Source organism: Lactuca sativa, chromosome 8 (genome assembly GCF_002870075.4).
Source record: "Lactuca sativa cultivar Salinas chromosome 8, Lsat_Salinas_v11, whole genome shotgun sequence".
NCBI lineage: Eukaryota > Viridiplantae > Streptophyta > Magnoliopsida > Asterales > Asteraceae > Lactuca > Lactuca sativa.
The window spans coordinates 210,724,074-210,796,162 of record NC_056630.2 but is presented as its reverse complement, the minus strand read 5'-3'; the positions used below and the strand labels follow the sequence as shown (position 1 = coordinate 210,796,162).

Genomic DNA, 72,089 nt, shown 5'->3' with positions numbered 1-72,089 from the left:
TAACTCTCTAGGTAGTCTCTACCAAATCAGATCTCATGGATGAATATATATATATAAACTATGGCAGATTTAGTTTATGTTATATGTTTTCTCAGAAGTATAAAGTACATTTATTCAAGGATAATTAGTGTTTTATACTTTTTTCCCGCTAATAAACTAGATTATACAAAATTGTAAGGTGTTGCTTCGCTACTGTACCCTTAGGTGTACAGGGATAAATACTATCATAGTATAACCAGAGTCTCCTGGAGGGAGAGCGTGAGATTTGTGAATAGATCTATTCGGGACTAATAATCCCACACCTAAACTGCTAGCTACAGTGAGGCAGGCATGCCTGAGGTGAACAAATCTCATTTAACTTAACGCCTGAAGAACGTTAGAAAGGTCTCTAGTCATATCAAGTATGGTTATACGACTCGCAAATAAGTATAAACTAACTTTGTTTATGGACTCTATTCTTCATTTGTTTCATTTTAAGTAATAAAACTACTTTTATATATGCAGATAGCAATCAAGGATTTCTAAACTGGCATCTCTACCTCTAGGACGAATAACACGTTTTTAGGGAAAATGTAGGATTTTCCCAGGATAACACTAGCATTTCTAAAAATGATGGTTTGCACTTGTCACACCCCCAAACCTGAACGGCGGAAACGTTCGGGGGCGGAGGACGTCATATTCAGTATCATAACAGTTCATAGAAAGGAAAGTACACACCACCATATATATATTAAAGTTTCCAAAATGTTTACATAATCGTAGGTGTTACATGTTTGCAAAAGAAATCAAATATAAAATGGTGATCCAAAATATGTTACTAACGCCAATGCGTTAGTCTTCAGAATGTGTTTGCTACCTGGCTAGCGGTTTCCTGTGAATACAAGTTATTTCAAAGAAAAAGTGTCAACATTTAAGTTGGTGAGTTCATAAGTAGTGTTTTGAGAAGATGTATGCCATTCGAAAGTGTTTGCATGTTTTCCAGAAAAACCCTTATTTTCCTATTAGTTGTTTGGTTTGTATACAGGAAAAACCCTTATTTTCCTGACATAACTGGCAGTCTCTAAGACCGAAAATCGCAAGCAACCGACGTGCTCGAAAGGTGTGGCATAGTTTTATATAATAAAGCTATACGAAGTTTGCATTTGTTAGATGAAGAATAGTTTTAATAGCTACTCTTTCATAAAAGCATAATACCATAATAATTGTATATCCGATGAGTTTTATAACCATACTGAACATAATATGCCTGTAGCGACGTTCTTCAGGCGTCGTAGCGTTATGACAACTGTCACCCCAAAAGACGGACTGTAGCTAACAGTCAGGGCGCGGGATCATGACTTCCCGTATAGATCTATACACATTTGACACGTTCTCCGAACGGGAGACTCTGGTTATAGACAGGACTTGCAGCATTACTTTCTAATAAAGAAAGTAACGTTTGAAGATATACACGACTCATGGATTCTCAACTAAGTCTGTATTAAAGTAGTAGTTTGTATGCAAAGTTGAACCTCTATCACAATGTTTGACAAAGCATAAATCATAAGTTCTTTGAATGCATGAAATGACTTAGTAAAGAATGTTACCCTTGATATGATGTGTTTGTATGTAAACGTATAAATAAAACATATTTCTATTTATAAACATATTATATCCCAAAGAGGGTAAAGCTGTGTTGTGAGGGGTTTTGTATCATAATAACTTCACAAGATAGTTACAACAACAGTATGAAAAGTATATGAAAAGGTTAATGTTTCACACGATTTTAGTCATGTGTATACTTGTATTCCTCCCCAAAAAGAGTATAAAACATTTAAAATGTATTTAAAGAGTGTTCGAAGGGGATATGAACTCACTTGATAGTTTGAGGATTGTGAGGTGGAAAACCGAGCAGAGTTTCGTCTCGGGAAACTGATTTTTCTTGGGATTCTCGGGAATCTCGGGAGTAGAATCGGCCTTCGGGACTTGAGCCAAAAAGACCAGAGCTTCGGGTTAGAACGGACACGGAAAACGAGGAAATGCTGAGAGAGAGAGAAGAGAAATGAACCCTTTCTTTGGAAACCCTCGCATTCTATTTATAGGAAGGCAAGTCTGCCTCGGTACGCGGGGCGTACGCTCGTACGCGCTGCGTACGCGTACGTCATGCATGACCGAGGCCTCGACTGCCTCGGTTCGGATGGGACGGGTTCTTGGGTTATCGGGTCGGATGGGACGGGTTGCTGGGGAGGTGGGTCGGATGGGACGCCGGGTCGGACGGGTCGGACGGGTCGGACGGGTCGGACGGGTCGGACGGGTCGGCTTCCTCGGATATGGCGACGTGGACGATCCGAGGCCAATCCTCTCGGTTACGCGGGGCGTACAGGAGTACGCAGCGCGTACTTCGGAGAAGGACGCTGACTCCTCTTCGGATAATATCCGAATTTTGAATTAAATAAATAATTAATTTATTTAATAAACTTCAAAAATCCATATCTTCTTCATACGAACTCCGTTTTCGATGGTCTTTATATCCACGCGTAGGTGAGACTACGATCTACAACTTTCGTTTAGACTCCGTTGGCAAATTCCAAAATTATTATTTTTTTATTATTTATTTTATAACTAATCGCTTTTAAGGAATTTCTTTGAAAAGTCATAACTTCCTCATGCGAAGTCAGATTTGGACGTTCTTTTTGTGTACGCTCACGGTTTAATGTTATCTACGACTTTCATTTATCGATGATATTCCCATTACATTAAAAAGGGGGGGTTACAAGACTCGGTTTATAATGCCCGGGATAACGGGTTGTTACATCATCCCCCCGTTAAACGGAATTTCGTCCCGAAATTTAATTACAAGGTAAGAGTTTTAGGGGCTGAGGAAGAGATGCGGATACTTCTGTAGCATTTGGTCTTCCCGTTCCCATGTGAATTCGGGTCCTCTCTTAGCATTCCATCGAACTTTTACTATTGGAATGCGACTCTGTTTGGTCCTTTTAACTTCCCTATCCATGATCTCGACGGGTTCTTCCACAAAGTTGAGATTTTCGTTTAACGCGATTTCATCGAGTGGAATTACAAGTGTTTCGTCGGACAAACACTTTTTCAGGTTCGACACGTGGAATACTGGATGCACTTTGTTAAGCTCGATTGGAAGTTGGAGTTTGTAGGCCACTGGACCAACTCTCGAAATGATTTCGAAGGGTCCAATGTACCTGGGGTTTAGCTTTCCACGCTTCCCAAAGCGTATCATGCCTTTCCATGGTGAGACCTTCAGTAGCACACGGTCGCCAATCTGGAATTCCAAGGGTTTACGTCTCCTGTCGGCATAGCTCTTTTGCCTATCTCTTGAGGACTTCAGTCGTTCTCGTATTTGCACGATCTTTTCGGTAGTCTCTCTGATGATCTCTGGGCCAGTAAGGGTGTTCTTAGTGACTAGACCTTTTGCCAATTGGGTGTCGCCCACTTCCGTCCAGCACAGGGGTGATCTGCACTTACGGCCGTAAAGGGCTTCGAACGGAGCGGTCTTGATACTAGTATGATAACTATTGTTATAAGAGAACTCGACCAAAGGCAAGTGAATATCCCATGCCTTGCCAAAGTCGATTACACATGCTCGCAACATGTCTTCCAAGGTTTGGATCGTCCTCTCACTCTGTCCGTCAGTTTGAGGGTGGTATGCTGTACTCATGTCCAACCTCGTTCCCATGGATTTTTGCAGTGATTGCCAAAATCTGGAAGTGAACCTGCTGTCTCTATCTGAGATGATGGACATTGGTACCCCATGAAGTCGTACGATCTCCCGGATGTAGGTTCTTGATAGTTTTTCCATCCTATCGGTTTCCTTGATAGGTAAGAAATGGGCTGATTTGGTTAATCTGTCGACGATTACCCAAATAGTATCTTGGCCACTCTGAGTTTTGGGCAGTTTGGTTATGAAGTCCATGGAAATCTGCTCCCATTTCCACTCAGGTATATTAGGTTGTTGGAGTAGGCCTGAGGGTTTTTGATGTTCTATTTTTATTTTGGCGCAAGTTAGACACTTGCTCACATACGTAGCGATCTCCGCTTTCATGTTTGGCCACCAGTAGAGTTGCTTGAGATCTAGATACATTTTGTCTGACCCTGGGTGTACGGAGTATGGGGTCCTGTGTGCCTCGCTCATAACTACCTCTCTGAATCCCCCAAACTTTGGTGTCCAGATCCGGTTCATGAGGTAGCGTGCTCCGTCACTCTTGATTTCTAAGTTCTTGTCCATTCCCCTAAGGGCCTCACCTGCCACGTTTTCGGGTTTCAAGGCCTCTAATTGAGCTTCCTTGACTTGCGTTGATAGGTGCGAATGGATCGACATAGCTAATGACTTCACTCTCCGGCCTGAGTACTCCTTTCGACTAAGGGCATCGGCTACGACGTTTGCCTTTCCCGGATGATAGCGAATATCGCATTCGTAATCACTGAGTAGCTCGACCCATCGCCGTTGTCTCATGTTGAGCTCCTTCTGATCGAAAATGTGTTGTAAGCTCTTGTGGTCGGTAAAGATAGTGCTCTTCGTTCCATACAAGTAATGTCTCCAGATCTTCAGGGCAAACACTACTGCTCCTAGCTCAAGATCGTGGGTCGTGTAGTTAACCTCATGTGTTTTCAACTGTCTCGAGGCGTAGGCGATGACCTTACCTCGCTGCATCAGAACACATCCGAGTCCTTGGTTTGATGCATCGCAATAAACTACGAAGTCTTCTATTCCTTCAGGAAGGGATAGTATTGGTGCGGTGCACAAGGCTCGTTTGAGCGTTTGGAACGCTCTTTCTTGTTTCTCTTCCCAGTCAAAGGCCACACCTTTCTGGGTTAGGGTTGTAAGAGGCTTCGCTATTCGTGAGAAGTTCTGAATGAACCTGCAGTAGTAACCAGCGAGACCTAGAAATTGGCGAATTTCTGTAGGAGTCCTCGGTGCTGACCAGTTCTCAATGGCCTTAATTTTGGATGGGTCCACGTGGATTCCCTCTTCGCTTACCACGTGTCCTAAGAATTCGACTCTTCGGATCCAAAATTCACATTTCGAGAACTTCGCATAAAGTTTCTCTTTTCGTAATATCCCTAGAACTTGTCGCAGATGATCGCCATGCTCTTCCTTACTTCGGGAGTAGATCAGGATGTCGTCAATGAAAACGATGACGAACTGATCCAAGTAAGGTCGGCATACCCTATTCATCAGATCCATGAAGACTGCGGGCGCATTGGTCAATCCGAATGGCATCACCACGAACTCGTAATGTCCGTAACGAGTTCGGAAGGCGGTCTTCGGCACATCCTCCTCTAGCACTCGTAACTGGTGATACCCGGACCTCAGATCAATCTTAGAAAAATAGTTCGCCCCTTGCAGTTGGTCGAATAGATCATCTATGCGCGGTAGAGGATAACGATTCTTGACCGTCAGTTTGTTGAGTTCTCTGTAGTCGATGCACATTCTGAATGATCCATCCTTCTTTTTCACAAACAACACGGGTGCTCCCCATGGTGAGAAGCTCGGTCTGATGAATCCTTTTTCCAGTAGTTCATTCAGTTGACTGGATAGTTCCTGCATCTCTGCCGGGGCTAATCGATAGGGTGCTTTGGCTACTGGGGTAGCTCCGGGGATCAGATCGATTCTGAATTCGACTTGTCTTACGGGTGGTATCCCTGGAAGGTCCTCGGGAAACACATCGGGAAAATCGCATACGTCGGGCACATCCTTGATGTCCCGGACTTCGCGTTTCACGTCTACAACATGTGCAAGAAATGCGTGACATTCCTTTCGTAAGTGCTTCTGGGCTTGGATACTTGAGATGATTCTAAGAGTGGTACTAGGTTTGTCGCCCAAGACGAGGAAAGTTTCGCCGGTTGGCAGATTAAGGCGAACGGCCTTATCGTAACATAGAATGTCCGCACGATGTGAACTCAGCCAATCCATACCAATGATGACATCGAAACTCTTAATCGAGACTGGCATGAGGCTGATTTGAAAGGGATTATCGTTTAGAGTTAGGATGCAGTTTAAGTATATCTCTTTAGTACTTTCAGTTTTCCCGTTGGCCATTTCTACTATGAACGGTTCACTTAATGATTGTGGTAATGGTTTTAGCATGCTTTTAAAGTCGTGACTCACAAAACTCCTTTCCGCTCCACTATCAAACAAAATGCATGCATACGAGTTATCGAGGAGAAACGTACCCGTAACAACAGTAGGGTCCGCAATGGCTTCATCTTGTCCCATTGCGAAAACTCGGCCTCTCCCGCCGGTATTCCTGTTGTTTGCCTTCGGGCAGTCCTTGCGGTAGTGCCCTGAGCTCCCGCACTCAAAGCAAGCGCGGCTTACTCCGGTATTAACAGTGGGGGCGGATTGTTGGGTTGGCTCCTTGCAATAGCGGGCTGTATGACCCTTCTTATTGCACCTGGTGCATTGAAGGCCATGACAGAGACCGTAATGGTGGAAGTTGCACTGGTTACATTTCGGTAGCTTTCCATTGTATGAACTTGTGGGGGCAGAGTTGGTAGGTACAGTGATGGCGTGGGTCGCTATCACTTGTTGTTTCTTAGGGTTCTCCTGGAGGATTTGTCCCCTCCTCTTGTTCCAAGGCCTACTCTGTCCCTGAGCCTCCCTAGGTGGATTTGCGGCTGTTGTGATGGTACTCTGTTTCGCCCCGTGATCGATGAGTCGCTGTGCCAGGCGTTTAGCGCTGTTGTAGGTGATAGGGTTGGAGGCTAGGACATGTCCTTGAATCTGGGGTGACAACCCCCAAATGTACCTTTCGACCTTCTTTGATTCTGGGTTGACCATGGTAGGGCACAAAGCAGCGAGATCGTTGAACCTAGCTGTGTAAGCGACTAGGTCAGACCCGACCATTTTCAAATTCCAGAGTTCCTGCTCAAGCTTTTGCACTTCACCCCTTGGGCAGTATTCTTCCAGTAGTAGTACCTTCAGTTCTTCCCAACTCATGGCGTTAGCGACAGTGAGCGTCACTGAGTTCACATGGCTTTTCCACCAAGTGAGGGCTCGGTCTATGAAGGTGCAAGCAGCGAACTTAACCTTGCTTGTTTCTTGGCACGAGCAGATCTCGAAGACCGTTTCGGCCTTTTCGAACCATTGCATTAGTGCAATGACTCCTCCTGTTCCATTAAAAGTTTTTGGTTTAGCGTTAGAGAACTCCTTGTAGGTACATTCTCTTCCTTGGCCATGACCAGTGCCATGATTTGGATGATTCGTGCTGCTTCCCGCCCCTCCATTCCCTTGGGAGTTTATTTGCGAGAGGGCTGCGGTTACCGCTGCTGTGATAGCCGCCTGAACCATGGCCGGATCATAAGCTGGTGGTGGAGGTGGTGGTGCCGTGCCCGGCCTGGGCCTTAAGTTTGGACGAGGAGGCATCTTGCTGCCAAAAGAAAAATATGGAAGGAAATTATAAGTTTTGGCAGTTCAAAGTTGAATGATATTGAGTTAACTGCCTTAAATAGATTAAGAATTTGGTTTGATCAACAATGGGTTTTGAGCTTGATTTATTAATAACGTTTGAATGGATGCACTTATGAGTTGAACGGAATACACATATTTAAAATCAGAGAAGGGGGGGTATGCCCCATATATATAAAACATATAGTCGTGTTACATCCGAGTTTAGACAAAACTTTTTGACCTTTCTAAAGGTCTCCGATTACAGAAAGTTTTAACGAAAAGGAAATTCTTATCCGAAGTCCTAATTTATAACAAAATTTGAAATCCTGGCAGGCACTACTTGCGACGTAGGTTGCGCTTGGAGCTTGACTCCGCATCTGATTGCTTCGATTCCATTAGGCGTCGATCAAAAGCGGCTTGTTGCTCCCTTAACTCGGCTAGGGCTGCAATTATCTGTGCCTGAAATGCCTCAGACTGGAGTTGGACATTATCTTGTATCTTGTCCAGCCTACGGATATCGGAAGTGTGAACCTGCACTTCCACGTTGATATCCCGGAGTCGGCTTGCTTGTACTCCGGACTGATAGGACTGATTGGCTAACTTACCAACCATTACCGGGAGTGCTCGATCAGCCGAACTGCCACCGCGGACATCGTAGAAGTCCCGACACATGCCGTAGGGAGGGCGTATGCCTTGTTGTTGGCTCCAATGATGTAGGTGACTTCCCCAGACGGGAGTGGGTCCTTGGAAGTTCCTCACATGGACAGGAGGTTGAATGGGTGGTGGATCGATCACTTCAGGTTCTGAGTTAGTACTGGAGTCATCACCCAATTCTATGGGTTCCTCATCCTCTTCTGGATCATCTTCGATCCATCCTCCGTTGCCTTGGTTGGGAAAGTAGGGGTCATTGGGGTGGTGAAATCCAGCCATTTGACTGTACGAGAAATAGGGTCATCAGAATTGAATAAAGTCGGAACATGCAAAACATGTAAGTTAGTTTAAATAGCAACTACTCCTATAGCATTTTAAATTATTGTGTTTGATTCTAATAACGGTTTGGTAAGTTTTTAAAATTTGTTGTCCACTGCAGACACCCCTCGGCACACGTTAGTCGGTTCTCGGACAAATATAGTTGATCAGGCTATATCCTTCCCAGTTCCGATTACATGTCCCAAGGCGTACCTGTACTGCACAACTTATTAACAATACTTCTAATATGGTACGATGTGGAACTGTTATTTATCACTAAATGAATGCATGCTTACTTACAAAAACTAAATAGATTTAATTTCAAAAGCATGACTCTTCTCAGAGTGTTTTTGCCCAGTTGAGTTTATAGTTGTATATAAAAAAAATGGTTTTGATATACTTAATTCACTATAAACGAAGCTCTGATACCAATCTGTCACACCCCCAAACCTGAACGGCGGAAACGTTCGGGGGCGGAGGACGTCATATTCAGTATCATAACAGTTCATAGAAAGGAAAGTACACACCACCATATATATATTAAAGTTTCCAAAATGTTTACATAATCGTAGGTGTTACATGTTTGCAAAAGAAATCAAATATAAAATGGTGATCCAAAATATGTTACTAACGCCAATGCGTTAGTCTTCAGAATGTGTTTGCTACCTGGCTAGCGGTTTCCTGTGAATACAAGTTATTTCAAAGAAAAAGTGTCAACATTTAAGTTGGTGAGTTCATAAGTAGTGTTTTGAGAAGATGTATGCCATTCGAAAGTGTTTGCATGTTTTCCAGAAAAACCCTTATTTTCCTATTAGTTGTTTGGTTTGTATACAGGAAAAACCCTTATTTTCCTGACATAACTGGCAGTCTCTAAGACCGAAAATCGCAAGCAACCGACGTGCTCGAAAGGTGTGGCATAGTTTTATATAATAAAGCTATACGAAGTTTGCATTTGTTAGATGAAGAATAGTTTTAATAGCTACTCTTTCATAAAAGCATAATACCATAATAATTGTATATCCGATGAGTTTTATAACCATACTGAACATAATATGCCTGTAGCGACGTTCTTCAGGCGTCGTAGCGTTATGACAACTGTCACCCCAAAAGACGGACTGTAGCTAACAGTCAGGGCGCGGGATCATGACTTCCCGTATAGATCTATACACATTTGACACGTTCTCCGAACGGGAGACTCTGGTTATAGACAGGACTTGCAGCATTACTTTCTAATAAAGAAAGTAACGTTTGAAGATATACACGACTCATGGATTCTCAACTAAGTCTGTATTAAAGTAGTAGTTTGTATGCAAAGTTGAACCTCTATCACAATGTTTGACAAAGCATAAATCATAAGTTCTTTGAATGCATGAAATGACTTAGTAAAGAATGTTACCCTTGATATGATGTGTTTGTATGTAAACGTATAAATAAAACATATTTCTATTTATAAACATATTATATCCCAAAGAGGGTAAAGCTGTGTTGTGAGGGGTTTTGTATCATAATAACTTCACAAGATAGTTACAACAACAGTATGAAAAGTATATGAAAAGGTTAATGTTTCACACGATTTTAGTCATGTGTATACTTGTATTCCTCCCCAAAAAGAGTATAAAACATTTAAAATGTATTTAAAGAGTGTTCGAAGGGGATATGAACTCACTTGATAGTTTGAGGATTGTGAGGTGGAAAACCGAGCAGAGTTTCGTCTCGGGAAACTGATTTTTCTTGGGATTCTCGGGAATCTCGGGAGTAGAATCGGCCTTCGGGACTTGAGCCAAAAAGACCAGAGCTTCGGGTTAGAACGGACACGGAAAACGAGGAAATGCTGAGAGAGAGAGAAGAGAAATGAACCCTTTCTTTGGAAACCCTCGCATTCTATTTATAGGAAGGCAAGTCTGCCTCGGTACGCGGGGCGTACGCTCGTACGCGCTGCGTACGCGTACGTCATGCATGACCGAGGCCTCGACTGCCTCGGTTCGGATGGGACGGGTTCTTGGGTTATCGGGTCGGATGGGACGGGTTGCTGGGGAGGTGGGTCGGATGGGACGCCGGGTCGGACGGGTCGGACGGGTCGGCTTCCTCGGATATGGCGACGTGGACGATCCGAGGCCAATCCTCTCGGTTACGCGGGGCGTACAGGAGTACGCAGCGCGTACTTCGGAGAAGGACGCTGACTCCTCTTCGGATAATATCCGAATTTTGAATTAAATAAATAATTAATTTATTTAATAAACTTCAAAAATCCATATCTTCTTCATACGAACTCCGTTTTCGATGGTCTTTATATCCACGCGTAGGTGAGACTACGATCTACAACTTTCGTTTAGACTCCGTTGGCAAATTCCAAAATTATTATTTTTTTATTATTTATTTTATAACTAATCGCTTTTAAGGAATTTCTTTGAAAAGTCATAACTTCCTCATGCGAAGTCAGATTTGGACGTTCTTTTTGTGTACGCTCACGGTTTAATGTTATCTACGACTTTCATTTATCGATGATATTCCCATTACATTAAAAAGGGGGGGTTACAAGACTCGGTTTATAATGCCCGGGATAACGGGTTGTTACAGCACTCTACCATTAGATACTCTTTCAACACTACCTTTCATAAGAAAATATAGGATTTTCTTGAGGAACATTTTTCAAAAGAATCAAAGACCATTTTTCTCTAAAAACTAAATGCTTAAGAACTCACCAGCTTTATGCTGATATTCTTTCAAAACTGCTTGTATTCTCAGGGAATTAGTAGACAGGTACTTCCCGGAGTTTCGGAGAAGACGAAGAGTTAGAGTCGTGTCTGTCTATTTATTTTACTATGAATAAAAACTATGTATTAAACAATGTAAACCTTTTTCACATATGTATTCAATATCTGGTTGTGTTTATTACGCTTGCTATGATACAATTGTTGTGATACTACGCATGACTTCCTCCACCTCGGAACAATTCCCCCATCACGGTTTCAGGGTGTGACACAGTTGCATCATGTCTATTGATAAAAACTGGACTACTAATCTACATCGTCAATCTCCCGAGTTCCAGCTAGGACTTGACTCTTTTGTCAAGAGATCCATGTTACACCTAGATTGTAAAGGTGAAACCAGATGTCCGTGTGAGAAATGTGATAATCTTTATTTCATAGATCCGAAAGCAATGAGACGTCATGTTCGTATATATGGTTTCAGTCAATCATACAACACATGGATATATCACGGTGAACCTTTAATCCCTCCGGTTGTAGATGTCGTATCGCCAAGCAACGAGATGGCTGATGTTATTGACGATGTTATGTGGGAGTCGAGAGAAAATGATACAAACCTCGATGAAGGAACCTCGAATACAGGGGGTAGCGGTGTTGATGATGATTTTGAAGAGTTGTTAGAGGCAGTCGAAACCATGTTATATCCTGGTTGTACGTTTTCTTTCCTTGATTTTTAGCAAAGTTGATGCATATGAAGGTCAACAATAAATTGGCTGATAGTTCATTTGATCAACTCCTTGAGTTGTTGCATTCGGCATTTCCACCAGACAACAAGGTTCCCCGTTCATATTATTTAGCAAAAAAGAAACTGAAGAAGTTAGGACGAGTAGTTACTTTAGGATTTTATGAAATGTTTTGTAATTTGGAAGAATACTTTAGAATATGGTATGAATTAATATTTTGGATTGGTTGTATGAATTAATATTTTGGATTGGTTGTTTATGGATTAATATTTTTATAAAAGGTTATCAGATTTTATAAATGCTATATTGTTTTTTTATAAATTTAATGTTAAATAAATAAATAAAATAATTTTATTTAAAAAAAACCAAAAGTCTTCTTGTATTAGCGACGAAACAATACCGGCGACGAATTTGCAGCGACGTGTCGCCGCTAAGGGTATTAGTGGCGACCTCTCGACCCTTTAGCGACGACAGGCGTCGCGGCTGTTGCCTAGTCTTCTTGTAGTAGTGAATGTTGTATCACATGGTCCTCATGTTATCTAAGAAAGTATCTAATTTTAATTATGATATCTTGAAATGGTTTTTTTCAAAGTCATCCTTAAGTTAAAGTCTTTGAGATTTATACGGGACAATTTTAGTTGGGATATTTAATTTTCTTGGGGGCTGGGATAAATACTAAGCCACCTTGATTGTTGTTTTGAAATTATTTAATGCTACTAGTTTCAGTTCAAAAAAAAAAAAAAAAAAAAAAAAACTACTTTCAGTAAAAACAAAACTACTTTCAGTTATATAGTAATTATTGAAAATCTACATTTTAGAAATCAATAAGTAGAAAAATTAATAACAATAGTTTTCTTCGCAATAACTTTTCATCATTGGTGTTCTATTTATATGTTTACATGCAAATATTTTACAATTATAATTGTATTATAAGTAATAAACAAAAAAGAAATGTGTACAAAACGTTTTCTAGCGACGGAGGAAGTATACATTAAAATTTTAATTCTTTATCCGACTTATACGCGGCTCTTTAATTAAACACTTTCTCGGAAAAGATGCTGGGGAGGAAAGCCATGTGAGGCTCTCTCTTCTAGACAAGTTGCGAAGCTAGCTATAAAGACATGCTTCAACCCTTTTCAAACTACAAGTTTCATATCCAATCCTGACTTGAGATCTAAAGCTACTTTGCAATCGTGTTCTTTAAGGAACATATTTACGTCTTTATTTTTTTTCTCAAATTCCTACGCATGGGTCTTATGCGGTTGTCTTCTTCGTTGGTTTCCAGTGTAAAATACTTTACCAGATTGAACTCCATTCGCAACAGCAATTATCAAAGGGATGTTCCGAGAGGTCACCTGGCAGTGTATGTTGGTGAAAAACAAAAAAGGCGGTTTGTCGTCCCCGTATCATACTTGGAACAACCGTTATTTCAGGACTTGTTGCGTCTGTCGGAGGAAGAATTTGGGTTTGATCATCCAATGGGAGGCCTAACTATTTCATGCGAAGAAGATCATTTTTTTGAGCTCACAGCCCTATTGCATGATTCATAATAGTTTTAGACTGACAATTTGTCTTCGTTTCTTCAATTCTTTTTGAGGTGTATAGCTGCATACGCTACATCAATGACAAAACATTTATATAGTATGTAGAAATGTTTCAAATGTAATTATTAATTTATCTTTAATAAGGGAGGTTGTTCAAAATAACGTGGTTCAAAATAACTAATTTATCTTTAATCATATAAATTCTCCACCTTGCTTCACATGGCGATAACCTTCCATCTTTCCCTTATATAATTAGACTCATTTGTTTCTACCATCCATCAATCTTATCATAATTGATGATTTTCATAGACTATTATTTATTGGTGGTAATTTTCTGATTAGAAACTTGTTTTATCGCAAAGTTTTAAACAACTTAAACTCTTATGCTTCATCTTGTTGAAGTTTTGAAATTTAAAAGATTAAAAGACAAAATCGCAAAAATTAACCACCATATGCATTTTTTTCGGGTTCTAATTCAAACTTTGACTTTTTTGGTTTCATGATTCTTTTGACTATGTTTGTTTGTGATTTTGGTGTTTTAAAAAACTGAAAAAACTAAAATGCATTTATGATATATATTTTTTTTAATATTTTTCTATTTAATTTGAAGTTTTATTAATAAAAATACAGGGCCCACCTCTCTCTTTCTTTCTCTCTCTCTCTCTCTCTCTCTCTCTCTCTCTCTCTCTCTCTCTCTCTCTCTCTCTCTCTCTCTCTCTCTCTCTCTGGGGTTGTGTTTGATAAACACTCAATAACTGAAGAACATCTTCTGGGTTCGATCTTCAAAACTCATACCCCATAACCATCGATTTTGACCACCGTTCGTCACCACCACCGTCTGCCAGCTTCATCTCCAAGTCGATTTTTCTGCCACTCAAGAACATCCCTCTCAATCGCCAGATCTGAAGCATCTCTCTTTCACCGGTGTCGTTACCTACCTACAGAACCTTTACTACCTACAGAACCTTTACAGTCGCCGATCTGAAAACCCAAAACCTTTGTTACCGATCAGAAAAACCTCACCTTCATTGTCGATCTGAAAAACCTCACATTGACCGCCGATCTTAAAAACCTCAAAAAATAGTTCAACTTCTCATTCCCATATTCTTCAACTCACACTGTCACCACCAAAATTAATCATCCGATTGTTAGTCACCATCACATACCTGTAACATACACCAAAATACCAGATTAGGGAGAATTTTTGGTGAGATGAAAAAAACTCGCTCATACACCATGTCTCCATCTCCGACGTTCGATTGTTAGTCACCATCGCATGTCAAAGATTAAAGAAACTTGTTTTTAGTTTTCGGTACTGATTTAGAGTTTTTTAGTCGAACTCGTTGAGGGTGTGTTCTAAGTTTCTGAAAGTTTTTGAGATTGTTTTGTGTTTAAACCACTACAAGAAAAACGCGATTTTGCTCGGGACAGTCGCTATGGAACATATTTCCGTTGTTAATCTGCAATGGATCGTGCTATGAAATGTCGTTCCATAGCAATGTTGCTACCACATTGTCTACAGATTTTATTTCTGGTAGCGAGAATGGGACTTGCTAGGGAAAATGCTACCGACTCCATATCTGTTGGTATTATGTTACCGATAGTTCTATGGTACAAAAATTTGTAGCAGTTTTTCAAGGACATTTGTTACCAAATAACTTTCCATTACACTGCTGCAACGGAACTCATTATCGTGGTTACTATGCAACGGAGTTTATGACGGAAACCAATTCCATAGTTGAATTGCTATGGAAGTACCATTCCTAGGTATTTGCTAGGGAATTATGCTATGGAATATGATTTCGTTTGCTTGTTTTGCTATGGAACAAAACGCGTAGCTAATTTGTGACGATATTTGTTAGGATGTTATATGCTTAATTAATTTTCTTATTCTATGGATGAATTATTATTATGATTAATGGAATTTGTAAGATATGGTTCGAATGAAATGTTTTTGAACTGGTAATATGTGGCATAACGCTTTAGAGTGCAAAAAGACCAAAGTGCCCTTTAAATCATTCCAAATATGTGAATACCAAGGATATTTGTGTCAAAACACATGATTCAAATATTATAACCTTTTATAGGTAACAATGGAATTTTTATTGTTGAAATGGAAAAGACAAAAATAGTATATATATATATATATATATATATATATATATATATATATATATATATATATATATATATAAATAAGGACAAAAGAGTTAGCAATAGGAACTTTGTGGACATTAAGATTTTAAATTTTGCCACTTTTGGCCCTTGGAAACAAAACTTTTACATTTTGGTAAAAAAACACAAAAAAATTTAGATTTTTGCCATAATTTTTTAGCCACTTTGACACTTTTAGTTGTTATTATAAAAAATTATACATTTGGCACAATATACATGAAAAACATTTAGGTTTTCTCCACAATTCTTTAGCCACTTTGACACTCTTGGGCCTTATAGTCAATACTTTTACATTTTGACATAAAAAACAAAAAAACATCCCGGGGCGAAGCCCGAGCTTTCTTCCTTGTTTACATTTATGTATTGATAGTAAACCAAATTACAAATTCACTTCATCTGAAAAAAAAACATTAAACACAAAAACATATAGTCATTATCTTCTTCCTCTTCTTCTTCATCCTCTTCTTCTTCATTGCTTGATGTACTATACTCATAAATACCCTCACTGTCAGGAATACCATCATTGTCGTACTCTTGAATTTCACTTTCTTCATCAATATTATTTTCATTATCTGAATAGCTGCTTGACATTTCATGATCATAATAATTGTCTGTATCGGCTGCATTAGGTATAATGATTTCATTTGATCGTACCAATGACATTTAAACAAAAATGTGGTTTTAATTGGGTAACCATGGTACTCGACTTCTAAAATTTCCTCTACCTTACCATAATAATCACCTCCTTGGCTACTAACACACAATCTGCTATTGGTTGTTGATTTATTCAGACTATGAGCTTCTGTCTGAAACTTGTAACCATTAGAAAGTATACACTATACATTTCACTTTTTTGAATGACATTTTGGAAAGGTCAGATATATACTTGTTGTTTATCGGGATCTTATGTGCCTATATAAAAAATGGTAAAACACTTAATTAGATTTAATTATAACGATAACAAAAAATAATAATTAAAAAAAATACAAAAATAACACCCACATAGTTTTGAAACCATACTGCAAAGTTCTTTTCAACTTCAGCTGCAAGGACTTGTTCATCCATATCCCCCATATGTTCATTCAAATCTTCTTCAAATATTCTGTATCACCATTTGAATAACATTTTAAAGTAACTATGAATGGAATAAACAAAATCATGCATGTAAATGTTATTCATAGCAATTACACAACAAAAGATTATTATAATTAAAAGTGATGCATATGTTACGTACTTGATGTAATGCTTGATCTTATATTCATTAAGGAGTATGTAAGTTTGGGCAGCATGTACTTCCTCATCAGGTATCATTCTATTCGTGAATTTTCCATAATGACGCCCAGGATATGAAAATTTATATAACATGTCGTTGTTAGCATCCGCTTGCTCATCTCCTCCTCCATCATCATTTCGAGGCAACTTTCTATTACGTGTGGGGACACCAGTCTCGAAATAATGAGAGCAAAATATTGATGATTCACGTAGCAAGTACGCGTTAACAACAGACCCTTCCACTCGAGCTTTATTTTTCACATCTTTTTTCAACTGATTTAGATACCTATAGTGAAGATTATTTAAATTAGCTTACAAAAATAACAACATACATTATGATATACTATACAAACCTTTCAAACGGATACATCCACCAATATTGGAGACCGGCTATCTTCGCTTCGTATGACAAATGTACTGGTAAATGTTCCACGGAGTTAAAAATACCAGGGAAAAATGTACTGGTAAATGTTCCACGGAGTTAAAAATACCGGCTATCACTTTCAATCCTTTCCATGTATTTTGTTGTGATTGATGTTGCTGTTAATGTTTTGAAGAAAATACTCAACTCTGTTAATGCTTCCCACACTTGTTTTGGCAACATCTCACGAAATGCAATTGGCATCAATCTTTGCATAAAAACATGACAATCGTGGCTTTTCATTCTGAATATTCTACACCCTATTAAATCAACACACCTCCCCAAATTAGAAACATAACCATCAGGGAAAATGCAATTTCTCCAACCATTGGCATATGGCTTTCTTTTGATTCTTGTCCAGAGTGTAGTATGCTATTTCATTATCTTTGACTCCTTTTCTCTTCCTACAATAGAACTTCAGATCTCTTCTGGATGCTACATTGTCCTTCGTCTTCCCTTTGACATCCATTACAGTGTAAAAAAAGTTTTCAAATATATTTTTCACAATATGCATAACATCAAAATTATGTCTAATGAGGTTTGTTTTCCAATATGGTAAATCCCAAAATATGGTTTTCTTTTTCCAACCATGATCGCCACATCTTTTGTTTACATCATCAACATTTAGTTCAATCACTTTTACTGTAACACTCTAAAAATTCCAACCACATTAAACTTTTCAAAAACAACCGAATATCTTCAAGTTATTACAAAAAGTTTTTCAATACATTTATTATCAGAGTATCCCCAGAACCAAATCATAAAAACACAAACATGAGGAGTGGTACGATCACGCCTTTGCCTTACCACGGTCTCCTGAAGTACTTGAAACGTTAAACCACCTCTGTAAGCCCGAAAGCTTAGTGAGATACCCTAAAAATACCAACCACATATACCATAACATGTCATGACATAACCAGAACAGAACAGCCATGCACTTCGGGTCTACTGTGAGATGTCACACCCCGAAAACCGAAGGCGGAAACATTTCCGGGGTTGACTCCACGTTGAGTATCAAATCCAAAGTAAGTAAAGTAAACAACCATTACATTACACATATAAAAGTTTACATTTGTTTTCAAAAGTAAAGTTGTACATTGTTATACATATGTATATATAAACAAAAGCAAGACGTGTCTTGAACGCACTCCATCTTCGCCAAAAGGAGTCATCGGGTACTTGTCTAATACAGACCTGAGAATACAAGCAGTTTAAAAATCAGCATAACGCTGGTGAGTTCATAAGCGGTTTTGTTTTGTGAAAAATGTACAAGTTCCTTTCCGTTTCTGAAAATGTTACACACCAAGAAAATCCCATATTTTCTTAAAAGTTGGTTATTGAATCCCAAAATGTAATGTAAAGATGTACACTGAAAACATGTTTACCCTTGTAAACTGTAAAGTTTAGTTATCTGAAGTGTTACACGATTTTGGTTATGTACAAATGTTTCCCCAGGAAAATCCCATATTTTCCTGAATGTTGGTTACCAAATGTGAAAGATGTATACTGAAAACCTGGTTATCCTTGTGAAATGTATTAGTTTTAACACATATATAAAACTAATATATACGAAGTAAATTAATTACTTTATTCATTATTACTATTAAGTAAATCTCTGTTATCCTAATTGCGAGTTCCATAACCATACGATAGACTAGATATGGCAATAAGTACTCCACATCACCTTATAACTTTCGTCACCCTTGAACCATTTTGGTTCGGCTGTAGCTAGCAACCAGGTGTGGGGTAGTCAGCCCCATATAGATTTATACACTTAAGTCACGCTCCCTATCAAGAGATTCTGGTTACGAGTGCGGTCCTCCACTCGCGTATCTCTGTGGAGTGTTCTCCGAGGACGTGTCTCCAATTATATAGGATTAACAAATTTACTAGTAATAATACGATTATCCTCCACTCGCGTATCTCTGTGGAATGTTACCGAGGACAAATCGGTGTACTAACTTTTATGTTCAAAGTTCAAATGTCATGCTTTTAACTGATAAAATATGGAAAACCATTTGTGAAATATAAAACATAACAGTTTATAAATAATTTCACAAATAATGTATATGATTACCCTGCAAGTTTCAAACGGTTATATGTTATAATAATCAATGTTAAAAGCATATGAGATATGAAACACACACATGTAAAACAAGTTTTGAGTACAAGTAATCCCTTGTACTTTGCTTGTATTCCCCCCTAAAAACAGTGAAAACAGTGAAAAAGGGTAGGGGTATGAACTCACCAGACGAGAAAACACGACTGTTTGGATGCTAAACATTGGTTCGGGGCTTGATAACACACGAGGTTCCTATGTATTATGAAATAATATCCAAATGTATCTAATTAGACTATAACCCACTAATTAGATATGATAATACACTCTAATGAGCGAAAACACTTCATAACAAGTGTTTAGAGTGACTTGGGTGACTTCTACGGACGTGTGGGACTTGGAAATTGAGTTTACTCAAGAGTAAACTCCTTATGGATTTTACGGCCTTATACACTACACACACATGATTTCACGGCCATGAACTCGTGTTGGCAAGGTTTATGGTGCTAAATGCTCAAATAGCACTTGGGAAATGTTGGGATGAATTTATCTATGACTTTGGAATGGAGTAAACTCACTTAAAGACCATTTATTGGAGTTTACGGCAGTAAACATGGAGTTTACGGCCGTAAACTCCCCCATGCTCAATCCTTAATTCATTGGGTGATACTAGGACAATCACATGTGAGTCAAACTATTTTTCCAAGCCTTGGTATGAATTTAGGGCACCATTTAACATGTTTTTATGAGTTTACGGCCCTAGAACTATTTCATGGGGAGTCATGGCCGTAAAATCTTAATTGGAGGGTATTTGTCATGTTTAAGGTCCCCAAACTAATTTTGGTTGGCTCTATGATTTATTCCAAGGCTAATGATGTGTTTACATGGCTTTTTAACACATGAAAACGAGTTTACTCTCCATGAATGAGGAGTTTACGGCCCAAGCATGTTCTTGGGCAGTAAACTCAATTTTGCTCCTCAAAATTCATGTTTAGGGTGTTCTAAGTCCGAATTGGTAAGCCATATAGTCGTATCTAAGTCCCAAAATTGGTTTGGAGGGGTTTAAAGGCATAAAAACCCTCTTATTAGGTCTTTATGGCCCAAGCATGCTCCTTGGGCGTAAACTCATGTTTCAGGTCCAAAATCAAAGTTTAAACACGAATTTGAAGGCCTAAGAGGTTGAACTACAAGTTAGGGGAGTTACCTCAAAGATTTGGAGCCTTAAATCAATGTTTTGGACCTTGAATATTTGATTGAGGAGAGAGGTTAGAGAGAGAGTAGTGAGAGGGAGAAAAAGCTTCAAATGGAAGCTTAGATCACTTTAAATAGTGTTCATGATTTGGACACGGTGGAATTCTACCCGATACCGGCGTTATACGGTGCTTTTGGTCGCACCCGATTGAGTTTCCGTAACCCGATATGGTTGATTCTAAAAATTTTCCGATTACTAATATGGGGTTTCAGAATGAGTTCTAAATGTGTTTGGACACCCATTAAGTCATAATAGCAATCTCAAATTAATGACTTAATTAAATAGCAAAATCGGAAATGAATTTGGAAACGGCGAATGGATTATCGAAATGGGTTACGAAAAGGATTACAAGCAATGGTACGAATTTTCAGGTTGTTACATTATCCTCCCATTAGAGGGAATTTCGTCCCGAAATTCAGAATTAAGATACAAATCATGGATCTGAAAAGAGATGCGGATACTTCTGTTTCATCGAGTCTTCACGCTCCCAAGTGAATTCCGGTCCCCGCTTGGCATTCCAACGAACCTTCACTACCGGGATGCGGCTTTGCATTGTGCGTTTGATCTCTCGATCCATGATTTCGATCGGCTCCTCCATGAAGTTCAAGTTTTCGTTGATCTTGATCTCGTCTAAGGGAATCACTAGGGTTTCATCGGATAAACACTTCTTGAGATTTGAAACATGGAAGACGGGATGAATGTTACTGAGCTCATGGGGTAAACGAACTTTATAGGCTACCGGACCGATCCTGGCGAGGATCTCGAAGGGTCCAATGTACCTCAGATTAAGTTTCCCACGCTTTCCGAAGCGTACCATGCCTTTCCAGGGCGAGACCTTCAACAGGACATGGTCTCCAACCTGGAATTCTAGAGGTTTCCGGCGATTATCTGTGTAACTCTTTTGGCGATCTCGTGAAGCTTTCAATCGTTCCCGGATTTGAATGATCTTCTCGGTGGTTTCGCGGATGATTCCAGGACCAGTGAGAGCATTGTCGGGGACTCGAATCTTGGCTAGCTGCGTGTCCCCTACCTTGGTCCAGCACAGAGGGGATCTGCACTTGCGACCGTAGAGGGATTCAAATGGAGCAACCTTGATACTGGTGTGGTAACTGTTGTTGTACGAGAACTCAATCAAAGGCAGATGTGTGTCCCACGACTTTCTGAAATCGATAACACATGCTCTAAGCATGTCCTCTAGGGTCTGGATAGTTCTCTCACTCTGTCCATCGGTCTGAGGATGATAAGTTGTGCTCATGTCTAGATTGGTTCCAAGAGCCTTCTGGAGAGACTACCAAAATCTGGAGGTAAACCTGCTATCTTGATCAGAGATAATGGACGCAGGTACACCGTGCAGTTGGACTACCTCTTGGATGTAAATTCGCGCGAGTCTTTCCATCTTGAATGATTCTTTGATCAGAATGAAGTGAGCGGACTTTGTCAAACGATCGACAATTACCCAAATGGTGTCGTACCCACTCGGACACTTGGGTAAGTTGGTGATGAAATCCATGGTAATCATCTCCCATTTCTATTCAGGTACCTCGGGTTGCTGGAGCAGACCCGAGGGTTTCTGGTACTCAACTTTCACCTTGGCACAAGTCAGACACTTGCCTACGAACGTTGCTATCTCAGCTTTCATATTTGGCCACCAATATTGTTTCTTGAGATCCAGGTACATCTTATCCGAACCTGGGTGAACATAGTATCTAGTCTTGTGTGCTTCCTCCATGACAATCTCCCTAAATCCTCCGGACTTTGGAATCCAGATTCGATCCATGAAACAGTAGACTCCGTCACCTCTGATCTCAAGTTTCTTATCCATTCCCCTCAAGGCTTCGATCGACACATTCTCAGGTTTGAGGGCTTCTATCTAGGCTTCTCGGATTTGCATGGATAAGTGGGAATGGATAGTCATCGTCAGGGTCTTAACTTTTCTGCTTGAACTCTCTTTTTGGCTAAGGGCATCTGCTACCTCATTGGTCTTGCCGGGATGGTAACGGATTTCACACTCATAATCACTGAGTGGTTCTACCCATTTTCGTTGCCTCATGTTTAAGTCTTTTTGATCAAAGATGTGCTGCAGGCTCTTATGGTCAGTGAAGATCGTACACTTGGTCTCGTAGAGATAATGTCTCCAAATCTTCAGTGCAAAGACCATGGCTCCTAACTCCAAGTCATGCGTGGTATAGTTGACCTCGTGTGCTTTCAGCGGTCGAGAGGCATAAGCAATTACTTTTCCTCTTTGCATAAGCACACAACCCAAGCCTTGATTAGACGCATCGCAGTAGACAACGAAGTCCTCTGTCCCTACCTGAAGGGACAGAATAGGCGCACTGCACAAGACTTTCTTCAATGTCTGGAATGCGGTTTCTTGTTTTTCACTTCAACAAAAGGGTACACATTTCTGTGTTAGAGTGGTTAAGGGTTTGGCGATTCTGGAAAAGTTCTGGATGAATCTCCGATAGTAGCCGGCGAGACCTAATAATTGACGAATTTATGTGGGTGTCTTCGGTGCCGACCAATTCTCTATCGCTTTTATCTTGGATGGATCCACGTGAATACCCTCTTCGCTTACCACGTGACCGATGAAAGTTACCTTCCGAATCCAGAATTCACACTTGGAAAATTTTGCGTACAACTTCTCGGATCTAAGGGTTTCCAACACTAGCCTCAAGTGTTGTTTGTGATCTTCTTCGCTTCTGGAGTAGACAAGTATGTCATCAATAAACACAATGACGAACTTGTCCAGATAAGGAAGACACACCCGGTTCATCAGGTCCATGAACACTGCTGGTGTGTTGGTTAGACCGAAGGGCATCACTATGAACTCGTAGTGTCCATACCGAGTCTTGAAAGCTATTTTGGAAACATCACTCTCATGAACTCGTAGCTGATGGTACCCTGACCGAAGGTCTATCTTGGAGAAGTAACTGGCTCCCTGGAGTTGATCGAAGAGATCATCTATTCTCGGAAGGGGATATCGGTTTTTGACGGTCAACTTATTCAGCTCACGATAATCGATACACATCCGAAAGGATCCATCTTTCTTCTTAACAAACAATACCGGAGCTCCCCAGGGTGAGGAACTCGGTCTTATGAATCCTTTACTGAGCAACTCATTGAGTTGACTGGACAAATCCTGCTTGCTGGAGCTAATTGGTACGGAGATTTTGCTACAGCGGTGGCTCTAGGAATTAGGTCAATGCGGAATTCGACCTGACGCTCGGGAGGGATTCCTGGAAGCTCTTCGGGAAACACATCATGAAAGTTACAGACTTCGGGGATGCACGTGAGGTCTTTAACTTCATGTTTCTCATTGATTACATGAGCTAGGAATGCTTGGCATTCCTTTCGCAAGAGTTTCTGAGCTTTGATGCAGGAAATGATGCGGAGGTTGGAGCTGAGTTTATCGCCATAGATTATGAGAGTCTGACCCGAAGAAAGGTTGAGATGGATGGCTTTTTCGAAACAAAGAATATCAGCATGATTGGGACTTAACCAATCCATTCCAATGATGACATCAAAGCTCTTTATGGAAACCGACATAAGATCGATGGGAAGTGAATGGTCATTCAGGGTAAGGGTACAACCTACGAACACCTCGTTAGCGCTTTCTTTCTCACCGTTAGCCATATTGACAGTAAACGTTTCGGTTAATGGTTGGGGATTAGGTTTTAGATTATGTTTGAACGCATGACTAACAAAGCTTCTTTCAGCTCCCGAATCGAAGAGAATACTAGCATAAGAGTTGTCGAGAAGGAACGTACCCGAAACAACAGTTGGATCGGCGACTGCCTCCTCCCGTCCCATGGCTAGGACTCTTCCAGTGTTATCGGCTGTAGTCTTTTTGGGGCAGTTCCTCTTGAAATGTCCAACCTCTCCACAATTATAGTAGGCTTGACCAACGCCTGCTCCAGAAGATTGATTGGCTGATTGGGCTGGAGCTTTGCAGAATCGGACTGTGTGTCCCTTCTTACCACAGTTGGTACATGATAGCTCACGACAGGGGCTAGGGTTATGGTGGTATTTGCACTTGTCACATAAGGGAAGGTTACTAGCATATCTGCTAGTAGGAGATTGAGCGGTAGATCCCACAGCAGAAGCAGCAACAACGGGGACAGTAGCAGCATAGACTGCTACAGTCTGCTGTTTCTTTGAGGATCCTTGGGAAGGTTGACCTTTCTTTTTCTTCCAGAACTTCCTCTTCTCACCACTAGTCTTGGTTGGTTCTGGAGTAGCGGTTGTTTCCACAACTTCATCACTGTGATCAATCAGGATCTGAGCTAAACTTTTGGCACTATCATAAGTATCCGTCCGTGTAGATAAGACGTGTCCCTTGGTTGGCTGGGTCAGCCCCCAAATAAATCTTTCTATTTTCTTACTCTCCGGGGTAACCATTCCCAGACAGAGCAGTGCCAGGTCATCAAACCTCGAGGTGTACGCTGCAAGATCGGAACCCTTCATCTTTAGGTTCCAGAGCTCATGTTCTAACTTCTGAATTTCGCCCCGAGGGCAGTACTCAGCTAGAAGAAGTTCTTTCATGGCTTCCCAAACCATAGCATTAGCTACAGGTAGGGTCATGGATTTGACTCGGCCATTCCACCAAGTTAGGGCTTTGTCACTGAAGGTACATGCTGTGAACTTTACTTTATCGGATTCAGAATAGGCACATATTTCAATGATGGATTCGATTTTCTCGAACCATCGGGATAAGGAAATGACACCTCCAGTGCTATTGAAGGATGTTGGTTTTGCATTCATGAAATCCTTATAGGAACCCTCCTTTCGGTGTCCCTGATTGCTTTCTTGGTCCTGAGTTTGAGTACCACCTCCCGAACCACCGGAACCACCAGTGTTCAATTGAGACATGGCAGCTGCCATTGCGGCGGTAACAGCTGCCTGAAGCGTTACAAGGTCTATTTGAGGAGGAGGTGGTGGAGGAGGGTTGTTGGTATTTGAGCTGGGTCTCTTTCTTGGAGGCATCTTGATCTAATAAGATCAAGAAAGAGAGAGGATGGTAAGTCCTCTGAATCGAATCATGAGATATGACAGGTATATATATATATATATATATATATATATATATATATATATATATATATATATATATATATATATATATATATATTCCGAATAAGCGATAAAGCAGGAAAGAGTTATCGAAGCAGGTAAATTATCGCTAAAGGAATGATCAAGGAATAACGTGCGAACAAGGATTTCTACAAGGAATTGGCTCGAGAAATACTCCCATAGTATTTCATGATTCGCTACGGCACTGGCTCGATGTTTGTGGTATTAGGGTAAGTTTTAGGCATGCCGCATACCGCAGTCACTCCCAAGCACATGTTGGCCGTGTCTCGAATGAATATAGTTGGCCAGGTTATATTGATTCTAGACATGACTACATAACTGCCCAGGTTTAACCGCAGTACCCAACACCCATTTACTTATGTTTTGTTCTACTTGTAGTTACGGATCTCGACGGTTCGGTATACTTGTATACTTTTGAAAATACTTATATTATGAAGGATACTTTTAGTTCAGAGCACTTAGGCCCTTTAGTGTTTATAGTTTTATACCATGTAAGGTTTGGTATATTTTATTCACTATAAACAATGGCTTTGATACGAATCTGTCACACCCCGAAAATAGAAGGCGGAAACATTTCCGGGGTTGACTCCACGTTGAGTATCAAATCCAATGCACATAGTAAGTAAAGTAAACAACCATTAAATTACATATATAAAAGTTTACATTTGTTTTCAAAAGTAAAGTTGTACATTGTTATACATATGTATATATAAACAAAAGCAAGACGTGTCTTGAACGCGCTCCATCTTCGCCAAAAGGAGTCATCGGGTACCTGTCTAATACGAACATGTGAATACAAGCAGTTTAAAAATCAGCATAACGCTAGTGAGTTCATAAGCGGTTTTGTTTTGTGAAAAATGTACAAGTTCCTTTCTGTTTCTGAAAATGTTACACACCAAGAAAATCCTTTATTTTCTTAAAAGTTGGTTATTGAATCCCAAAATGTAATGTAAAGATTGTTGGGTTTTGAGCATTCTAACACTCCTAAGTGTACATGCAACCCTAAATACCTTGGATCTATGTTTTCTCTATTATACATGCAAATAAGAATATCCAAGGTATCATCCTAATCTATCATACAAAACATGAATATAACAAGATAGAATACATACCTCTTTGATGTAGAAAGTCTTCATGAAGCTTGAGTGCCTAGCCCCAATAGTGTGGAAGCCTCAAATGGAATCACAATCATCAAAACACTTAGAATAACTTGAGAGAATTCTACAACTCATGAAATCGGCTAGCCCTTTCACTTCACACTCTAGTGGCCGATTTTTGTCAAGAATAAGATCATTATATAGTGTTACAATTAGGGTAAATCCTTAATTGTCATGGCTTTCCATTTCCTTGGATCCATGGGTTCAAATACACCATGGAGCACCCATGGACCATCCTATGGGTTTTAGCCCAACTTGATTATCCATGGAGCATTAGCCCACTATATAAGTATGGATGATTTACACAATCAACCCATATATTTAATTAGTCTTCTTTTGATCACTTAATTAATCCTAGATTAATTCTTGATCAATACTAATTAAACAATCTTATTATTCTTATTATTAATATACTAGAACTTATAATATATTAATAACCATAAGTGTCTTATTTCTCTCATTATAGTCTATCCAAGTGCATGATGGTATGCAACCCAAATGGACCATGCCGGGTCGGGTCAAGTCTTACCAATTATAGTTATGGACTTAGACATTAATCCAACAGTCTCCCACTTGGATAAGTCTAAAACTATTATTGCGTATGACTTCAGGAACCAACCGACAATCGTAGCTCTCAAAAGCTTCTGTCGAACTCTGACCTTGTAGATGAACTCTGATCTTGTCAATGACTTGTCCATTAGATAAGGGATCATATAATCCTCTGTTCTCATGATATCAGCCGGACAAATACATGGAACAACGTCGTACTTATTGTCCAGCAGTTTGTTTCCCGATTTTCGATTTGTTTGACAAAGAACTTAATCGAACACATCAATTCAGTTCTGACCGGCCGGTACATAGGTCACAACAAAATCATCGAGGGGCCCAGATATCGCTTCTATTTCTAGAAGGAACAGATAAACTTCGACTCATATGCTTGTTCTACTACTTGTTGAATTGTACACAAAGGCACGTTTTATAACATCAAGTTACTGATGCGTTTACGTGCAATCAATGCACAACCAACTCATAGGTAACAACTCATATCTCTAGGTTTGAAGATTTATATGATATTATCGTCTCACGATCACTCGAGATAAATTCCATGAAGTGATACAAGTGAGCGTGGGTTTATTCCAATACTCATAACTTATGAGTACTCATGAATGTTGTAGCAACCATTGCCATGACTAAACTCATTTAGCCATCTACAAACCCGATTCATGACAGTCTTGATTCATACCTACTTCCAACATATGAACGACTGTGGAGTGTTTAAATAACTTAGTCATCCGGAAAGAATAACCTAGCTATTTTGGAAGTCAAAACATGCAAAGTGAAACACAATAATAATCGAATCTAATATGGTCTCAGAACCCTTTTGAATATAAATAAAACCACTTTTTATTTATCACCATATTGATTACACATTATTCAATGTTTCAAATAATCAACTTAAGACTTGAATAAAAACAACAGTCGTCCCATGCTCCTAGCATGTACACTTTGTTTTTCTAAGCAATAGTTATGCCATACCCCAAGTATGCACACTATGTTTGTCTGTGATCCTTACATTGTGATGTGGATCAATTGAACATGATTCCAATGATACTCATTTCACAATCCCAAATCCTTATTGTAAATGCAAGAATTCCAAATTTATGTCATTTACTGAAATCTGTTAGATTCTAAACTTATATGCATTGATCCTCTTGTAATGATTATGCACAAAGTCAGAAAGACTTGACAACAACCATTACAGAGCATTCCAAAGGAGATCAGCTCCTTGGGAACATCCTTTTTGCATTAAGTTTCCTAATCTTACATAGATTGAATCACTTCCACCTATGGAGACATTTCCATAGTCCTATTTGACTATCACTTCCGAACAAGAGTTACCTCTTTTCAGAAAATGTCGATATGGTCCTACCAAAATTAACACTAGACTTCCAAATGTCCCTGAGCAACCAATCTTTGGCGAACCTCAGATTGTCCTCGACAATTGCTTAATCACTTTAGTCATATCCAGTTCTAGACTTTTCCCTTCTAAATGCCTTAAGCATTTGGAAAATTTAGAAAGGATGAATATTATAGCACATGAAATCGATCCTATATCCGAAGCATATGGGATACTATTCATGATGTTTGACATAAAGACATGACACTAGACCAGTCTTTTGCTACAATATTTTTTATTTGCCATGTTTTCAAAATTTAACTATGAAGAGGGATGCCGTAATCATAATCGAATTTTGAAAATGCAATATATATAGAATTTCTTCAAGTTGAACCATTCCAACACAAAATTCACATATATTCTTGACTAAAGATGATTAAAATCTCAATCTAAGCTTTAGAATTGACATGAAGTATAATTTCCTCTCCCTTAATTATAGCAAAACAACTTTTCAACCCCTGCAACTTCACGGATTGAAACTTTGTTTTCTATAATTAACATTGCTAGCTTGCAATACTAATCATAATAGTCATGCTCCCACTAACATGATGATTATCAGCATAACACTTATGCTCCCACTAGCTCTGACACATTTCCAGAAATCTGTTGGACTTCTGAAATTTAGATTCATACACCCTTTCTTAGATAGCTCACATGTGTGTCTAAACAATTTTCAGAACTATGAAAAGGGATGCCGTAATCATAGTCTCAATTGCTTAGGCATTTGCCATTTCTCACAAGTCCATGTTAGTGTGCCGGTTAACCACACGCGCTCCACTAATGACTTTTGAAAATGCAAATGACACAATTGATATCTACTTAAAATCTATTTAGTGAAAGCATTTCCTCACCATCATTTTCATGAATCGGAAAGAAACCTTATGACACTTAGATTTAATAGTGTATGAGTTCCTATCCATGCGAATTTGTCAAAACCATAATCACAAGATAAGGTTAGTGACAAATTCAGCCCTACATGGATTAAACTTATTCAATCTTAGTTTCTTGTCACTTTGGTAACACAAGGCCCACCAATGCTTCCAAGTTGAACTCTGATAACTCACATGTAAATTCAACTTATTTGAAGTAGGTACAGAAATAAGAATTATGTCAACACGATAGGTTGAAAACCTTAAGTCGTGTGCTAGTGATAAATTACAGGTTTTACTCTTGATTAAATCTTGAACTCTTTCAGGATCTTTAAGGCTCCCACTGTCCCCTTGACATATAAGTTTTCCTAGTCAAGAACCATTCCTTGATAAAACAAATATTCAAGGGATAGTGCGGATTCTTATCAAGACTAACACTTCACACAATTGGTCTTAGTTGGTCTTTGTCTCATCCAAGACATCACAACTTACCAATCTCAAATGTACAAGGGTAGAAAACATTTTACACTACATTTGATAAGTGTTTTAAACCTTCTTTAAGACATGTCACTCAAATTACAATCTTGGAGTATGACTCCAAGACTTGTATTGGAACGAAGTATGATTCATCTTCTTGATTTAACTATTTCAACAATTTCAAGATCCCTTCTTCTTAGTCATAAGAATGCACTAAGACTTTCTTAGAGAACAAATTTTGATATGGTTTCTTAATCATTAAGATGATCACAAAGCTGATACTAAAGTACTCTCCCGTCCTTTCAGATTTGAGAAACTTTTATCTTTCTGCCTAATTTGATTCTTCTTATTCGTTTTCCAATGTTACAAAATTATACTTAACCTTATAAGTATAATCATATTTACTAATCTTTAGTAAATCATGACAAATCAATCTTTGTGGTGGACCTTGACCAGCGCACACCCAGTGTACCTAATTCCTTAGTCCTTCAATTGACTCACATATACATGTGATCAAAGAATTAGTCTTAATTTTTCAAAGATGAAAATTCTCATTCATCATACAATACAACTTGTATGATTCCAAGTTTCTGTCCAATTGAAACTTGGGTGATGAAAAACTTTCTTCATTTGGTAAATTCAGACACTACCACAAATGAAAGAATCAAATCCACTTTCCAATATTGCTATTACTGGAAACATATAAGCAACAATTTTCCACCGATGCCATTGTAAGGATATTTTTAAAATAAATAAAATTGAAACCTTTTTTTTTCTTTTATTTTAAAACTTTGCGGAAAAACTTATCCTTACAATCCACATGAAAACCTTGTTGTTATCTATTCACAAGCAATATATTATAACTCTTAAGCAACAGCTCAAAAATTCTGATTACCGAACCATGCGATCGAAACCCATCTTCGCAATCAGAATCAGCATATACTTACTTTAAGCTTCCTATCTTTTCTTTGATTCTTAAAAGACATCAGCATGTGACCCATTCACATTATGTAATAAGAATCTCCAAATAGGAACTTAACAGAGTTATACAGTGTATTTTACCCGAAGTAGAGTCAAACCTCTTGACTTGATCAACCTTATGACCTTTCAGGTAAATAGGGCAGCTTCGCAACCAATGCCCCTTTCTTTGGCAATATAAACATATGGAGACCCTTTGATAATGGCACATGAGACTATTTCAGACTTAGCCTTTCTCTTTACCATTTGGTCAACCGAGTTGACTATGGCCGATCCCTTTCCATTAGGAAGAGAAATGCTTTTCTAGATATCCAATGCTACCATTGCCAATGTCCATTTAAGGTTTGGGAAGTTGATCTTCTAACAAAATTTGCTTTACTAGTGTTCCAAATCATTGCTGATTCCACAGCACAAAACAAATAGATAAGATCATTAAGGCTCGTGTCATAGTCTGTCTCATAGTAGTCCCAAAGTGACCCGCTATGTTACTAAGAAAGTGATTGAACATCCAACTTTCACGAGACTTTGACACCCAACTCTCCCGTCTTGTCAATATGTGACTACATCTCCAAGATGTGACCACACCAAGACCTTAACTTGCCAATAGGGCTTGAGTGACTTTAAACTTTTCAAGAACTTGTGGGTGAGGGAGAATAATTGGAGGAGATAAAGGAAGTGAAGCATGATGTTGAGGAACATCATCTTCAAGAGATTTGGGAAGATCATAAATGTCTAAACCAGACATGTTTTGGGAGATATTCAAGATAGTTGATTTAAAGTCCTTAATATGACACCCAATATGAAATATTAAGGCTAGGACCCAACAAACTATTTTATAACTTGGAAGAGGGATGCCGTAATCCAAGCTATAAAATATTTGAAGGTAGGCGAATGACGATTCACCAATTTCCACCAAGATAAACGAAATGATTTATTAGGTTTTAATTGGATTTGAAATTCCTAGATCTTTTGAGATTCATTGAACTTTTCAATGGCATGTTTCAATCTCGAGTGTGCCCTCTCAAATTTTGTGACTGGGATGCCGAGGATCACAAAACAAGGTGTGAATAACCATACCAATTCACTTGGTTTCCTTAATATTATCACCTAATCAATGTGCCGGTTAACCACACACGCTCCATTGATCTATGACAAACATTAAGTCACCCTTCGTGGTCCTTACTAGTCCAAGTTAGTGTGCCGGTTAACCACACACGCTCCACCAACGACTTGGTAAGGTACAAAGTGTGAATTCCATGGGTTAGCACCAAATTCACATTTTTCCTAAAGTAACTAAGATTGGGAATTATTAAGATTTTAGTTACTTTAGTATTTATCATTAATACTTTTAATGAAGGGAGAATTTAAAGTCATTGTCCTACCCGTTCGGCTAACGACCCTCCACCAGTCAAGCAAGCGGTGGGTGAGAGTAGACACCCATTAAGTCGCCATTTTATAGGCAACAACCTTATACCCACCTTATAGACCGGCTTCGTGAATGAGGCCTACTAACGGTAAAACGACTTGCTCTTATACATATATATAATAATTAACCATTAATGTTATAAATAGTATAAGTGTTGAATTTTAACTTTTTTTAAAATTCTAAGGGCTAACTTGGAATTAAAGTATTCATAAGTGAAAACTTTTCAAATTCCAAAACTTGAGGGCAAGTTTTGAAACTATTCAAAACTAATTAATTCCATAACTTATTTGTTTAAAGTAGTTTTAATCCAAAAAACTCTTCAAGTTCCATAACTTATGGAAGACTTTAAACTAATAAAAGAATTAATCTTTTTCTTTATTTTTATAACTTATGGAATTAATTAAGGTTACACTTTATTTATTTATTTATTTATTAATGAAGTGACTCTTGAATTTCCATAACTTGAGGACAAGTTATGGAGTCATAAAAAAAAAATTCAATGACACAAGACTCTTCATTTTGTAACCATTACCAACTTTTATAAGTTTTATGAGTCTTTAATGTGACTCTTCATGTAACTTGAGGACAAGTTACACAAACACATTTTGTACTCAACTCTTAGATTAAAATGGATTGAAAACAACTATTTCAATTAACTTTTCTATTAATCTAAGCAACTCATAAGAACAAGATAATTCATATCAAACTTCTTCATGTAATTAGTCTAAACCTTAAACTAATACAAAACATGAATCTATTGACAATTATCTTTGAAAATGGATTAGCATGAACATTACCACATTAAAAAACAAGTTTATAAGTTCAAAAACAACGTAGGGTAATGTTCCTAGTCCATTTCTAGCCAAAAACCTCGAAAATATGCTGTCTGGGGTCCAACTCGTCGAGTGCATGAACAAAACTCGGCGAGTTGGATGCATTTTGCCTTGGACTCGTCGAGTCCCTTCAAGGACTCGGCGAGTCTGCTGGGCTGACAGCATCAAAACTCGATTTTTCAGCTCCATTTGCAAGTATAACAAGAAAACAAGCCTAGTCTCTGATACCACTGTTGGGTTTTGAGCATTCTAACACTCCTAAGTGTACATGCAACCCTAAATACCTTGGATCTATGTTTTCTCTATTATACATGCAAATAAGAATATCCAAGGTATCATCCTAATCTATCATACAAAACATGAATATAACAAGATAGAATACATACCTCTTTGATGTAGAAAGTCTTCATGAAGCTTGAGTGCCTAGCCCCAATAGTGTGGAAGCCTCAAATGGAATCACAATCATCAAAACACTTAGAATAACTTGAGAGAATTCTACAACTCATGAAATCGGCTAGCCCTTTCACTTCACACTCTAGTGGCCGATTTTTGTCAAGAATAAGATCATTATATAGTGTTACAATTAGGGTAAATCCTTAATTGTCATGGCTTTCCATTTCCTTGGATCCATGGGTTCAAATACACCATGGAGCACCCATGGACCATCCTATGGGTTTTAGCCCAACTTGATTATCCATGGAGCATTAGCCCACTATATAAGTATGGATGATTTACACAATCAACCCATATATTTAATTAGTCTTCTTTTGATCACTTAATTAATCCTAGATTAATTCTTGATCAATACTAATTAAACAATCTTATTATTCTTATTATTAATATACTAGAACTTATAATATATTAATAACCATAAGTGTCTTATTTCTCTCATTATAGTCTATCCAAGTGCATGATGGTATGCAACCCAAATGGACCATGCCGGGTCGGGTCAAGTCTTACCAATTATAGTTATGGACTTAGACATTAATCCAACAAAGATGTACACTGAAAACATGTTTACCCTTGTTGCCGAGTCAACACGCTGACTCGTCGAGTCCCCATGCTCTGAAAACTCCCATATCGCGACTCAACTCGCCGGCTCCAACAACTCTGGATCCCTTCACGCTCAACTCACCGAGTCATCCCTCGACTCACCGATTCACCGTTCAACCCGAAAAGGTTAGGACTCCTCGACCAGACTCACCAAGTCCAAGGCAACATTCAACAGACTCGTCGAGTTGTTTTTCCAACTCGTCGAGTTCCTGCCTATCTTCATGCGACTCGCCGAGTCCACCCATGCGACTCGCCGAGTATCTCTAGCTCTTAACCCATGCAGTGGCTTTCTAAGCCATGCCGGTGCTCAAATCCACAGATCTATCCTTCTACAAGCTATCCCTCACATAAAGTTGCAAACTTTACGTGATATCAAGGAGATATAAACTCAAAACACACTAAGGATTGGGTTTTAGACAAAAGGGGCTTCACCAATCATCCAAGGACTGAGACTTTATGAACTTAGGACTCAAAAGAGGTTCAGATCTGAAGTTTTCAGCTTCAGATCTAGCTTTTATAACAATCCCCCCAACCAAGGAAAACCCTAGTCTCCACATATGAATGATTGTAGAAGAAAAGGTCAAGGTAAGAGCTTAATACCTCACAAATGTGTCCCAAACTGGAGTGGGTTTTGGATCCACACGAAATCCTTGATGGTTGCCTCTTGCTCTTCAAGTATCCTCCACCAAATTCACTCCTCAAAGCTCCAAAAACTCTCCAAGCTCTCACTCACGACTATTAGGGTTTCTAGGACTCAAAGGGAATGCAAGGAGGCTGAAGAGAGGGTATTATATTCTTTATATGTGGCACAAACTCTGGATTAGGGTTTTTCTCATTCCAGCACCAACTCGCTGAGTCCAGCCTCCGACTCACCGAGTTGGTCACTTAACGCGTGACCAAAATCGCGACTCGAATCGCCGAGTCTATCCATCGACTCGCTCAGTCGGCCTTGCTTATTTACACTAAGAACCCTGAACTTGCACTTCTGAACTCGGGGTGTTACATTTACCAAACCTAATTGTTCAATCTCCCTTAAAGTTTGTTCAACATTCTTACTTGGAGGAGGACCTTTTGTCACTTCATGATTCTTCTTGAACTTATTTTTATCCTTTCTATATGGGTGATTTACCTGTAGAAATCTTCTATGGCAGTCAAACCATGACGTCTTATTACCATTCTTTAGTCTGAATGCTTGTGTATGTTTCCCACAATGTGGACATGCTAGCTTACTTGTTGTAGACCATCTAGACAACATTACATATGTTGGAAAATCGCTTATTATCCGCATCAAAGTTGCTCTAAGATGGTAATTTTGTTTTAACGATATATCATATGTTACTACACCTTCTTCCCATAATTGCTCCAACTCTGCAACAACTGGTAGCAAAAATACATCTATTTCATGCTTAGGGTTTGACGGTCCTAGCACAAGTGCGGTCAAAAATATGTAAGGCTCTTTCATGCACATAGAAGGCGGCAAATTATAAGGTGTTATAATAATAGACCAATATGAATATTGTTTTCCAAATTCTCCATGTAGTGCAAACCTATCTATACTTAGGCCTAATCTCACATTACATACTTCTTCCTTAAATGAAGGATGACTGTTGTCAAAGTGCTTCCAAGCTTCTGAATCGAATGGATGACACATTACTTCAACATCATGTCCATGATTCTCGAAGTGCCATCACATGGAAGCGGTTGTGGCTTGTGAAGCATATAGTCTCTTCAACCTTGGAGTTAAAGGAAAGTAATGAATTTTCTTAAAGGATACGTGAGTACATCTGGCCAAATTTTTTGACCGTTTGTACCTATCTGCATTGCAGAATTTGCACTGATAAAGATATTTTTCTTGCTTCCAATATATCATACATCCAGACCTACAACATTCAATCATCTCCATAGGCAAACCTAGTGCTTATATTAACTTTTTGCTCTCGTATAAACTACTTACCATATTATTCTCCTCTTGTAACACATCATTTATCAACTGGCAGATAACGTCATAACTTTGCTCAGGATACTTTGGTTTTATATTCAATAGTCTAGCTACAGTAGATAGTTGTGTCACTTTTTTACATCCAGGCCACAATTCTTTATCAGCTGCATCTAGCATATCAAAGAATTTTTTTTATCTAGTGCATCTGGCTCCTCTTCAGGATCACTATTATTTAAATCAGGAGCCATTGCATCTATGACCATTTCTCTATAAGAACATGCACTTTCACTAAAATTTGTGTTTGAATCATCCACCCCTAAAAATGTATTGTCATCATCAATTGATGTTTCGCCATGTTTATCCCAAAACCAATATTCCTCATCAAAACCAAACTTGTACAAATGATGCTTAACAGTATCAACTTCTCTATATGGTACATTACGACATTTGATGCATGGGAATTTGATTTTATCTTCGTCCATGAACCTATGTTGACTGGTAGAAAAATCTATAAAAATTTTCACTCCTTGTACGAAAACAAGGGATACACAACTATGATTATCTTTTCTTTCATACATCCACTTTGTACTTGGATTGTTCACTGTCTTTAATCTGTAAAGTAACATATAAATTTAAATAACAGAATATTGTATGTTCATTAACGTTGATTTGAATTCATATATAACATTTTAAGTAAATATATAGTTACCATACAAACATCGCAAAGGTACCTTAACAACGACTCGTTTCACAAAGCTAATGACCGAATGCTGAACAAATCTTCAAAGTTTCCTAATTTGAATGGTTGAATAACTTTTATAATTGGATAATGACTTAGAATATTAGTAGAATGGTTTAATTGAGATCGACACTTGCAGAATACATATTCAAACAAAGTGTGTATCGTTTAGGGAGCCTTCGACCACCCTTGATTTCAATGTGTTGGATGGATACTAGTTCAAATTATTGGTTCGATATTATTCAATACCAGGTTAAAACCCATGTAGTATACGGGTAATTATAAATTTAAATAACGTTCATAATAAATATAGATATACATCTACTTAAAATATAAATTCTATATATACAACATTTTCCTTAATAATGACTTAATTAAAAACTTTTTTTTTATTTCCATAGCAAAAATGGCACCTTCACTTTAGAGATTGCAAATAGACTAAAGTGCCTTTAAAATCTATCCAAATAGGTCACAATGATCTTTTGGTTAGTAAAATAAAAAAGACAAAAATAACATACATATCAAAAATAACATATATATATATATATATATATATATATATATATATATATATATATATATATATATATTAACATTTAATAAAGTTAAAAGTATGTATTTCCATTACACCAAAATACACATACAATATGCATCACTAATTGTGTGAATCATACAACAATCATATATGTAACTACTCCAAACTAATGTCAAAAATCCTAGCAAACTTAGCAAAACATGCATCCCACAAACAAATTTCACAATTCAACATCCAACTGTATTGATACATAAAAGTTGTTCCATAACTACTCACAGAAGGATGCTTTGCACAACTTCTATGTAAGCCATGGAATTTTATCTACTTTGATCTCCTAATAAAGTTAAAATTATGTATTCCCATCACACTAAAATACACATACAATATGCATCACTAATTGTGTGAATCAAACAACAATCATATATATAATTACTCCAAACTAATGTCAAACATCCTAGCAAACTTAACAAAACATGCATCCCACAAATAAATTTCACAATTCAACAACCAACTGTATTGATACATAAAAGTTGTTCCATAACTCTCATAGAAGGATGCTTCGGACAACTTCTATGTAAGCCTAGGAATTTTATCTGCTTTGATCTCCTTACCAAGTGGTTTTGAACCTTGTTACAAGTATGTCTTAGATTCGAACTTCTTCTAGTATTAACGTAGGCATTATTTAACATGATTAAACCTTCTTGCTCCCTTTCAATGCCTTCGGTCGTCAATATCATTCCCAGAATGAAGATCGCATCCAACTGCCCTTGATCGGCTGCATCTTGAAGCAACTGTTTCCCTGATTTTTCTTCCACTATCGTAAAATACTTCGCCTGCCATACAATAAGTAATCATATAATTTTAAAAATACAAATATAGAAAACTAATTGAATTCGAAATTATTTGATTGCTTAAAAAAAGAGTATCATTTCATCATTGAAGACTACGTGTGGGTTGTTCAACTTTTTGCATTTTCTTATGACTTTATACTGTTGAACACTGAATGGACGAAACCTTAATCGATTTGTGTGTATAATTTTATATATTGTGTCTAATGTTACAGAATCTCTAAAGATTTTGCAACTATAGTTCACAAATCAACAAAATTAATCTATAAAATGCTAAATTAAGTATGTATATAAGTATAATATCACTTAAAAGCATCGATCGGTGAATTTCCCCAAACCGTAGTTACTATTTTTTCAATCAATTGTGATGGCAAAGCAGTGGTCCTTGTTCTTTGTTGTCTTGTTTGCATTCTTTCTGATGAACAACTCGTTGCCATTATGTTGAACTGCGTCGAGTGTAATTCAAATTATGTAACAACAACGATTTTATGGTTTATTGATAAACGTGCCAGAATTTTGATTGTTGGGAATGGAATGTAGTTATGTAACGCCTGTGTTTTGGTACTAAGCATTAGTGTAGTGATGTAATAGTATAGGTCAACTATTGTAACTCTTTTTGAAGTAATAAAGATGAATTATTTGAGTATTATGTGAATTATGTGAATTTATATGCTTATTACTTATTTATACAGTTATAATTAATAAAGGATAAAAATAAGCGTCAAAATTTAACCGACACAACCTAGGAGTGTACAACCCGAAACTCAAATATTAGATCGAACGGTTTTTAGCCGACACAACCTAGACGAGAATCGAAGATCTTGTTAATAGTAGCATAACGGTAAAAAGACAGACAAAAAAGGACGTCGGATGAAGGAGTATGTATTTTAACAGACTAATCTTGTCCCGACCTGTTGAAAATATAACATTAAAAATAAATTAAAAAATAGCCGACGGAGTCTAAACGAAAGTTGTAGAGTACGGTCCTGCCTATGCGTGGATATAAAGAACGCTGAAAACGGAGTTCTATGTGAAAGTTACGAACTTTTAAAGTCGAGACTCGAATTTGCGAAGTTTCTGACGTGGCCGAATCTCAACCGTTCTTTGTTGCCCACGCCTCGCTTCGGAAGGGTGACAACTGGCCTCGCTACGCCCCGCGTAATCTGAGGTTATGCCCAGCGTGACGTGTACGAGCCGCGTCCGAGCTCGGTTACGCCCAACAATCTCCGCTTCCTTGGTCCACCTTGAGCTACATCGCCCCACCTAGAATCTGACGTGTGTTGTACGGAGCGAGGAATACGCCCAACGTAAGTCCTCGGTACGCCCAACGTACATCCAAAGTTCAACCTATAAAAGGTATGCGAGGGCAGCCTCTTCTCTTCACTAATTTACTCACCATTTCTCTTTGTACTTTCTCTCACTACCCCCTAACCCCCTCCTAAGCCTAGGTAAACCCCCTAACACCCGAAGGAAGCCCCAAGGCTCCCAAAGCCCAAAGAAAAGAAGATCATTCGGCTTGATAATGATACTACAGCGAAGCCCCGTTTTTGATAATAACCCGCTGTAAGTGAGTTATGCCTGCACCATTTTAAATATAGCTTTTATTTAAATATAATAACGTTATTATGAACCTATAAATAAGATTTATCAGTGATTCAAATTCGTTTTATTGATTGATCTACTTACGAGAATGATGTCTAGGTTGTGATTTAGTGAGGTGTTTAAAGTGGGATTTCCAAATAGTATACTTCATATACCAAACGGGCCCTACCTCTAATATGATCTTACCTGGTTGTTCCTTACTTGATAGATCATGAAGTAGACTCTAAGTTAATGATGAATCTAGACTAATAATTATTCGCAGTGAATATTAGACTAAAATCTAGTGATAATGATACTAGGTTTTGTCGAAAGAAAATAAATTAATAGAAGCGAAGCGCTGTCTGAGTTCGGAATCACCACCTTAACAAGTGAGTGCATAGTTACTTTCATCTTACACATAGATATGAAGTATTTTATATAAATTATGTGATATGTGTGCATATTATTGATGGGTTTTGAGCATTCTAACACTTCCTAAGTGTACATGCAACCCTAATAACCTTGGATCTATGTTTGTCTAATTATCATGCAAAGTTGAATTCCAAGGTTATATTCCTATCTAGCATACATGGGGAACAATTTTAACTTGAATCATAGATAGAATAACTTACCTTGTTGTTGCTTGTGTTCCTTGAAACCTTGTGAGCCTAGCACCCCAAGTGTGATGCCTCAAATGCTTCACACAACACCAAATGCTCTTGGAAAGACTCTTGAGATAACACACACTTCTCAAAATCGGCCAAGCCCTCTAGTTTCTTAGTGTTCAACTTGTGTAGCCAATTTTGTGGAGAATGGGACTCTTATATAGTGTTGGCACATCTAGGGTTACACCATGTAAACCCTAATGTGTCATGACTCTTCATTTCCATGACCCATGGGTTTGTAACTCCCATGGAGCATCCATGGAGCATCCTATGGGTAGAACCCAACTTGATAATCCATGGAGCCTCTTAGTCCACTATACAAGATATGGATGATTTACATAACCAACCCATATACTTAATTAGTTATCCTTTGATCACTTAATTAATTTCAAATTAATTCTTGATCAAACTAATCAAATAATATTATTAATATATTAGAACTTATAATATATTAATAATCTCCAAGTGTTATTTCTCTCATTTAGTCTATCCAATTGCATGGTGCCATGCAACCCAAATGGACCATGCCGGGTCGGGTCAAGTACAAGCCCGAAATAGTTATGGACTTAGACACCTTATCCAACAATTATCTATATACTTCCTATCTATGCTGGATGAATGATGTTATACATGTTTTAAATGATTTAAACTATATATGTATTTTATATCTACAAAATATGTTGGGTAAAACATGGGTAGATGTAATAGTTACTGTGTGATAGAATAAAATAATGAGAGGCCTCAATGTTATTGATGATCTAGTCATCTAACGGAGTATAGATGACGACCACGGACTATTCTAGACAGTCCAATGGAACGCTAGCAGCCTCGCAACCTTTAGGTGTTTATTTGAACTGTGTGCTCACCAGCAGTACTCCATCCCCCATATGGTTGCCTTATTTGACATGAATTGTTGAGGAACCCCTAAAGCATGTGTTGTCGCCTCGGTGAAAATCCTTAGGCTAGGTCCCTTATGTTAGATGTTTTAGGGACGTAAAGTGAGGATAACGGAAACGAATAATCGGGTTTTTTTGGTTGATGAAAATAATGAACTTCTTTACTGTGGGTTGAAAACCCTATGTGCTCACTAGGCTCCCAAACCTGACCCACTCAGTTTCTTGTATTACATGTAGTGTCGTACGAGCATAGATATGATGTTTGGGATGAGAGATTACAGATATAGGCCTGTAAATATGAATAAATGTAATAAGGCTTATATTGTACTTTTTATGCTTCTGATCTGTATCGAAGATGACATCCCCGGGGTTTTTAATGAAATACATTTCTTCGGAAATGCTTTGATAAATCTTTATCATATTTTATTTTGGGAACAAATTCCGCAACACTTTTATTTAAAATGTTACTCTGATCTTTAAACAAAGCATAAACAAAATCGGTCTTTTCTAGCCGTGAAAATGGGGATGTCAAACTTGGTATCAGAGCATTAGTTTAAGCGAACTAGGAATTTGTAGGATTTCTGGTCTTAAACTTAGAATGGTAAGCGGTGATGGTGAGATGATTGTCTACTATATTTTAGACACAAGCACTAGTTTATTTTAGGAAAGATGCCCAAAATGCTTTTATGTGCTATATGCTATTATTTATTCGGATATATGGTCTGTTGCCGATCGGATCTGGAAACCTTATGTGTACAGGATTCTAAACGTACGGCTACGGTATTAGAACTAACATGTAAACGTTTTTGATAGATAAGGATGATTTAAACATCTATCGAAAATAAAGATCTAAATTCACCCTATTCAGTGTATAAATCAAAATGGCAAGAACCCGATGTGGAGTCGGGAATACGAACGGAAATAGGAATCAAAAACCAGTGATTGAGCAAATGTCGGATGTAGCAGATGCTCCAGAGCCAAACACAATGGACGAAGTACAAGCGATGATCCAAATGATTAAGGGAAGACCTGTCAGCAAGGTTGAGGTTGGTGAGAAGAGGAAGTTTGAGGGGTCTGCAAGGTCCACCAATAAAAAAATCAAGTCTAGTTCAAGAAAATTTGAAGGAGGAATTGAAGCGAAGTGGTGCAAGAAGTGCAAAAACAAGAACTCAGGGAAATGTAGCGAGGAAGTGACATGCTACAAGTGTGGGAAGACGGGGCATTACGCCAACGAGTGCAGCGCCAGCAAAAGGTTGTGCTATGAGTGTCGTGAGGAAGGGCACATTTCAAGGGATTGCCCAAAGAAGAAAGAGGTGGAAAGGCGCAACATTCCACCAAAGCCGAAGGAGAGAGCCTTCTAGATGACACTTGAGTCTACGAAGGAGGAAGCAGACGTCGCTTCAGGTACCTTTATTGTAAATTGATTACCTGCCAATGTACTATTTGATTTGGGAGCGAACTACTCCTTTGTATCATATAAATTTGGTGGGAAACTAGCATTGCCTGTAGAAAAACCTGATAATGCCCTAATTGTGGAAGTTGTCAGTGGAAAATTCTTACCTGTTAGTGACCGTATTAAGAACATCGTCATCGACTTAAACGCAAACGAATTCCACGCAGAGCTATTACCCATAGAGTTGAACGGTTTCGACATCGTTTTGGGAATGGATTGGCTTAGCGCCAACGATGCCGAGATATTATGCCGAAAGAAGATAGTAAGAGTAAACCCACCTGGAAAAGAGTCATTTATGGTGTACGAGTCCAAACGCAGAGTAAGTTCTGGAATCATCTCCCTGATGAAAGCAAGAAAATGTTTGTCCAAAGGATATGCATCATATTTGGCATCTATGATCGATGCTAAGAAGGAAAATAAGGAGGTGCAGAATATACCGGTCGTGTGTGATTATCCGGAAGTCTTTCCTGAAGATCATCCCAGATTACCGCCTGATAAACAAGTGGAGTTTCGGATAGACTTGTTACTAGGAACGACACCAATAGCAAAAGCAACATACCGATTAGCACTAACGTAGATGAAGGAGCTCATGACGCAACTTCAGGAGTTATTGGAAAACAGTTTCATTCGACCTAGTTCATCACCCTTGGGGAGATCCGGTGTTATTCGTGAAAAAGGACAGAAGCATGAAAAAGTGTATAGACTACCGAGAGTTGAACAAGGCAACAGTGAAGAACAAGTATCCATTGCCAAGGATTGATGACCTATTCGATCAGCTACAAGGTTCGAGCTATTTCTCAAAGAACGATCTTAGGTTAGGATATCATCAACTGAAGGTGAGAGAGCAGGATATTGAGAAGACTGCATTCAGAACTAGATATGGACACTACGAGTTCTTAGTTATGTCATTTTGACTAACCAATGCTCCAACAACATTTATGGATCTGATGAACAAGGTTTGTAAACCATTCCTCGATAAATCTGTGATAGTGTTCATAGATGACATTCTCATCCATTCGAAAAGCCAGGAGGATTATGGCAAGCATCTACAAGAAATTTTGGAAGTGTTGAAGAGGGAGAAACTTTATGCCAAGTTCTCCAAATGCGATTTTGGATCCGAGAAGTCCAATTCTTGGATAATGTGGTTAACCAAGAAGGGATAATGGTTGATCCAGCAAAGATCGAAGTTGTGATGAAGTGGGAACGACCGAAAAGTCCCACAAATCAATTCTCCAAAGCAAGAACCCTAAAGTAGCATACAATTTTCGGATTTAATAAACAAACTAGGATTAGAAGAATACCTTTCTTATTAACTAGTAGTAACAAGTAATCCTTTCCTTGATCTTAACCTTCAAGAGCTTAGTGCCTCATGCGTTGCACCTCTAATGGAGTCAAAAACACTACAAGCAAAGAATGGGGAGGAGGAGAGGCAGAAATCGACTAGGGTTTCTTCTAAGGAAGCAGTGGCCGAAATCTTGAGGCTGGGGAGTTCCTTTTATAGTTGAGGATGCTAGGGTTTTTCAACTGGAAACCCTAATTTCCCTTGCTTAGGCCCTAAGCAACATGTGGACCCCCACATGGTAAGCCTTGGACGAAAAATCTATGGGCTTCCTATAGATTTTCGTCCACCCTATACCAATAGGATCCATTAGCCCAAACTACAACTATTATTGATTTACATAATCAGTCCGCGTACTTTTAATCAGTCTCTTTTGATCACTAAATTAATTCCAAATTAATTTATGATCAATACTAATTAAATAATATGATTTCTCAATTAATATATTATTCATATAATATATTAATAAACTATTTAATTAACCTCTTTCTCCAAAACTCATTTTGTCCAGTTGCTATGGTGAAGGCAACCCAAAATGACCATGCTACTATCGGGTCAAGTGCATACCAATTATAGTTATGGTCTGAGACACCTAATCCAACACATATAGCCCTAAAATGATCGATTTAGCTTTATTTCATGTTCCTTGTTTGGTTTTTGACTTAGGGTAGAATAATCATTTGACAATCTATGTCATTCCTTTTTGTGTATAACATACATGCATAAAGTAGCCAACAGGGTGGGATGAGATTCATAGTATGGTAGAGGTGGATGAGTTGAGAAATTCCTATAAGAGTCTAGAAAATGTCATAGTAGAATATGTAAGCAGTATAAAATAGCATATCAATTTAGTGTGGTTGCTTAGAGGATTCGGGACGGTTCTTAAGGAAAGTACAAATAGGTGCGGAATGTAGTATTGGGTCCATACTACTAAAAACACAGGATCTGTACTCGAGACAAGGAAAGACTGGTAAATTCTAAGTAGACCTGTAGTATGGGAATTTCTTCAAGTTTATGTTGATCATTTATATGTTTGTATTTCAGTTCGATTATGGTGATAGTCACTCGAGGAGGAGGTTTCAGTTCAGGTTATTGTTTTGGCTCTGGCATAGAACCGATTGATGCTAGACTACGAGAGATCATAGCGGGCGAGGTTACTCACGATATCTTGGATGCTACTCCTGTGATGTTTGGTACCATCAAGGAAGGGATTCTGGAGCTTATGAAGGAGCGACTCGGGGCCTTTTGGGTTGAGATTGCTGGGGGTCAGTTAGGAGCACGAACTCCCACATTTTGGCAGTTCAAGGCTTGTGGAGCTCCTGAGCTCTTTGGGGCGAAGGACGCCATCGCTATCTGATGTAGGATCGCTGACATGGAGAATGGTCAACAGATTAGTTTTTTCCTTGAGAGGGAAAATGTAGGATTTGCATCCTGCTTGCTGAAGGACCGAGTATATGGTTGGTGGGATAAGGTTGTCCAAACTGTGGGGACTACGACAATGAAGATCATGACTTGGGAGGAGTTTGTTACGATATTCCAAAGAGAGTTTTCACAAGCAATCGAGGCGCATCGACTGACGAAGGAGTTACAGGACCTTCTCCAGAATACTTAGATAGTGGCAGGATCATCACCAAATCCCGTGAGAGGGTTCTATTGGTTCTGAAATACGTTGCGGATGAGGAGATGAAGAAGAAGATATGTCATGACATTTTGAAGGATGACATTGGGGAGTTTGTGAGGTTTTGTGGGTGCAAAACCATGAACGATATGATTCAGAAGGCCCATGAGCGGGAGATTATGTTGGAGCTTTGGACAAAGCGCAAGCCAGAAAATGTCTAGACTGTAGTGGGCCAGGCTAAGAGGCCCAAGACTTCTTATTCGCATGCTAGAGGCCAACATAGTCGGAGCCATTGTGGTAATTGAGGCAAGCCACACCATGTGGCATGCCAGATAATGGGTTCAGGATGCTTCAGATGTGGTCAGAGGAGTCATGTAAGCAAGGCACTGCCCCAGGGGGCTCTGATTTGCTTTCATACTAATCAAACTAGTCGTAACAAGGTCGATTGTAAGATATTATCAGGAGGGGCAGTGATGACGCCTACACCAGCCACCTTTAGGATAACTGATGGCCGGCAGGGTAAGGCAGAGAAACCTGTGGTAAAGAGCATTGCATTTAAGCTAACCACCGATGAGGCTCATGCAGCAAAGGATGTGGTTACTGGTATGTGACTTTATCATATCTTTTATTTCTTTCCTTATTTATGCTCATGTTATGTTTGATATTGTATAGGGAGCTTCTTATTAAATGGTATGGGTATTCATTTGTTGTTTGATTCAGGTACTACCTGATCCTTTGTATCTCTTACACTTAGCACAAAGTTTAATGATGAGCCTGGGATTCAGGATTACCCATTGGATGTTGATATTATGAATGACCGTTCTATAAGTGCTTTGAGGGTTCATCAAGGGTGTGTCTTGAATCTGTTCAACGAGAGATACTATATTGATTTGGTGTCGATTCATTTGTGAGAGTCGAAGATTATCATCGGGATGGACTGGATGGGCCCCAACAAGGCCATGATTGACTGTGAGCGTAAGCTAGTGAGAGTTAAAATCCTATGTGAGGGAGAACTAGTTATTCATGACAAGGAGCTTCACGTGGGCCAAGTCTCTGTTCAGTTGCGAGGGCTAGGAGATAACTTCAGAAGGGATGCTATGGGTTCTTGACTTATATGGAAGATAGTCAATTGAGGGCACGATGACATTGAGTGAGGTGTCCATTTTTCGGGATTTCCCCAATGTGTTTCTTGCGGAATTGCCAGGAGTGCCTCCTGAGATACATGTCGAGTTCTGGATTGATCTGGTTCCTGGTGTGGCTCCAATAGCCAAGATATCGTATCGCTTGGCACCACCGGGGATGCATGAGTTGTCTACACATCTTCAGGAGCTACTAGACAAGGGATTTATTCGGCCGAGTATCTCACCATGGTGAGCACCGATTTTGTTTTGAAGAAGAAATACGGTTCACATAGGATGTCCATTGACTACCGGGAATTGAATAAGCTAACAAGGAAGAACCGTTACCCACTCTTAAGGATCGACTACTTATTTGAACAACTTCAGTGTGTATATTGGTTTTCCAAGATTGATTTGTGAACAAGTTACCATCAGATGAGGTTCAGGGATGATATATATATATATATATATATATATATATATATATATATATATATATATATATATATATATATAATACGGCCTCCAGGACTCGCTATGGTCATTATGAGTTCGTGGGGATGCCATTGGGGCTCACTAATTAACCGGCAACTTTCATGGATCTCATGAATCGTGTTTGCAGACGATTGTCCAGTCTGTGATAGTGTTTATAGATGATATTCTGGTCTACACCAAGACCAAGTGCAGCATGATGAGCATTTGCGAGGGGTGTTAGAGACCCTAAGGATATAGAGGTAGCCAAAGGCACCCCAATTGAACTTCCACTCCATTTCCACACATAATCTAACTGCAGGTAATTCAAAAAGATGATCAATCACTTTTCAAACGTCAATTATCAATCATTAGAGACTAAACAACCTAGAGTAAACATGGATGGTAAGCCAAAATTGTTCGAAATATGCCTATTGTCTCAACAAGTTAATGACTTTTAAAATTAGCTAGGTCATTTTAGGTTACAAGCAAAATGTGATGTAAGCATAAAATCATAAAAAAAGAAGTTAGAGGGGCTTTTATAGTAATTTACCATCTAAAGGTGAGTTACTCTGAAAGTAAAAGTATTCAAAAGAATCATGAGTACACAAAATAAAGGAATCGTTCCTTTCATATCAAGAGTTGATCCCCTCTCTTTTCCCATCCTTTTTCACATGGTTTTTCTAGAAGAACTCAGTATTAGTGGCGGAGCAAAAAATTTTAATATGTGGTACAAGCATAATCGAAATTTAAAATAACAAGTGAACCATCAAAATCTGGATAAAATACGAAACCTCTTGAAATTGTATTTTTAACAAAAGTTTTCGAATTGATGGTGGAATACCATAATATTGTCTCTAAACTCTTGGTAGCAACCACTTTGATTTATGAGAAGAAAAAAAATCAAGTAGCAAGGTTTAATACTTCGAGCTAGGGGTGCAAGGTAGTTAAGCTTACATATATACATAAAATTAATATGTATAGTTTAATATATAAATTTTATTTTGGGGGTACAATTAATATAAAATTAATTGTACCCCAACGACCCATTTGGCTCCGCCACTGCTAAGATTTTAGTTTTGTCAAGGAAAATAAGAAGGTGTTGTCTCATCTTGCTTGATCATTGTTTTTGGGTGCGATTATATTAGATGAGTTCTCCTTTGTGCTCTAAATCATTCAAGACACAAAGGAATTTGGCTCTACTAGCTCATCAAAAAGGTATGATTCGATATACGTATTCCTAGTTAATTTTGTTTGTAGAAAGTCACACTGGGAATGTTTGTATCGTATAGGTCTCATCTTGTGTAAGAAAGTATTATAGCATGTTTGCGAGTTATGCTTTTATAAAATTCCGTCGTTCAAAAAAAATCTAAGAATGTGTCTAATTTCAATTATGATGTCTTCCAAATTACTTACTAAAGTGTCGCCCAATATTTATGTATTTGAGACTATGAGACAATTCTTTTTGGGATGTTTAATTTCCATGTGATAAATACTAAGCCATCTAAATTATTTTATACTACTATTTTCATTTATATGATGTTTGGTAATTATTTAAAAACCTACATTTAGAAATCAATAAGTATAAAAATAAAAATATTTTTCTTGGCTATAACTTTTAATTATTAGTCTTGTAATTGTATGTTTGCATGTAAATAAAAAAAATATATATATTCTAGTGACGGTGGAAGTGTATGAGAATCGACAGTGTTTTTCTTTTTTCCTCATTTTGAGGTGTCGCCATAAAGATGCCTTATCTATAAATGTTAGTGTAGTTGCTTCTTTTTCCGACTTATACGCGCTTCTTTGATTAAGTACTTTCTAGGAAAAGATGCTGATGATTGATGAGGAAAGCCATGTGAGGTTCCACCCTTCTAGACGTGTTGCCAAGCTAGCTATAAATGCATGCCTGGAACCCTATTCAGAATACAAGTTTCATATCCATTCTCGTCTGAGATCCAAAGCTACTTTGTAATAGTGTTCTTTAATAACATATATACGTCTTTATTTTATTTTTATCACATTCCTAGGCATGGGTCTTATGCGGTTATCTTCTTCATTGCTTTTCAATGTAAAGAGTTTTACCAAATTGATCTCCATTCGCAACAGCAATTATCAAAGGGATGTGCCAAAAGGTCACCTAGCGGTGTATGTTGGTGAAAATCAAAAGAGGCGGTTTGTGGTCCCCGTTTCATACTTGGAACAACCGTTATTTCAAGAGTTGTTGCGTCAGTCGGAGGAAGAATTTGGGTTTGATCATCCAATGGGAGGCCTAACTATTTCATGCGAAGAAGATCAATTTTTTGAGCTCACTTCCCTATTGCATGCTTAATGATATTTTGTAGACCAACAATTTGTCTTCATTTCTTTTGAGGTGTATATGTGACGTTAATGACAACAAACATATTATTAGTATGTAGAAATGTTTCAATATATATATATATATATATATATATATATATATATATATATATATATATATATATATATATATATATATATATATATATATATATATATATATATATATATATAGAGAGAGAGAGAGAGAGAGAGAGAGAGAGAGAGGTTGAGGTTCATTTGAGACAATTCTAATTTTGTGACACCGTGAGACCGAATCTAAAAATAATTTTAAACTACAAAATAAATGCAAAAATCCAAAAATTCTTTTTTTAAATATTATTTTCGGAACTTAAATTAACTAAAAAAAATAAAAAAAACAATTCCGTTTTTTTTGAAAAATACGTGAAATATTCTAATAGAATATTACACTGACATATTATAAAAAATAATTTTAAAATGCAAAATAAATGGAAAAATCTAAAATTCTTTTTTTTATAAATATTATTGTCGGAACTTGAAATAATTAAAAAAAAAATTTAAAAAAATAAAAAAAAAACTTCCATTTTTTTTGAAAAATACGTGAAATATTCTAATAGAATATTACACTGTACATATTCTAAAAAATAATTTTAAAATGCAAAATAAATGGAAAAATCCAAAAATTCTTTTTTTTTTTAAATATTATTTTCGGAAGTTGAATTAACGAAAAAAAATAAAAAAAAATAAAAAAATGCGTCTCACGGTCTCACAAAATTAGGCCGTCTCACATGAACCTAACTATATATATATATATATATATATATATATATATATATATATATATATATATATATATATATATATATATATATATATATATATATAGTGGCCGTTTATCTGTGCTAAGTGACGGGTGCAAATACTTTTTTTCAGAAATTAGTTCTAAGAAGCGATTAGTTCTTTTTAATAAATAATTACTACATTTAAACAATTATCAGTAAGATTCATCCAGCAAAAATGAAATCAATAAGAATTAGAAATGAAAAGTTATGATTTTTTATAAATATACATAAATGATTGATTGTGCATTTAATTAGGAGTTGAGACCTATAGAAATTATAAATTAATATTTATGATATTTTATATTTTCCTTGCTTTTGTCCTACCATATCATGTTAACAATTTGTGAGCCTTATAGAAATTTATTGTAATCCCTTGAAAGGGTTTTAGCATGATCATATTTGTTAAATTAAGTTTAAATGTTTAGAAATTTATTATTATTAAGGTGTTTTGTTGCTTTTATAAGTTTTAATAGCACCGACTATAACCCACCTGAAGGTTTATTTTTTTTATGAGCCATCGTTTAATTATTCGAGTTTAAATAACTCATTTTTTTTTTAAATATCAAACTACTTAAATTTTAAACTACCCTTTTATGTGGTAAATTGTTTTTATAAACTACCTTTTACTTTTTATATTTTCATTTAAATCATCCTATAACTCAATATAAACTTGAGTTGCCTTATAACTTTTGGTATGTTTTAATATGAATGATTGATATTAAGATTATATTAAAGGAGGAAGAATCCTAACTTGACCTTATTTTAATCTAAGCAAGATATGTTACAAGATCAAACATTAAGATTAATATATTAGAATCACTTCAACTATTTATCTCAAATGAGATTTGAAAAGAGTATGTTAATTGTAAAATACATTTTTCTAAAACAAAATCAAGATTTGCGTCAGCTTTTTTAATGTGAACCTTAAAAACATTTAAGAGAAAGAAATGAGAAATACAAGAGCAAATCAATCAAAGAAATGAGTTCAACTTCCATAAGATATCTATAAATTAAGGACAAATGAAACATAAACTCCAACATGTAGTCACACTTTTAACTAAAAAAATATTTACAATTTCACATTTTTTATGCACTTAAAACAGACTCAAACTCTATTGGTATTAGGTCATATATTCACCGTAAAATGTAAGAAAATAAGGAATTTATGTTAATTTTTTTCTCTCATATCTGCAAGCAGAGGGTATGTTGGCTGCCAGGAGCGCCACAACAAACATCCTTACTTCCAGTTTTAGAAGGGGAACGACAAATTGGACATCTCTACTTCATTTTGGTCAGCATAGCTTTGCTTCTTTCAGCTTCAGATTTGTTAGGGTCAGTATAGTGTTGCGTCTATTGGGCTCGTTAGCTAGTCCATGTTTATCTCCGGTATGGGCCTATCCATCAGTGAGCTTTGTAGGGTTTAGTATAAATAGATGCTTGCATGCATTCTAGAACGAGGGAATTGGAAACGATCAAGAAAAGTATTGTTCAGCATATTCATCGTTCTTATTTTTGTAACCCTAGAATCCTCTACAGTGGAAGTTCTTAGTCGAGCTCTGCTGAGGATCGAGTAATCTAATCATTCGACACATTCTGATTCATACTTGTGTTTTGTTTTTACTATCTTTACGTTCATCACTTACCTGTTACGAAGATCTAATCGATCAAAGAGTTGTTTTATAACTCATCAATTGGTATCAGAGCAAGAGGCTGTGTAATTCATACACATCTTTTCTGTGAAAGAGTTTGCGATTAGGGTTATTCCGCATTAACTAATATTTATTGAGCCGTCATTCCATAATTGACGTAACTCAGCATTTATTTGTTTTGCCCTAATATTACATATTACGAGTCTGGTCTTTCAAACAGGTTAAACGATCAAGCATGGACGAGTCACAATCTAATCCCATCAATATCTCAAACAACATTCGATCAACGACGAAGATTCCTATTCTTTACTCCCAAGATTACGAAGTCTGGGCGCATCATTTTGAAGATTATGTCATCGGATCTGAAGACAATGGATACCTTATTTGGGAAGCAATCGTATCTAGACCATTTGCTCACTCAGGTACATCAAAAATCATTAAAACTCAGAAAGAGTATAATGATTTGTTAAAGAACGTAAAGGATGTTGCTCAAGACGAAAAGGAAAAGTTTCAGTGCAACATTAAAGCATTGAGACTGATTCGATTCGCTCTTCAATCAGATACATTCAGGCTGGTGAGTTCATGCAGCACGGCTAAAGAAATCTGGGATAGGCTGCGAGAGCTATATTCCACAGATGAAGATTTGGAGCATTCTATTCAGACCTTGCTTTTGTCTGAGTTTGGTGAATTTAAACAGAATTCTGATGAAACTGTTACTCATACGTTTGATCGCTTCAATCATCTTCTTAGCAAGATGACCAAACGCGATATAGAAAGGAAGTTGATTGAACAGAAGGTCACCTTTTTGAATGGCCTACGACCCGAGTGGAGAGCGGTTGTGTCCACTGTTAAAGCTCATGAGCAATTTAAATCTTATTCATTGGCAAAGCTGGTGGGGATTCTGAAATCCCAAGAAAAGATTGTCTTGCAAGAGAAAAATGTGGTCTCAAGTTTGGGGTCCTTGGCACTCCTGTCTAAAAGCAAAAGTATGGTAGAAGATGAAGATCTCAACTTAGAAGACTATGATCTTACTTCTGAAGACTATGCAATGATGGTGTCGAATCCAAAGAGGTTCATTAAGAAAAGGTTCCCTACCAATAAGAACCGAAATTGGCAGGGAAGCTATAGTTCTGAAAAGGTTAAGGAAGAACCGAAGACAGAAGAACTAAAGAAAGAGGTGAAAGTTGAGGGAGATTCTGGTGTGAACTGCTATTACTATGGAGGAAAGAACCATTATGCCAAAGACTGTGTCCTAAAGAAAATGGAAGAGAAGGATGAGGAGAAAGATGAAGAAGCTGTGTTCATGAAAAAGCTGGAAGAGATCAAGAGAAAGAAAGCTGCTACTAACCCTTCGATGAATGCTTTAATTGTGCAGGGTTCGGTAGCAGATGATGAGTTCGGTGGCGTGCAGGTCTGGTCAACCGACTCAGAGGATGATGAAGTCAGGAAGCCATCTCATGGAAAGGCGTATGTTGCAAGAGGTGATGAAAGCAGTGGGAAGTGTTTGATGGTGACAGATGTATCTCAAATGAGGGGATACAATACAGATGGTTGGAAAGAGGACACCAAGGAGCGAGAGGACTTATGCTTCACAGCAAAACCTCTCAGTGTGCAGTTCAATGAGCTTGATAAATTGATCAAGAAGGTACAATCCGTTTTTGTTTCATTCAAAGTCCCACAAAATTCATATGAAAAAGAATTAAAAAGCTTAAATTCAAGAATCTCAAATCTAGATAGCAGTTTAACTCAAACACGGGTCACCAATTCTAACCTAACTGACCAAATAAGCAGGGTGTCGTCTAAGAGTGAGGAACGGAGGATGTGGATAGAGCTAAAGGAGTCAGAGCTAATTAAATCTAAGGACGAAAACATTTATTTACAAATAGACAATTTAAAACTTCTGAAACAGAGAAACGTTTTTTGTTTAATTGCTAAACGTCTTTATGCTAACATCACCCAACTTCATCTGAACTGTGAAATAGGGCAGAAAATTCATCGCATGATTTTACCCTTCGTTGAGTTTAAGGAGGATGAAATCGATGCTGAAGCATATAATTGTGAAAGTGTAGTTTTGTCTGATGATGTGAATCCGACTTATATGTATGGTCTGGACAAAATTGAATCTTTTGTAAAGTCCAAGGACCATAAGGACATGCTGAAAAACCTTTTGGATGAAAACGATAAACTGAAACTAAGGACCGAAACCATACAAAAATTTGACTCATTGAATGCCAACTTGAGCTCAGAAAATAAAATTGATCTTGAAAACGCGTCTGAGCTTAATGAGGATGATGATATGAGCATAATTTCTGTAGAGGATGAAGTTGACTGTTCTGAGTTTGTCAAGAGCGAACCCGAAAACCACAAAAATCTTATATCTGAAAATTCTGTGGAGTTTGCTCGATTGTCCCAAAATAAGTCCCCGATTCTTGAAGAAAAGGCGGTTGTGTACCAAAAGGTGAGAACAACACCAAATCAGGTGTATAAGGTCACAGGAGTAACCGAACATCAGACAGCCGAACTCACCGCCATAGTAAACAAAGATAATGCAGATGGCTGTGATGAGTTTTTCTGGTCTGCTCCTATAGATAATACTGGCGAAACCGTTGGTCTGTCGGAGCGAACGTCCTGGAAAACCAAAGGCAGATATGTGCCAGAGCCATTAAACAAGCCTGACAACTTCGATGTGTCAAGTACTAGTGGTACAAAAGAAGTTCATGTAGAAGAAGTCGCTCCTACAAGCGAAACTCATCTGTTAAAAGTGAACCGGCTGATAGGAAGCAAAAGCAAAAAGTCAACATCCATCGACAGCCGAAGCAAGTGAAGGATCAAAAGCAGCAAAGGAGTCTAAGATACAAAAAGAATCTCTCAGAGCGAAAACAGTTTTGGCAATCTCAAAACGCTCATTTCTCTTATCATGACAAAAATTCAAAGTCAGACAAAAGTACTGTCAGGCCACAAGAAAGTAATCACAACCGAAAGGACAGGTTCGGTTCTGAAAGGAATAACAACCGAAGGGAAAGGTTCGGTTCAGAGAACACCAACTACCGAAAGAATAGGTTCGGTTCCGAGAGCAAAAGCTATCGAGGTTCAAGGTTCAGTCCCACTATTGACCAAAACCTAAAGGGTCACTTAGAACCTCATGTCAAGAAAACATCTCTCTAAATTCTCTCATTCTAATTCTTCTCAACCCCATTCTAAATCCAATTCTGTTCAAACTCAAAATCCAAAATCTTCAACAGATTTGAAAGGAAAATCGAAGGTTTCCTCAGTCAAGAATGATCAAAAGCATTCCAAGGCCTAAACGCCTAAACCTGACTCCAAACCGACTGTAACAAAGCCTAATAAAATTAAAGTTTTCACCATTAAGAAGAAAGATGAAACAACTTTAATAAAAAGAACAGATCTTGTTGACATTTCTCTTACTATTCCTGTTCCTGTGAAAGGCTCACGTGGACCCAAGAAATTTTGGGTTCCAAAATCTGCTTGATTTTTGCAGGTTATCAGTGACGAGCAGCTCGACGAAGAATGGTATATTGACAGTGGCTACTCACATCACATGACAGGAAGGAAGGAAGAGCTGAGGGAATTTCGATCTCTTTCAAACGGCGGGAATGTCAAGTTCGGGAACAACTCATATGGCACGATAAAAGGTTATGGGATGATAACAAATGGAGACTGCACGATTAGAAAGGTTGCATATGTTGAAGGACTACATCATAACCTCATAAGTGTATCTCAGGTTGTTGGAGGTACCGGTCTTAAAGTTTCATTTGACGATGAGGGTTCGAAAATAATTGAGAGGAAAACAAAAAGAGTGATTGTCAAATCAGAGCGTAAAGGCAAAATGTTTCCTCTCAATCTCAAACCTATCAAAGGAAATCTAGCTATCTGTCTGTTATCCAAAGCACATTCTGACGAAAGCTGGCTGTGGCACCGAAGGCTCTCCCATCTCAATTTCAAGGATATCAACAAACTTGTCACAGGAGGTCATGTTCGGGGTCTTCCATTGCTCAAGTTTGATCGAGAACATTTGTGTGCTGCGTGTGAAATGGGGAAGCAGAGTCGTAAAAGTCACCCATCCATTATAAACACTAAAGTCGTTGAACCACTTGAGTTAATTCACATTGATTTGTGTGGTCCATCATCAATCGAAAGCATTGGCGGTAGCAAGTATATTCTTGTTATTGTTGATGACTTTTCACGTTTTACATGGGTGTTCTTTCTGAAGCACAAATCTGAGGCAACTCTCAAGCTAAAGATGTTTATTAAGCAGGTTGAAGTGCAATTGAGGAAAGTCGTTCGTAACATCAGAAGCGACAATGGGCTAGAGTTCAAAAATAAAGAATTTGAAGACTTTTTGGCAGAAAAAGGAACCAGTAACAACTTCTCAGCCCCCTACACCCCTCAACAAAACGGAATTGTCGAAAGACGAAACTGATCATTGTGTGAGGTGGCTCGAACCATGCTAAGTTTCGCTTCTCTACCTCTATATTTCTGGGCTGATGCTATTGCTGCAGCATGTTTTATGCAGAACAGGTCCTATCTCAACAAGCGTTTCACTCTTACTCCTTATGAGATCATCAACAACAGGAAGCCAAACGTTAAATTCTTCCATGTATTCGGCTCACGATGCTTTATCTTCAACTCTAAAGAACATCGTAACAAGTTCGACGTTAAAGCCGATGAAGGGATTTTTCTGGGATACTCTCTTACTTCCAAAGCATACAGGGTTTTAAACAAGCGTTCGAGGAAGATTGAAGAAACATATTATTTGACTTTCGATGACAACTACGTCAAGAAGCTGAAGACCACTGAAGAAACAATTGGAGATTTTTTTTCTCAAACAGGCCAAGTCACGGCCTCGATTGCAAATTTGTTTGAGCAGTTTGTGGAGTTATTCGATGAACCGGAGAAGGCTACTCTCTCAGAAGCCAATGCAGCAAACAACAAAGTTGACCATCTGAAGCAAATTGTCGAAGACGCGGCCAAACAAATAGATGAATACTGCTCTTAATCACTCTGATTGGGTTCAAGCTATGCAAGATGAACTTAATGAGTTCGAAAGAAATAAGGTTTGGCGCCTCATTCCAACTCCTAAAGATGCATCGGTTGTTGGTCTCAAATGGGTCTTCAGAAATAAAATGGACAAGGAAGGCAATGTGATAAGAAACAAAGCTCGTCTAGTGGTGAAAGGATACTGCCAGGAGGAAGGAATCGATTATGAGGAAACTTTTGCTCCAATAGCTTGGCTGGAATCTGTTAGAATATTTCTTGCCTACGTTGCACACAAGAATGCTCGGGTTTGGCTGTATCATTTGATCTTCGCTTATCACTCAAAGGTAGTTTCTTTGGTTGTAAATCTTTTGTATTATTTTTCCAAATTCATTTATCTTATTGTCAAAGTTCTTTTCTTTTTCAAACTTATTTTTTTTGGTAACCGAAATAGACCGAACCTTCGGGTTCGGTTCCACAAATTTTCTCACCCGAAATAGACCGAACGCTTGGGTTCGGTTCCAAAATTTTCTCAACCGAAATAAACCGAACGCTCGGGTTCGGTTCCAACATTTTTTTTGTATTCATTTTTTTTATGTCTTCTTTTTTTTTTATCAAAAATTCCAAAAATATTTTATTATTATTATTTTTAATTTTTTTTTAAAGTAAAAAACTCCAAAAATATATTTTTTTTATTTTTTATTTTTATGTCTTATCTTTTTGTATGTCTCTTTGTGGGTAAATCATTTCACTAGCTAAGTGTCCCCAGAAGCATGCTGCTGTATGTGTCCAAAGCCTCACCTGATTCTGAATAAAAGCCTTACTGACTTGGTACAAACAAACCTTGTCTTCCCAATTAGGCTCTCATATTTATTCTAATCATGAGCTACCTAACTCTCTTGTCACATGAGATAAGAGTTTTCTGCTTAGGCCTTATTTTTTACAGTAGAGGTACTTTGGTCTCTTTACACCATCTACATTATTTTTTCTCCATCTCATTCATTTCACAAACGTAACCCTTGAGACTCTCAGACATTACCACTAAGGTTTATGGTTGCACAATTTCTGTGTTCATGATCTTAGCTTCGTGTCACTACGTGCTAAGTGAAACCCACAATTCAATACCTACTATGCATTGATGGTGAACAATTAACTTGCTCTAGATTTCACTAATGAATTGACGGACTTATCCATGGGGGTACAACATGAAATCTCTATTTTCTTTGAGTGATTCCTACGAAATTGTTAAATCCAATAACATTTCTTCCCTTGAGGATCAAGTTTTAATTTTTTTTTTGATTTCGCATACATTAGTTTACCTTGCCACTTAAATTATCTCCAACCTACTTGTTCAACAGACTACATTGGTCTCACAAGTACTTCGTTCGATTTCTATCTTATATCAAGATCAGGAATTCTGAATTGAAGCGAAAGCTACCCTAATAAGCCTAATTAAAAGAAGCCTTTCAACACTTCTTAATAAGTGACTGATCGTTATTTAACGGGAAACCACACACAAACTTTAAGGTCTCTCTTGACTTTGAAGGAAGAGATTCGTTCCCGGGATCAATTGTTTCGTGTCTTTATTGACATCACCTAATCCCTTAAAAGTGTTGCTTTATTTCTTTTTCTTTTACACACTCAGCACAAAAATCTTTTTGATTTTCCAAAATTCTGGTTTCATTAATTTCAAGGCATTTTAATCGGATTGGTTGTTATAAAAAGGTTGTGGTTGATATTGATCCACGTGGGCGATTTTATTTTAAAGATGTCGTTAACTCTAAAGGGATAAGATTTCAAAAAGCTGACTCCGGCGGGAGTCCAATCGATTTGATTTCAAACGGCGCAAGAAGGCAAAGCGTGCGAATTGGAACCGTTTCATCTCCAGACGGTGCCTGATGGGAAGGCGTGTAATTAGGGACTGACACTCTCTCTCCTGCGTAATCATCGGCAACACCAACTGTCACGCGTCAATCGCCTCCGAAAAACTCTTCGTTTTTCAATCGTAGATTTGGGAAAGATTCTTCTCTCTCCTTTACCCACAGTATAAAAGGCAATGTAACCCACCATTTACCTCTTTACTGCACCTATATTCTCAGAGAGCAAGAAAATCCTCCAACCTCTACTGTTCATCATCTCTCCCATCTTCATCACAACAATGGCGGATTCTTCATCGGTTCACGCAACTTCTCACATCTTGCCTATTCGTCCCCAGCAGAGTTTGATCATTGATCTTACTCCTCAGGCATACGACGCGTTCATGTTTCCCATCATCGAATGCCTGAAATACTCGCCAATCGCTCCTGCTCTTTCCAGGGATGAAGTTGTTCCCATGGAGTTCCTATCACAGATTTTTGCCACAGCTCACTACGACAAGGTCGTCGACAGGATTTTCTTCAATGTCTTCGAGCACAAGGCATCGATTTCCAAGCAGAGGTTTTGTACGCTGTTAGGGTTTGAACCTGATTCGTCATGGGTTAATCCTGAAACCATTCCGATGGGTCATCTGTTCAACATGTTCTACAACATGGGGTACACTGAGGTGCTCACAACGGTCACGAAATTCAAGAAATCGTGTCTGCCCCCTCAGTGGAATGGGATGTTTACTGTGCTTTTCAAGGGCTTGTCTGAAAGAAGTGCTAGATCAGATGGGGCAAGTCGTCTGTTCCTATCAATCATGTACGGGATCTACAATGGGATCAACATGGACTATGGGTCGGTCCTATCGCAACAACTCTTTCAAAGTCTCTCTTCCACTTCTCGACATTCAGAGATTTCATATGCCAGGTTCTGGACTCTTTTCACGAAATGGGTGATCGACAAGTACCACGTCCCCATTGTCGCTGGTGCTCCAATGTCTTTGATTGGTACTTTCCGTACCACGAAGATCATTGTCTCTAACGCATCAAAATTTCCCTTCAACGGTTCTATCCCTGAAACAATATATGGTGATGTTCCTGCCGACAACCGGATCATTCAAACGTACAAGGAGTTCCGACGATCTGGTCTGAGAGACCTTACTCCGGAAATGCTGAAGTCGATTCATGATGCTGACAAGCCTGCCCCAGAGGAAAGAAGGCTGATAAGGGCAAACAGGTTGCAAAGGGAGCAAAAGGCCCATCTCCCAAGAAGAGGAAAACCACCAGAGCCACCCAATCCCCTCCAATGAAGAAGCAAAAAACCCAACCAAGGCGAAAGCTAATCATCGCTTCATCCTCAAGCGAATCTGAGGAAGCGGGTTCTGATTCTGACGGATCTCAACGTGGTAACACTCCACCACGTTCGCCTACTCCAGAGATTCATATTTCCACTTCTCCAATTTCTTCTCCACCAGTTACAATTCCTTTTTCCATTCCCCTCATAACCTCTACCACTAAAATACCATCCACCTCCATCCCAGTACCACCATCTATATTTACCGAAGCAACAACGACCACCACTGTAGACGTTCGAACCAACGTATCTGATACGGGGGTTCATACTGACGCACCCAAATCCACCTCAGCACCCGAATCCACACCAACAACCGAACACACCACCCAACCTGAACCTACTACTACGACTACCGAGCCTTAAGCTTCACCACCACCATCTTCTCCTGCTCATGCATCAGAGGATGAAGAACCACTCCTTGGCGGGGAGGACATGACCTTCGATTCGGTCTATTACAGTCCGTTTCAAGTTCAAAGTGATGATGATGACGATTCTCCATTCACAAAGAAACATCTCAAGGAGTTGCATGATAAAATCGATTCGCTCATCGCCTCATCTTCCACATCACAGTCCTCAATCTCTGAAGCTGCCATTCAGAAAATTGTTGATGCTTTTTCCAAAGCTCATCAAGTTTCTCTTGATTCCGCCACTGCAGCCATTGACGCCTCAACCAAAGCTTGTGAGGCAGCGACCGAAAAAGTCTATAAACTATTTACTGATGCTTCTTCCTTGTTGAAATCTTTACAGGAAAGCGCTGAAGCCACCACGACAAAGCTGGAATCCATTGTCAACCAGTTAGCTAATTTAGTCGCATCAGAGCTAAAGTCGTTCAGTTCACTTCGTCAAACAATTTCTGACGACAACTCAGCTTTCAGAACAACCATTGAGGAGCGTCTCTCCAAGCTTCAAGAAGACTTAGCTGCTGAGAACTCTCTCATGGATGCTCTCGCAAGGAAGACTACCGCTCTGAAGGTCAAGAGTACTCAACTCTCCAACTCTCAACAGGAGATCGACTCTCTTCGATCTGAAAGAGAGGTGGTTAAATCGTGTGTTTCGGATGTCCACTCAGCTATCTCAAACATCCTTGGAGCACATGACCCGATCCTCAATTATTCTGTGAGGCGTGACCTTGCAGAGAAGCTAGCTCCCGCCCTCTCTCTCCTAAGCAAACTTGAAGGGCTCCTTGATTTTGTGTCCATTCCGAAACAAGGGGGAGAAAAAGTGAACATGTCTCAACCGCCTCCTACTTCAACAACAACACACTCAACCGAACCTTCTCTAGTAGGCCAAGCTTCATGTTCCGGTGTGAAAGACAAAGGCAAGAATATTGCTGAGGAGAGTGACGATGAAGATGATAAAGAGACTATTGCCGACCTTTTGAAGCGACAGGGTCGAGATCAAGAGGCTGACATCAGTGCTCATGTGGCTAGAGAGGCTGAAGAAGCCAAAAGAAGACAGAAAGAAGCCCACGACCTTCTAGAGAGCAGGAAAACTCTTTTTCCTCCTTGGACTCTTGAGAAGCTGATTAAAGAAGCCATCGAAACACCAAGTATCTTGTGGCTAGAACCTGTGATCTCTTTAGATTGTTCTAACACTGTCGACTCTCAGTTCGATATGCCACTGACCCAAAAGGCATTTGTTTTTCATGCCTTTGACAACATTGCTGAGTTGCCCCATCCTCATCCACAAGTTAATCAGGACTTGGTCGAATTTTATCTGAGGGCAGCTCAACCACAATACCAAACTTGGAGCGCTCAGAAAATCATCAATGTTCGGGTCCTAAAGCCGTACAGGGAAGGAAACTTCACCAACGTTCGGTTCAAGGTACTAAGGGGATTTTCCAAAGCCGAACATGCCATCTCACTTGCAGATCTTCCCAACCTTAATCCCCATGACTGGATTATCTTGCACAACATCCTTCTTACAAAAGAAGCTGAATATGGTCCGATCATCAACCACTTTAAGAGGATGCTTGTATGCTATGTCATGGAAGTTGCTCTAATGGATCAGGAGATAGCGAGCGTATTCAAGAAGAAGCCCACCATATCTCCTGTTGGCTCTGCCAGTGATCTCAACATGATGCAGATGGGGAAGATTGACCCAAAGAGAAACTCCGTCATGTTTACCAGAAATGAAGGACAAAAATGTCTTTTTGCCTTGGAAGACAAACATCTCTACACCACTGCCTATTTGGAACACGTTTTAGGGATCATCCATCGATGCAAGCAGAACACAGCGGATGATATCAAGTACTTTGATGACATGATTCAATGGTATATTCGCTTCAGAGAGACAATCCTTGCACTTATCACACGTCTGTTTGATACAGTAAAGAAGGCTCCTGCTACTGGCCCAAGCAAGAGGAAACGATAGTCTCGCTCCAAATTGATGCAAAGGGGGAGATTGTTAGGGTCAGTATAGTGTTGCGTCTATTGGGCTCGTTAGCTAGTCCATGTTTATCTCCGGTATGGGCCTGTCCATCCGTGAGTTTTGTAGGGTTTAGTATAAATAGATGCTTGCATGCATTCTAGAACGAGGGGATTAGAAACGATCAAGAAAAGTATTGTTCAGCATATTCATCATTCTTATTTTTGTAACCCTAGAATCCTCTATAGTGGAAGTTCTTAGTCGAGCTCTGCTGAGGATCGAGTAATCTAATCATTCGACACATTCTGATTCATACTTGTGTTTTATTTTTACTATCTTGACGTTCATCACTTACCTGTTACGAAGATCTAATTGATCAAAGAGTTGTTTTATAACTCATCAAGATTCATGACCAACTACGACTCCGATCCGATCCCAACTCTAACTATTACTTTGGGTCTGAATTAAAAAAAACAAAGTGATATCATTGTCACAATCCCACTGAATAATTTAAATTTATGTTATTTCATTTATCAAAAGAATATACCATTACACATGAACTAAAAAGAAACCAAGGGGATATCTTTTTCACCATATCACACTTAATGACAGATTTTCTTTAATAATTAAATGAGTGGTAATAACTGTATACAATCCTGGAATATTCCAACAATAATACACATAATTAGATTTGCTAACAGTGGTAATAACTGTATACAATCAATTCTTGATCTCATAAGTTACCTTGCCCTTTTAGCTATACTTAAAGTTTCAAATGATAATATAAAAGTGCAGCAAACACATAATAAAAAAGTTTCAAATAACTTCAGGAAGAAGCTTTAATTAGGACCATGTCTAAAATCATGAACATTACCCCATCTTTAACCCAAAAGTGCAACCTCCATAAAGAGCATTAGTCATTTACATCCATTTGCACACACACTTACTCAGTTACATACATATAGTCACGCAAGCACAATCATATAAACACACAAATATAAAAAAAAAGATAATTGCAATATTGGACAAGGAAATCTAAAAAAGAAATTAGAAAATTCTGATATGGAGAATTACGTTGAAAAAATAAAATATGAATATCTGAATTCATCAAGTTTATACCTCCTAAGGTAATTTATTATCTCTAGATTTCAAGATTAATTCATCGAATTGTTCGTATGAAGAATTGCATATGAAAACCTTTCTGTAAAGATGAATCAGAATTACATAATCAGATTGAACAATACTTATAGATCATTATGTTTGATACCGAAATTGAATTGAAGAAAAATATGACTTAAGGTATTACACAAACATTTACATATAAAATTAGCCATGTGTGCTGCCATTAACCATTCAATTTACATAGCAATCAAACCATTAGGTCATTAGGTGTTGTTACATGTGTTAAGTGGTAACCTTTGGGCCTTTATGCAGAAAATGAAAGTAGAAACGCTAATCAAGTAAGGTTACGTCAAGTGGAATGAAAGAAAACTAGCTTATCTTTATTGTAGACAATAAAAACACACATTTGACAACCAATTATATAAGTCTCTACAGATAACTAATATATAATGAAAAATAAAGCATCCATACACTCAAATTCCATATTTTTATTAATCATCTTTCCCAAAAAAGATAAAATTTGTAAAAATGCTACCATTGTTGAATCTTTCAACCTTAAAAATGCTTAGGTCTATTCAATTTTCATTTTGGACAATCGTTTTGATTATCCTCCCAATGAAGTCATCACAATTAGATTGTAATGCTTCATAATTGATGGAGAAATTAAAAATTGAAAAAACAACACAATAAAAATAATCATACCCTAAACCCAAATTTTAAAAAATCCATACTTTTGATGTGAATGTACGGTTTACCAGAGAGAAAATTTGTCGATGGTGGTGAGGTGTTTAAGTAACCAGAAAATAGAGAGAAAGAGAGAGTTGATGCTCAATGTATGTATGTGGTAAGTAGGCGGTGACCTCATTAATGTAGATGCTTACTCGCCTTCCATTGCCACATAATATTTGCACAAAAAAAAAGTCAACAATCAAAAATCAATAAATAAAACTACAAATATGAGGTTTACCACTTCCAAATTTACCTTCAATTTCACGGTAATGGTGGAGAGAATGTGTGTTTGTGTATTTATATATGTGGTAGTAGTAAACAGATTTAGCTTGAATTCTAGATTTACCTCTTCATACACTCCCTACATTTACATAACCATTGATCAAGTATCGTCTCCTTGGTGGCCTTGAGTCATAAAAACATCATCTCGTTCTCTTCCTCCACTGTCAAAATCAATAAACCATGAGATCATTCTTTTAAACTTTCAGCACTTCCACTCGTAAGCATTTGAGAAACACTTGCCAACATTGAAAAATTACGACCAATAATACATGTCAACAAAGAGAAAAGACAAACCATTGATTGAAAGCGACTGAGACACATTGTAGATGCCTTAGTGTTGAATATGAAATCACAAATCGGGGAGTACAAAAGAACCCAAAAAACTGAAATCAACATCAACAATCTAGTCAGTGTTACCAATTCTCGGTTAGTATGAGATGTTGGAACAACAGTATAAAAAACAAAGAAATCACAATTGATAGGGTAGGATGATAAATACACATGAGACTCACCAAGATGGGTTCTTTGACTTTTAACCCTATATTGACACCATCTGCAAAATCGCAATAACTCTTCAAGCTTTAGCTAAAAGGATAACAATGGATCAAGAGAAAAATAAAAATAAATCGCACCTGAGAAAGATAGAGTGACACAAATAAGATTGTGGTGTGCTTTATCGTCGGAATAATGGTGTAAGGGCAGAGACTATGTGGAGAAGGTTAAGGTTGTGGAGACTATTAGGGTTTCTCGTCATAATAGAAGGTAAAAGACGGGTAAGAGAGGAGGTGGCAATGGAAGTAGCTAGATAAGGTTTCAAAAGCTAGATCTTAATTAGACACGTGTGCGATCGGGGTTTTCAGAAGAGAAACAGAGGTAAAGAAAAGTAGAGTTGCAGGGCGTCGATCATCCAGGTTAGAAGGAATCATCAAGAGGAAGAGCATTTGAGTGAGCGAGAGTTGTGTCGACAAGGCCTAGGGTTTAGTGTTTCCAACATGTAGAGATAGAGGTACGCTTTCATTTGTAAGCTTAATAAGATTGTACTATATGTTGTAAAAAGTATACCTCTTAAATTTCAAGAAACAACCAATACCCTTAAAGTTGTGTCTCCATTCCAAAAAATCGTATTTGGAAATTTACCTTATATTCACCAATTCAATTGTCAAAACTGCATATCGAAGTTTTCTATTTGTTATATTTTTCTACTAATTAAAAATCTCTATAACCCATGAAGTGATCTAATGATCAAGTTGTAACAACGACTAATTAGATGGTATAGACTATAAATGCAGTAATTTGTGTCCTTTTTTAGAACAACCAAGATTTTATACCAAGAAAACACACACAAGGAAGGAGCTCCTCCTCATGGGTTTAATTTTGACATGGATATTATTTTAGTATTTGTTTTATTTAATGATTTGAATAAAAGATATTAGGTCATGTGTTGAATGGGTCATGTGGACCGAGTATTTTGGGTTTTGGAATGATAAGTTTAGTGCTAGAAAAGAGGAAATGTGGGCTAGATATTGTACTACTTCATTTATGTTTTGTAGGCTATAAACGTCTTTGTGTTTTCTGAAAAGAATGAGACAACTGTATAGAGTCACCAAAACTTCTTCTTTCTCCCTCTATTTCTCTTTCGTGAAAATCACGCATCACGTGTTGTTTTATCATGTTTTTTGTTGTTGCAATAACGTGTGAACTTAAAGGTTTGATTTCTAACACTTGGTATCAGAGCAAAGGTTGAAGATGGCTGGTTCGAGAGTCAACTTTTTTAGGAGGGAGGAGCCTTTGGCTGCAAGCAGTGAGAGAAGCAAAAGTAGTAGGTCGGCAACAGAAATAAGGTTTGATTGGCAGCAATTGAAATAAAGAGATCAAGAAAGAAGCAAGAAACCCGAGTAACATGAAGTCACAGACAAATCAACAACATAGTAAGCACATAGTACACAAGGAAGAAAGCAACAAAGAAAGCAAGCAAGCAAGAAAGAAAGCATGAAGGTTTCACAGCTAGAGAAGACCATTAGACCAAGACTGAAGAAGAAGCTTCAAAGACCCAACGGCACCTTGACCGAAGAACAAAGATCCGCAAAATACCGGGCGACATAGAGACCGAGTAAGATTAGTCTGTGAATGAAAGAGAAGAACAAGACTCGCTGGTTATCTAAGATTGAAACTAAGATCGAAGCTTCAGAGAAATTTAATGGAAAACATTTTAAAACTTTGAAAATGAAGAAAGAGAACATGGAAGAACTGATTTCGGGGTGATAAAGAAGCAAAGATCAAGATTGTCAAGATTAAGGGGGTGAAGGTTGGGTTTAATGGGCCATGTGGATCGAGTATTTTGGGTTTTAGAATGATAGGTTTAGTGATGGAAAATAGGAAACATGGACTAGATATTGTTTTAGTTGACTTAAGTTTTGTAGGCTATAAAGTCCTTTATGTTTTCTCAATAGAATGAGGCAGACGTATAGAGCCACCAAATCATATTCTTTCTTCCTCTATTTCTCTTTCCTGAAAATCACACGTCAAGCGTTGTTTTATCTTGTTTGTTGTTGTAGTAAAGTGTGAACTTTAGGTCCTGATTTATAACAACTCCGAGCTAGCCAAGCATTACAAATTACAAAGTGCAAACAGTAGAACGGGAATTACGCCTGCCTATCCAATATAGATGGCTAATCTTATCTTGAGTTTTAACCTGCCTATATAATTGAATTTTAACTTCTCAAGAACTTTCAAAGGGGTAGTCTTCGCCTTCCGAAAAACAACAGGTTTTTGGCTTTCAGATTAAGTATCAATTAGTAGCATACACCAAATCTGCTAAAAATCACCTCCAAATGTCTCTAAAAGACATGGTCGACACTATCTTCATCCAAAATGGAAAATGAACATGGGACCTTTTAGACGTAGATGTCAGTACCATACTAGAGCCTTGTTAAAACTCGCAGACCCTAACAATTAACACGTATGAGTGTGTGTTTGTGTGTGTGTGTGTGTGTGTGTATATATATATATATATATATATATAGTAGGCGAATAACTTCAAGTTCGACACCTAGTCTTGAAATAGCTACACATAGTACTACATGGTTAGGTATACCGTCTAGTGTGTTTCAGTCGAATTAAGAATAAAACAACTTTATAAATATAAAATTTTATAAAAATGTATTATTAAGGGAGCTATTACTTTAGTATTGTATGTATTTATACCCCTTCAATCAATGAATTAAGTTGACATGGGAAAATATACGTTTAGCATGTTATTGGGCTTTTATCCTTGAACCCTAGTCGATATTGCCTCTGCGCACTTCTCTTCTATTGTTCTTCTTCATCTCTTCTCCTTTACTACTATTCTATTTTGTCTTCCATAATGAGAGGAGAATCATCCAACTAATCAACTACTCCTCACAAAGGATATGGTATTACCAATATTAAATCTTATGTCTCCTTAATTCTAGGTTTCAATACCCACAACTATGATCCATGGAGTGATCATTTCATTGCACATTGTATTGACTATGATTTTCTTGATCATATTGATGATACATATGATATACCATTGGCCACTCCCAAGATTCATGAATGGGAGAAAATCGACAACGTGGTCAACTTATAGATTTTTGGCTCCATCTCTCAATCTCTCATCACCCGTGCTTACTCCATCAAAGCCAATGCTCCTAAAATTGGCTCAACCTTAATGTTGTTTTTTTATGAAAACAAGGAGTCCATCGCCATGCAACTTGAAATGGAACGTTGTAATATCGCGATCATAAGGGACCTCTCAGTTCATGAATATTGCACCAAGTTTTAAAGGCTCATAGATCTTCTTGAAAGTCTCAGTAAACAACTAAAAAAAAGTATGTTGTATTTCGCACTCTTAATGGTTTTTCAAGGAAGTTTGAGATCATTAGCCAGATTCCTTGAAACATGAAACCCTTTCCTTCCTTTTTGGAGTTGCATTAAAACTTGCAATGTAGGAACAATGCCTCTGAAAGCCTCGAGTCCCTAGTCCATCTCAAGAACATCATGCCTCAATGCCCACTCTTCAAAAATTTAGAAACCCATATTAAAATTGAGGGCTCCTAGAAATTCATATCAGCGCAAAGGCCGCAGGGGAAAACAATAGAAACAACCACCACCGTGTACCTTCCGTCAAAAATTAACAGTCGCTGCTATATGGGTGGGTTTACCACCTACCGCTGAACTTATATGTGTCGTCGCAATTGGCATCATCAGCGCCTTCCACTTGGGATGCAAGTCATGTCCCACAAACGCCTCCACCTTGGGCTTCAAATCACGTCCAGCACTGACATGCCCACTTCTTGACCAAGCCTTCCAAAAACAGCAATAAGCTGCTGGGTAGCAGACCTCCTTTGGCCCAACAGCTCCAACATCTACATCCTATAGCCCGACAGTAATAGCAGCCTGCTCCTCTGGTCCATTTCAGTTTGCCATCCTTGATCAGCAACCATAGTCCTTTCTTGGTAGAGTCGATCAACCCACCTCTTTGCCAAACATTTTTACTACAATTTCTCTCAATGACCTGGGTAACGCTGGGTGCGTTTTGGAAACTAGGGAGACCGACCATGTGCATGAAAACGTAGGTATTCTTAAAACTCTTTGTAATAATTCCTAAACTCTTTGTTTTATTTGTGTTGGTAATGTTTCTGAAATAACTATGATGACGAAGGGACAAACCAATTTTCCTATAACAAACTTATACCATCCTTTACATTTAAAAAAGTCCTCATAACACCCAATATTATTATGAATCTCATATAAGTTCGAAAATTTACCACTCACAATAATTTTTTTGTTTACTTTGATCCTTATAGTTTTATTGTTCTTGATTATCAAACGCATGGTCCTCAAGTATATTGTGATAGTTAGGGCCCTTTTTATCCGATCACAAGTACCACAAGTCACAATTCATTTCAACCTCCACCAACGACTTGGTCATCCTGGAGATTAAGTCATGAAGTACTTATCTTCTTGTAGTTCTATTTCTTGTAGTTTGTCAAAAAAAAGTGATTTTCAATCTTGTTAACTTGGCAAACATACTTGACATCCTTTTTATCGTATTGATCCTAACTATTCTGCAACTTTTGAAATTATTCATTTTGACTTGTAGACATCTCATATCTCTAGCTCGGATGGTTTGAAAAACTTGATGGGTTTTATGTACTCTAATATTCCTATGGTGCACATACAAGCCTAATACTTTGGATCTAAGTTTTCTCTAATTATGCATGCAACATTCTTTCTCAAAAGTGTAAAGCCTAAACTAGCATGCAAGGTAACATTTGAATCATAAAAATAGTTAGAAGATTACCTTGTGTAGTAGCTTGCTTGTCTTTGACCTTTAGGAGCCTAGCACCTCAAGTGTGATGCCTCAAATGTCTTATAACAAACCAAGAACAAGAGAATGAACTTAAGTGAGAGGTTTGTGAGATCAAAATCAGCTAGCTACAACTCTAGTGTGCATGGGAGGCCGTTTTAGGGTGTTAGGGACTTCTTTTATAGCTTAGGATTACAACCATGCAAACCCTATATTTGTTAGGCCTTTTTGGGCTAAACCTTCTTGGAATCTCACATAGGTTTTGTCCAACTCTAATCAACGTAAGTCATGAGTCCAACTAGAAGTATTACTGATTTACTTAATCAGTCCCTATAACTTTAATTACTTTCTTTTGATCACTAAATTAATACGAAATTAATTCTTGATCAATACTAATTAAATAATGTGATTTCTTAATTAATATATTATAATTAATACATTAATAAATCACAATAACGTCTTCCTCAAATATCCATCCTATCAAATTTTTCCAGAGTGTTACAACCCAAATGGACCATGCTATTATCGGGTCAAGTACATACCAATTACAGTTATGGGCTTAGACACTTAATCCAACAGTCTCCCACTTAGATAAGTTAAATCCAACAGTCTCCTACTTAATCCAATAGTAGCTCTCTAAAAGCCAATGTCGAATCCTGACGTGCCATTTAGATAAGGGATCCTATAATCCTCTGTTCTTCAAGATATCATGTGGACAAATACATGGAACATAGTCATACTTATTGTCCAGTAGTTTTGTCCCTATTTCTGATTTGTTTGACATAGAACTTAATTGAACACATCAATTTAGTCATGACCGGGCCTGGCACATAAGTCAAAACAAAATCATCGAGGGGCCTAAGATATCGCTTTTAATCCTCTTATGATAAAAGGAATTGATAAACTTTGACTTATGTGCTTGTACTAACTACTTGTTAAATCATACACAACAACACATTTTATAACATCAAGTTGCGGATGTTGTTTTGCAATGTCAATGTACAACCAACTCATAATCAACAACTCATATATCTCGGTTTGAAAATTATGTGATATTATCATCTCACAATCACTCGTGATAAATTCCATGAAGTGATTCATGTGAGTGTGGGTTTAGTCCAATGCTCAAATCTTATTTCAAGAGCACTCATGAATGCTTGTAGCAAACCTTTACAATGTCTAACACTTTCGACAATCTTACAAAACCCATTCATGACAGTCTACTTACATAACCTACTCCTAAAGTATGATCGACTGTGGATTGTTTGAATAATCTTATTATTCTGGAAGTCAAAACATGCAAAATGAAACAATAGTTAATAATTGTAACAAGATAGTAATTTTCCTTCTAAATAAGACTTCTTTTATTAAAAACATGCAAAATGAAACTTCTTCTATCGGTGTGCCTAGATCTACCATGATCCCTTGGTTCCTTGGCTGAGGAAATTGCACTTTCATTGTCATGGAAAATATCCATAGGCTCCTTTACAGCTGGTACAACTCCAAGGTCTCCAATGAATTTCTTCAGCCATATTGCCTCCTTTCATGCTTTGCTTGTTGCTGTCTACTCTGATTCGCGCGTTGAATCAGCCACAGTTTCTTGTTTGGAACTTTCCATGTTATTGCTACTCCATTAAGGGTAAATGCC

At 38.0% G+C, this 72,089-nt stretch overlaps 1 protein-coding gene across 1 annotated transcript; it reads left to right on the top strand.

Annotated features, from left to right (window-relative positions):
* Positions 1-49,533: 49,533 nt before the first annotated feature.
* Positions 49,534-50,003, top strand: LOC111903757 (auxin-induced protein 15A). The gene has a single exon (XM_023899516.1). It carries the CDS (start codon positions 49,621-49,623, stop codon positions 49,918-49,920), a length of 300 nt encoding a protein of 99 aa, XP_023755284.1. The 5' UTR covers positions 49,534-49,620; the 3' UTR covers positions 49,921-50,003.
* The last annotated feature ends 22,086 nt before the right edge of the window (positions 50,004-72,089 follow it).

Excerpts from the sequence above, each read along its gene's own strand:
- LOC111903757 (XM_023899516.1), top strand. The coding sequence starts at position 49,621 with ATGGGTCTTATGCGGTTATCTTCTTCATTGCTTTTCAATGTAAAGAGT.